General features: G+C 35.0%; 1 protein-coding gene across 1 annotated transcript; it reads left to right on the top strand.

Annotated features, from left to right (window-relative positions):
- The first annotated feature begins 24,471 nt into the window (after window positions 1-24,471).
- LOC149820419 (uncharacterized) lies at window positions 24,472-51,851 on the top strand. The gene is made up of 8 exons (XM_089982143.1): window positions 24,472-24,610; window positions 36,189-36,350; window positions 38,086-38,221; window positions 48,835-48,916; window positions 49,715-49,890; window positions 50,802-50,939; window positions 51,024-51,163; window positions 51,295-51,851. The coding sequence occupies exons 2-8, from the start codon at window positions 36,233-36,235 to the stop codon at window positions 51,558-51,560; spliced, it is 1,056 nt and encodes a 351-aa protein (XP_089838269.1). The 5' UTR covers window positions 24,472-24,610; window positions 36,189-36,232; the 3' UTR covers window positions 51,561-51,851.
- The last annotated feature ends 20,238 nt before the right edge of the window (window positions 51,852-72,089 follow it).

Raw genomic sequence — 72,089 nt, 5'->3', positions numbered from 1 at the left:
ACAAATTTGTAGTGAAAATGCTATTAAATTTAGTGATTTTCGGAATTGTTGTGTTTTCAACAACTCGTAAAATTTGTTGAAAAATATCAAGATGAATGGTCATCTGCTGCAGAGCTGCATGCTAAGCATGCATATCCCCTGCATAAAAAGTGGCATCTTTCAAATAATGTCAGTATTTTAGATTTATATTTTGTGTCAGATCTACGTTCAAACATGGATCAATTCCAGTCCATTGAACAGCTTGTGTTTTTTATGGAACCAATACTAAGATACATATTTTGGATTCAGATTTGATCCTACTTAATCTGATGTTCTTTCAAGCCCATATTTTAATTTGGGTTTATTGCGCGCATTTCAGATTCAGGTATTGATCTATAGCGTATTTGAACCCATAATTGCGTGTGAAACCAATAGGATTGGGATTTTTTATTATTACTGACCCAAGATCTAATAGCCCACACCGGAAGAGAGGGTAGGAATAGGGCTGGGAAACAAGAAAAGCTGCTCATGGATGGCTCATAAAATCTATGGGGCCACCAAGTTTTACGTTGTCAGGACAGTGATCATAAGTATGACATGCAGGCAGAGTCAGCGTGGTTAGATCCTGCGGGAGGTTTCTGTAATGCCCCCAAATTCCCGAACTTGTAACTTTTTAGGAAAAATTTGAAAGTTGTATAATCATTCTTTTATCAGAGTTTTAAATAGTAATTTAGCAAGAAATACGGTTTTTGAAATAACAAGTCAATGGACCGTGAGCGCATTACTTGCGAAACATTTCCTTTACACAACGGATTTGTAATTTTCATACATACATTGAAACCAAATCGATTCAAAATGAGGTTTTGAAGTTTATACGAAAAGTAAAATTTCAAGACAATTTATTTTAGTCTTAATTAATCTTTGATTAAGTACTTATACACAATTTTATACTTGTTTTGGACATTGCAATCTAGGACAGAGCGATTCAAGCTATGAGGATTGAGAAAACTTGTTTTGTCTTTACCTTCCATCAAGGTGAAGGATGGTTTGGGCTTTTAATGGCATCCCTTACATTTTTAAAGATGGATCTCACGTGAATCCAAGTAAGTCTCATCCTCCCATGTACAAATTTATTCATCAACAGCTTTTGGTGTCACGATGGAATGTCGTAATTTTTCTTAAATCTTTCATAGCTAGAATTGCATTTTTTAAAAAAACTTGAAAATTTTGTTATTCGGTTTTATGTCTTTATAGGACGACAATCCATGTTTTGTTGTCCATTGGACTTTAGCAGTCTAACAGTGCCATCCAGTGACAATGTTGATTGTTGGTCATTGTTTGCAGACTCATGCATCGACAAAATACTTGTTTGGTTGCCTGCACGTTTGGTTGTCCGCTATGGATTAGCTGCCTAGTGACAACGTCGTCCGTTGGTCACTATTCACAGACTCACATGTCTGCAACAGTTTGGTCATCTGCATGTTTAGTCGTTCGCTACAGATTGGCCTAGTGATAGCATTGTCCGCCGGTCACTATTTGCAAACTCACGAATCTGCAAAATACTTGTTTGGTCGTCTGCCACGTTTGATCATCTGTTGGCCTTTACTCGTCCAACTTTTGCCCTTCGACAACGCTTTTTAGCAAGTTTTGCCATACTGTGACATTCTTTTACAGCATCGTCTGGTTACCTTTGGCCTTCCAGCATACCTTGTTTCTACACGTTTGGTCATTTTCTGCCAGACAATGTCATATGCTGACCAACAACACGCCTTGTTGATCCTCAAATATGCAAGTTTTGTCATCCATTTACAAGCAATGTCATTTATAAATCCCTAAATCTGCAGACTCTGTCATCCGCTAAAAGGTAGGGCAGTTTACAGACTCTCGTGTCTCCAGTCGTCTTTTGCTTCCTTTTGAACGTCCAATTTGCTTACAAATAGGTTAGTTTGCATTAGTTACATGCATCAACTTTAGGTTTTAGGCTTTTCTCGCAAATTTAGAGACACTTGCTAGAGAAAGTGCATGCTCACATAAAAATAAGAAAATACAACCTCGAGCAAGTTAGGGTTTGTGTGAGTCATTTGATTCTTATCGTGTGATTCTTATTTTCTTCCTCTCTCCTAGGAAAAGCGCCTTCTTTTTATTGCAGATTTTTTTAAATCTCTTGTCCTATTATTTGGATCTCCATATCCCCTACTAGTACCTTTTAGTTGTTAAATACCATTGTAGATGGATTCTCTATACTAGTACCCTTCAGTTGTTAGCTTAGGTATATCGGTATGGCCCAGAAGGATACCCAAAAATCTTAGAACTCAAAGAGACCTCACAGATAAAACCATTTTAGGATACCCAAGTGTTTTTTAAATCTCTCGTTAATTATTTGGGCATGTGTGAACAATTGTTTGGGTATAATGAATACCTGATTCAAAGCCCATCAACTTGAAATCCAATCCATCAAAGAGGAACCTCCTTTAGAGAATTCTACCTATGGGATGTCACCTCATATTATGTAAAACATCATATTCGATGAGGATTCAGACGAAAGGACCCACACAGACATTCTTGATGAGTCTATGGATGACCAAAAAAGAGGAAAGACCATGATGCTTTCTCAGTCCAGCTCATGTCAGTGCCCTCATCGGACTCATGAAATCTCTCATGCGGGTTACGAGATGGGTAATTTTGGCAAAAACAAGTCTACCAAAAGACGAGTTCACAAGACCTCAATTTCAAAATTGGGTCTGAAGAATGACACCCTCGTCGGTCTTGTAAAGTCTCTCATGCGGGTTACGAGACTGATAGCTCTAGCACAATTGAGTCTACCAGGAGATAAACCCCTAGGACCCCACATTTCAAAGTTCGGTCCAAGAAAGACGACGTGCTAGCATAAGCTAAAAGGAATATGGATAAGATGCAGGAGAAGATGAGAGAGATATAGAAACTGTTTGGATAGGAGCAGGCACAAGCCGAGATGAGAACCCGAAGAGCTGAAGAACTAGAATATGAGAGGGCTCAATCAGATAGAGAGGCCAGTAAAAGAAACATATAGACTTCAGTGCCACGAGAGGAGTATAGTCAGTAGAGAGAGTCCTAAGTGTCTGACCTGGAGAGGAGAATCTAAAGATATAGGCCAACCTGTTTAGATCACTGGAAGATATGGTTCAGAATTTAACGTCAATAATGAGATATATGGGCATAGACCGAAGAGAATACTTAATGTATGACTTTTTACCTGAAGTGTATGAGGACGATAATAATACGCCTCCCAATTTTTTAAAGTTTATTGAGAAAGATGACACAAGGACTTATTTGTCCTTGTCTATGAGCAGTATGACCAAATATTGAAACAATGATAGGAGGCTAGTAATTGGTTCCGCTGAAGCCTGAAAGGAGAAGCCTTATAATGGTTTACCATCCAGAACCTTGAGAACATCAGAGTTTAAGCAGATGATCAATATGTTCATGGAGAGGTTCAGATTCAACATGGAGGACCTTCTTACCATAAGCCAGTTATATGATCTCAAACGAAAGGAGGAAGGTGTCTATGAATTCATCCAATGGTGGTGGTCTATGACCAACAGTATGAAAGAACCTATCGTGGATTCTCATGCACTAGTCATTCTGATGGACAACTTCTCTCAACCTCTACGAAGACTCATCCTTATGACTCAAGTTGAAACATATATTGAACTCATCAATAAGGCTTCAACCTTCGAGGTAGGTATAAAGAGATGAGTGTATTACGAGTTTCTGAAGAACAATAAAGAGAATAACATATACAGGAAGGCAGACCCATCCAAGAGCCAGGTTAATGTTGTAAGGACCTTTCAACATAACTTTAGAAAAAAGGGGCAAAAGACAAATAATCGAAATGGCTCTCTAAAGAAGAGGAACAAAAATGGATATGGGGGCAATCCTAAGTGAACTAGGGACAAAACATTCGTCAAGTTCAAGTAATCTCAGTCACGGGTCATGGATTTGTTACTGCAGGATGGCCTACTCAGGCTACCCGAAGTGTCTAACCCTCCTCAGATAAAAGATAATTATTTGACAAAGTATTGTTGATATCACAGATCTATGGGACACGACGCTAGGAATTGAGTCATCTAGGACCATATCGACAGTGGGGAACTACTTTTGAATGAGGAAAAAATAGGGACCAGCAACAACGATTATACCACGATGATTCGGGCATGTGAAGCGAATGAGAACTGGTTCTCATGGAACAATATGGGACAAGGGTCATCTGACAACACAATGATCTACATTCCACGAGCCCTCATCTGTAGTAATTGTTCATGTTTGATACCTCTGGTACCCCAAGTTTGTTATCAATGAGGGCAAAGGTTCTAAGGATAAAGAGTTTCATGGGAGAATCAGGAAGTCAGTCAAGTAAATATGATTCCTCCAGACGCACCTGACAACAATCACACCAAAGTTCCTCTCTCAAAGTCCCTTATAGAAAAGGACTACCTCTCCATATAGTCTCCACTCTCCAGAAGGTCCAAGGTTATGAGAGAACCTCTTCCAGCTACACAAAGAAAGAGAATCAAGAGTGTCGTCCACAAACAACCGAAACAAAAAAAAATAGAAAGGGAAAACTCTCATGGGTCCTAAAGGACCAATTTAAGAATAGGGGCACGTCAGACAACATGGTACCAATTCTCCCCCTATCAGGACTCATACACAAATAGAAAAAGCTCCAAGGTAGTCTGGACTCCTTTCCTTCATAAAAGGAGCATTATGCTCAGAATAAGGCTCCAATCACACATAAGCACAGAACCATCATGGTGTGGAGAAGAAAATATCATCAATAGGAGTCATCATCCCACAAACCCAGGCAAGTTCTCAAAACCTAGATTTTGTAACATAGTTTTCTTTTGAAAAAACAAAAATCTAAACAAAAAAAAAAAAAAAATTCTCAAGGTCTAAGCTACCATCTTCATTGAAGGAGCATGTTATTCTTGTTGACAAGACTAAGGAAGCTTCTATTTTTAAATCATTCTCTATGACGTCTTTTAGACAAAATCATGTGGGGCATATTAATGGAGTCTTAACTAATATAAAACTCAAGGATAGGACATTTATTCAAAGTTTTAATTTCTTAGATAAGAAGGAACCTTCAACAACAAAGCATACACATTCCAAACTCGGTTCAATCTCGTTCGACTAGACTCAAATAGTCTCGAAAGTCAGGTTTACCTCAGAACACTGACCCGACCTTGTTTAGTGAGACCACAGACGATCTTGATGCTTCAGTTGTCCTTGAACTAATCTAACCATGTTCGATAAGACCCACAATGGTCTTGGCAGCACAGTTCACCTTGACTACAAGAGTCATAGAAAGATGATGGAACTTCATCTTGATGTTAGACATATTATTGTATTAATTATTAAAGATCAGAGATTTCCCCAAAAGACTGACTCAACTTTCTTTAAAATGGTCATTTCCCAAAGTAAATCCTTGCACCTGAGAATCTATCACATTAGACATCTAATTCTTAGGAGACGATAAGGTGATGGCACGATGTGGTCAATGAACTTTAATCCAATAATTCCAGCTTATGAGTCTATAAGAATGAATTAAAGGAGTACGAGATTGCCACCAATACCTAAATGTAGAGTCTTTGAAAGCTCACCTAGGTGACCAACTCTCCAAGAAAATAGTAGGGTGGGGAATACCTTCAATGTTGATCTGCCTCGTAGGTCGGTCCCCATAGAGGCCTTTCCTTTTATCTCAATAGGAAAATATTGAAAAAACATGCATAAAAAAATAGCAGTACATTTAAACTAATACTTACCCCTGGGACCATGACATGGTGGCATGCTTCAATCATAAAATGACTTTCAGGATAGAAAATGAAAACAAAAGTATGTGCTATAAGAAAAAATATATTTACCTTTGAAACTTATAACAAAGAGGCGGGCTCTGTTTAAGTGTTCTTGGAAGTAGAGGTTGGATAGATAGGAGCATCCCTCTTGTATTGAGTAATCATTCAGTCCATGATTGATGGGTCTCAGTTCAAGGGATAACAAGAGTAAGGAATAAACCCCTCATAGGATAATAATGGACTTACCTAGGGGAAAATCCGTATTTGAGCTTATTCTCACCTAAACTATAGTCCTTTAGAGTTCAAGCCTTAGTGGGAAACTTTGGACCTACCAAAAAATGCTTGAGACTTAACTCTATATTTCTATAACTCGCCACTTGAAACCAAGGCATAATTAAAGGAGAAGAATTTTAATAAAGCCAAGTGTAACTGCCTTAGACCAACATAAGAGGATAAAAGTCTAAAGTGTAGGAATCTCAAGTGTAGCAATAAAACTTGTTCGAAGGTTTTGATTTTGAAAAAAGAACAAAAACCCTTGATCCTAAATGATCAATCATTCATGATTGTCTTAGGCTAGCTACAAATGCATGAATCTCACTACATGTCATAAAAAGTTCATTGCATGCATCATAGCCATAGGAGGTCCTCAGTTTGAGAAATACATAAAAATTCCTTTACTAGGGGTAAGCTAAATTAATTATCTTATTGGGGCAACTCCACTCTATTCATGAACTCACAAGAGATATAGGACTCTTGCCGCTTGCACCCACGAAATTTTGAAGCATCATCATCAAAGGCATCAAAAATCAAAACGGGCCTAAGAGGTATGAAAGGGAGTCACATTCCTGCCTAACACCCAATAATTTCTTTCTCCAAACAAAATGTTTCTCAAACCAGCTCATCCTCGCTCGGCATGACTATAGATGATCTCAAAAACTTAGCTTAATTTTTGACACTAGCATCAACCTCGCTCGGCAAGACCACCAAATAATCTTGGCAACCCAGTTGTGTTTGGAGTAATCCTACCTCGCTCTGTGAGACCCATAACGGTCTCAATAGTTCAACCCCTCCTTTTCTTCAAAATGTTGGCAACGACCTTGTTCAGTGAGACCTATCACGGTCTCTGTAATCTAGTTTTCCTTTGAACACTAACCCGACCTCATTTGGCAGTACTGCATCCAATCCTGACAACCTAGTGTTTCGAGCTTTGAGTATCTACATCTTTGTCATAAACTAATTCACATCGATTAATAACAAAGAGGGGTATCTATAGACACCAAAACTTTATGATGCCCAATCTCTAATATTTTCCCTGAGTATGAAGGTACAAAAACCAGACACCCCGCCACTGGATGGCAAAACCAATACAATCCTCAAGTGATGGACGATAGAACAATTTGGTTGTCTATTGTGGATGATAGAACATGAGTCTTGTTCGATAGGAGGATGGCACCGCTAGATCATCGTCTGATGTATTGAATAGATGGAGATAAGTCTAAGATTATCCTTATCTTCATCCAACCATTCTGATATATTTTCCAGGATGGGAGGACTCCTTTTGGACAAATCTTTGCACGTGAAAAATTCTTCTAGATGAGTGCATTCAAATCTATAAATAGGGACTTACCTCTATACCCTGGGGCATCTTGAATTTGCATGCTTACATGTTGGTGTTGCAAAAACACATCCATATCAGTCCTACCAACATGCTATCCAAGAAGTCTCTAAAGAACAATCACATCTACTATGGACAGAAGAACGAGCCTAAATGATCAAACGAACCCACACAATCAAAAATGACATTTTCTGCAGATCCCTAATCCAGTTATTTCAATCTTATTTAATATTTGATTAGTTACTTGTGATAATGCATGAAAATGCATTCATTATTATCATTAAATTCATTCATTTATGAATCTTCTACCGTGATAATACCCATGTTTATGATGTTTTGGGTTTCGGGTGTCACTAAGCTATGATTCGAATTTCGTTCAATTCGAAGTCAAAATAATAAAATTAGTTGTTTTATGGTTTTGGAGCGAATTTTGAGGAGAAGCGGTTCTCGTTCTGGTCCAAATCATGTCCATTGGATCTTGGATCCAACCTAAACATGACTAGCACCCAATTAAACTAGATCCAATTGTAAAAATCTTCAAAAAAAACCTCCTATCAGGCGCCACCCCATTTTTTGTAAAATATAATAGGCTTAGGTGGTATTTTGAAATAGATTTTATTTTTCAGACTAGTTTTATAATTTTTGTAAAACCTAGAAAATTATTATAAAAAACTATTTTGACTAGGTGTGAGGCAGTCCAACCCTCTTTTCTACAGCAACCACTCTCTCCCTTTGATCCTCTCTCTCTCTCTCTCTCTCTTTCTCTTCCGTGCAACCCTCTCTTTTCTTTTTTTCAATCTTTCTTATTCTTCTTTCCCATTTCTTCTTCTTCTTTTTCTTTTCTATTTTTTATTCTCTAGGATCAGCATGGGATCCACTCCGAGAGCATCACAAGGCAATAATTCATTATCTTCTCAACCCTCGCCATCGAAAAAACATCGAATTCGCGATTTGGTACTTTTTTCTTCTTCTTTTTCAATCATAGATTTCATTTTGTTGTTTCAGTTTTAATTAGTGTTATTTTCTTAGATTAGATTAGATTAAATTTCAATCATTTATATGCATTAGATTTGCATGTCCATTGTTTATTTTTCTAAAATTCAAAAAAAAGAGAACTCGATTGACGGTTTGGATCGATCGACATTTAATCCAAACCACCGATTGGCTCTAAAAGTCAACATTTTCTTTTCTATAAATTTTTATTTATTTGTTTGTTTTATTTTGTTCTTTTGAATAATTAGGATTAGTGTACTGTTTCAAATCTGTATTTTTGTTATTTTTTATTTAAAAATAAAGTAGATAAAAGATCGATTGACAGGTTGGATCGACTGATGTTCAATCCAAATCACCGATCAATTTTCAAGTAGCGTGTTCTCTTCTATAATGTTTTATTTAATTAATTTATTTTGCTGATTAGTTATATTAGAATTGTATTGTTGTTATTTATTTGTTTTTATTTTATCAAAAATAAAAAAAATAAAAAAAGACAAATCGATGGCTTGGTTCGGATTGGCCATTGTCCAAACCGAGCATAGATCTATATCTAGATTGGCGTTTTTCATAATTTTAGTTTTCTAATTTTTTTTATTATTTATTTTGTTGGGGTAATTAGGATCTGAATTAATTTTGTTTTTTTTTCATTTGATTAGTTAGAATTATTTTTATTGTTAGAAAAACATTAATTAGAATAGGTATTTAGTTTAGAAATAGTCTTAGTTAATTTTTTTGTTTTGTTTTACAAATTTTTTTGTTTTTGTTTTACGTATATCTAAAGAATCCAGATTCGTATTTTGAATTTGTAAATTAGTTTTTCACCCTAGACAAGTCTATTTGTGTTCTACAATTTTTTGTCAGGTTTCGATTTTGATTAATGCACTTTCACAGCATTTTACGCGAATCTATCTAGATACTCAATTTTTCTACAATTTTCTACTTAGAATAATTGTTTCAGGAGTTTTGCAAAAAAAAAAATCAATTTCATAAATTGTCAGATTTCTAATTGTGCCAGGAAAGATCTTGCAAATGTTTAGCAGGAATCGACACAGTTTACTAGGTTGTTCAGTAGATTTACGAAAACATGTCCTTATAGGTTATCGCAAAATCGCATAGGACATAACCGAGGATTTGTGCTTTGTTCGATCTCTGTTTTGTGAAACATGTGTGTTAGTGTCATGTCTTGGAATAGAGGACACTTTGTCCCAATAAAAATCACTTGGGATCCGTGTTTAGAAGTGTTAATTCTTTTCACTTAGTTTTAATTATTTTCTATAATTTTTTTGAACTAACCTAGTTGTGTGGAGCTTGCGTTTTGTTTTGTGTTTTTGCTTGTTTTTGCAGGTGGCTACCATGGGCTAGAGGTGTAGTGCGTAAGTGGTGATACGAGAAAACCACCCACGAATTTGGATCTTAGTGCATGAGCAAAGGAGGTTGTTTTGTTTTCTTTATTTTTATTTTTAATTTTATTTCTTAGTTAAATAAGGCCTTAGGCCACATTCTGGGCTGTAATTAATTTTTTTTCTGCTCATGATTGTGTAATAAGGTTTTATGCATTTTTTTGCTGCACATTTATTTACGTTTTATTTTATTTTTAAGGCAATAAAGGTGTGCTTTGTGTAGAATATGAACTTTGTCATCTCATTCCCTGAGTTCGACCCGGATCTCATCCTAGTGTGAACCGTTTTTATCATTTGGTGTCTGGTTTATACAAATCATTTTTATCAAAAATAATTTTCAAAAAAATATCTTTCATAAAAATTCACACCTACTTATACACAATTTTATGTTTATTTTGTATATTGCAAACCACTACAAAGCAATTTAAGCTACGAATTTCAGAAAACATGTTTCATCTTTATCTTCACACAAGGCGAAGGATGATTATAGCTTGTAATGGCATTCCCTACGCTTTTAAAGAAGGATCTCACACGAATCCAAGTAAATCACATCCTTTCACATACAAATTTAATTGTCAACAACATAAAAATTTTATAGACACAGAAGATTGGGTCCCTCCTAAATCAAAGAGGAGCCTAACATCAAACCAATGATAGAGAGGGTACCTTCTATAACGTTGGTGTTCTGCTCAAGCTTAGAAGTCGCAGTAACGTAGATGCAACCAGTGGTCTTCTTCTGACCATGTTGTTGGCGTGACTACTCTTGCTATTGTCGACAAGGCTACTGATGCTGACCCCCAACTGGTTGTTTCCCTCCATTCAACTCCATATGTAGATACTCCTTGATGAAGTGTTCCATTTATCGGTAATTCAGGCATGCACCTGTCTCCACCGAGCAATGCTTTCCTTGATGATACTTGTGGCACTGTGGATGATGCCCCTAGTTTTGCCATTGCGGCTTAGCTCCCTTCTTGGCGGTTGGTGTAGACTGTTGTCCGCCAAACTTCCTCTTTAGGCCAAATTTCTTTTGGCCACTAAATTGTTGTTGTGACTTCTTCCCTTGGGACTTCTGGGTCTTGATGCAATCGTTGTTAATCAAGGTGACCACCTCAATGGCCTCGCTCAACCACCCAAGCCTACTCATACATGCCTTGGTCTTTAAGGCCATCTTCAAACCCTGTGCAAAATTCATTGCTCGGTCGGCCTCTTTCGTGTTGAGGTTAGGGTAGTAGAACTCCAACTTGTGATATTTGGAGATTTAATCCTCTAAACTCTCGGTATGTTGTAGTTCCCGAGTGTGCTTCGGGATGTAGGTCTCACAAAATACCTAAAGAAATTGCTCTTAGGTCATTGGTCTACTGTGGAAATAGACTGCATGGGTGGTCCCCCACCACTTATCTGCCTGCTTCTTTAGGCGGTATGTCCTGAATGTGGCATGTCTTTCCATCAAGATTTCCAGAACATAAAAGATCCTATTGATCTCCTTGGTTATGCTCTTTGTGACCTTTAGGTCATCATTGCCCTTAAAGTTGGGCTAAGGGCTGATCCAAATCCATGAACTTTTTGTACGTCATGTCACCTGCCCTGGCAACCTGACAATCCTGAGCCACCTGTTGAAGGTTAGCTCTCATGGCCTGCATCGTTGTGGCCTGTTGCCCAACTACCTCTGTGAGGTTGTTAAGTATATTCATAATATCATTGTAGCAGCCTTGCCAAGCCATCTATTCACAAAATAGAAAATAAAAACAAGAATGAGTTCCTAACCACGTTCACATGTTGGTCCCTAACATGTGTCTAAGTTCTCACATAAAGCTCCAGTTTTCAAGTAGCAACATACTCAAAGTAGACAAGGAAAAAAATAAAACATACTTACAGTGATGCCGGAGTGCTCAAAGTGCCAATAATCACAACTTCTTTTCCTAGTCTTTGATATCAAGTCTGAAACACCTCAATTTTTTAAACTGAAAATATAGAAATTTTTTATTTCCTTAATACGATTTTCAAGAATACAACGAAAGATTTTTTTGAACGTGGTTCAAGCCTTGGGTGGGTTATAGTTCTCAACTCACACGTGTAAGACTAAAATTATCTAAATTTATATTTTGATTTAGCTAAAGTCAATATAAGCCACTAGTATTTCTTAATCAAAGTTTATAAAACAATAAAATTGTCTCAAATCATAACTACTAAAATAATTAAAGTCTTCCTAAAATAGCCTGAAAAAAAGTTGACTTCCTGGCATCACCCTAAGCCTCCCGCCATCACTAGCCAACTTACTCGCTACCTGAAAATGTTAAAAGTATGGGCTTTAACAATGACCTCATTTGGATGTACCCTACAACATAAACATGAAAGAATACAAACCCTCAAAGCATGCATCTTTCCAAGGATAGTTAATTCTTATCATGGTATTAACATAGCAATCAAATATCGTAAAGTTTCTGATTATTACAATATTAATCATAAGCATACAAACATTCACAACTTATCATCCTTGCCCTTAAGTAAGACACCTGCATCAATACCATTAATAATCAAGATCACATCATAACTACATAACCAACATATGCATATAATCCAAACCTATATGCAATGCATCAACATCTATCACTTAAATACTTGTAAACCTCATTTAATGCATTATTACATTGTTACTCTTTCAATATCCTATAAGGGTACACTATGAGGAACTTAACTCAAATTCAACAATCACATGGGGTGTTTATTATGCCATGTATTTTAATTTTCCCATGGATTTGAAGAGCCTACAAAAACCCACTGGAGTGGTCTGTGATTGAGATAACTTAGAGTGGTCCATGTGAAATCGATTTCTACTATACAGAGATTATGAACTTTCCTACTTAAGCCTCTTTATAGTTTGAGACCCTTATGACTGACAATTGGGGACTAAGGAGATGCCTTTGTCCTCCAAGAAAACAAAATGGTCAGTCAATCATGTGTACCTCCTACTTTCTCCAAGGTAGACCTGGGTTCGAATGCACTACTAGTTGTCATGACACTGGGCTCACTACAAAATTGAGTGCACTCAACACTGGGGTCCTTAGCCCTAACCTTCACTCTAGGTAGCTTAACACGTTGCCTAACAAGGCATGAGTCCCATACCTCTGAACTTCCCTAAGGTGCAAGTAGATATAGCACATTCAAACCGCTAAGTGTACGTACTCCCCCTTTGGGAGCACCCAAGATCAATGTCTCTTTGAGGCAAAAGAGTGTGTATGAGTGTGTTTAACATTATTCGTAACCAATGGTTCAACCACACCCAAATGGTCTCATCAAACTCGAGCTCGCCTGTGAGCCAGTGTATGCATGCCTTACATGACTTACAACACCAAATAATACTACACAACACCCTTAACATGATGCATGAAACATAACATGAACCATAGAAATAGACAACAATGCATGTATGTTTTTATACATTAACATTACCTATCTATCATGCCAATTATATATGCTAATCATGCCAATTATATATGCTAATCATGCAATTCATCATGCCATCATGTATCAACCATAACCATGTTTGAATACAACACACCATACATCATACATGTTGATAGCACATGCGAATTATTGCAAAAATACATGCAAGTAATAGTAAATGCAAGTTCACAAGTAAACTTGTCCCAACCAGGGACTGTATACAACAAAAAAATTATCTATTATAGGTTTGTGCACAAAATAGAACCATACCCATAAAAATTCACGATCGCACCCTTAGGTGTTACCTTTCAAGTCCAATTGGCAGACCATTAAAAACTATTTTCATTTGATCACAATAAATCCTATTTTTCTGCTCTGACATAATAGGGCAAAAATCAATTCCTCAAAGAAACTATCACCCGCCTCAATTCAAGTGGAGTTTCAGCCTCCCAAAATTTTTGAGTGATAGTTAGTGTTAGTTTTCAAATGAATCTATGGAGTATCCAATCACAGAAGAACCACAAATGCTATCTTTTTTGAAATATCATGAACAATTTTTGTTTTCATTAAAAAACTCCTCACCATGAATTTTCTAAATTTTCTGGATCGGACCCTGTCTCAGACAGTCAAGATCGAGATTTTCTGTAAAACACATAAACTCACCCATCTTGAGTGAACTTTCGAGATTCATAGGTGAGGAATCTAATTTTTCATATATCCATTTATATGTCAGTCACAACATATCCAAAAACCACCCAGAGACACTAAATATTTGATTCATTAGATTTTTTGCACTATAGGGTACCAAAAACAACTCTACATCCCTCATAAGTTTTGTCTAGAATTGCAGTAGCTATAACGCTCAATATGTGGGCTTTCTGACCCAACCATAATTAGTGGGATACCTAGTACATGTCTACAAGGTCATGGTAAAAGGGTTTCATCATAAACCAACCCGTTTGAGTGGTATAATATTTCTATTGAAACCCGCAAAACGCAAAAAACAACCATATTTAATTATAAATTATATCAATATCACATGGTTCACATTAAAACACATGCAATAACATATATGTCTGGTTTTTAGTCATGTAAGAACATTAAAAACATTCTTAACTCATCAAAGAATCATACAAACATGCTCTTTTAACAAAAATCTAGCATCAAATGCAAATATGACAGTAGATTCCAACACGCTTTTCTAAAACTATATTTAAACCAAAATTTTATCACAAAACACCATTAAAACATATTTCAGATCTCATAAATCACATAACATGGCTTGTACAACAGTCATAACATATTAAACATGCTAAAAAAACATAGAGATATACCAAAAAAATAATCATACATTGCATAGGATTTAAAACTATGTGATTTTAACTACTCAATTACCTAAAATAGGGCATGTTTTCTCAAAATTAAAATTTTAAAAGTCTTTAAAAATATAAACAAAGTTTAAAACATTTATTAAAACTCCTTTCTAAGGGTTCAAGGTTTGATCCACCCATGGATCTCGATGAAAAACCAACAAGATGAATGATCTATGCTCTTGTACTCGATCTATATCTAATTACAAAGTGAATCCTACCTTCTTGTTTTTTTTTTTAAACTGGTTGAGACCTTTGTCTCCTATCGTGACTGTAATATTGTATATTTTATACTTAAATAACTTAGAGATTTCTAAAAAAATGGCTAAGTATGAAAGAAAAATCAGTAAATGATCGATATTAAGACTATGTTATTTGAATCTAGGCTTGGCCCAAGTCTCATCGATAAGGTTTAAATGAACCAATTAAAATGTAATAAAAAGTTTGTTTTTGACCTTTAAATTCAAGCAAAAAAATATGTTAAATTTAGGCAAAATTTGAAGTATATACTGTTGGATGCGCCTCAGAATTCTGAGTCCAACAATATTTTACTTTTTTCGAATTCGAGCTACGGTTCTCCCAAAAATCGCTATCTAAAAAAAAAAAAGACCTGCCTCAATTGGCCAAGTCCGAATTTTGGATCAGACTAGATCCAATATATATGATCCAAATTAATATGGATCTAGACCCTGTCCAAGACCTATATTAATTAAGATTTGATCCAGCTTAGAATCCAAATGGATTTTGGATATGGATCTGGACCTTAGATCCATATCTAAAATCCATTTTGAATGAAAATACAATTTTTAATTCAACATACAGGTTTGAATTGAAGTTATTTAAAGTTAAAAAATAATCTCAGAGGGATAAGGTACCCCATGGAAGCTTCTAGTTATTTAATTAGTGATAAATAATTGATAATTAATTAATTTACTATTAAATAATATTTAATTATGAATTTCAGTAGTAGCTAACTAATTAGACTCCCAAAAATAATCCATAATAGTTATAAGAAAGGCTTAAGGTAAGGACATAATATAGAACGAATACAACTTTTATGGAATTAGTGAAGAAAGGTGGAAAAGTCAAAGTTGGAATTTTAATGGGTTTAGGAAAGGGGAGTTGGAGATAGATTCCCATAAGGGGAGGTCTATCTCCAGCCCCAATTAGGAGTTGCAAAAACGGGGGGGGGGGCAACACCACCACCTATTTAAACCACAAAAAAAAAGAAAGAAAGAGAGAGAAAGAGGAAAAGATAGAAAGGAAGGAGAAGAAGAAAAAGAGAAGGAGAAGAATAAGAAGGAAGAAGAAGCCTTCTGCCTCTTTGAATATTAAAAAATTTTGGTCTTTTTCTAAACTTTGAAAAAGGTATGGGTCTCTTTCTCAGTTTAAATGAGAAGAAGTAGCATAAAAAAGTTTTATGCAATGTTTTTCGATGAAAAGAGAAGAGGATGAATGTATGAGATTTCTGGTTTGGAATAAGTATTCATGTCCATATATATGTACATATGATGTTGTCCTCTTCCTTTTCTACTAGTGTATATATATATATATATATATATATATATAATTTCAAAGTGGAAGGTATGTGTTGTTGATTATTGGGTACTCAGTGAAAGTTGTCCCACTGTCGAAAAGGATAGATCAGTCCTACTATGTGTGGGGATAGATCTGGAAAAATCTGTCAATTTTTCCTGGAGTGCATAGATCTGGTCCAGAATTAGTGCATGAATGTTTGAATATATATATATATATATATATATATATATATATATATATATATATAGTTGTATCAGTAGATTCATATTTTTGAGCAAAAGAGTGTTCAGGGCAGATTTGGGACTGATCAGTCCTAGTCGACTGGGCTTGACTGAGTCCCTGTCAAGAAAAAAATACATGTACAAAAAAAAGAGAAAAAGAGGTTTTATGGGACTGGACAATTGTTGTCCCGTTCTAGTTGACTCAATCGGCTAGGACATAATAGCATGTTGTCCAGTCCTAGACTACTGGTTCGGTCCCTATCAAAATAGAAAAAAATGAATATATATATATATACCTAGATTTAGGGGGGCTGATTTTGGGGCAACTCAGACCAACTAATCAGTCGGTTGGGCAGAGCTGCATAATGCTCATACCCAACCAACTGGATTGGATGGGTTGAGCCCCCATCTGAAATACAATATATATATATATATATATATATATATATATATATATATATATATATATATATATAAGAGGGATGCTTTGTGGGTCTGATAAGAGCAGCTAGTGCACGTCACCTTGTGCAATGATGTTGCAGGCTCAAAACCCACAGATATCTTGGTATGACTGGTAGGTGTCAGCCAACCCCAGCTTGCCTTTCCAAAAACATTTTTTGGGACTTATGGTCAAAAACCTTATACATTTATGCCCATCCGACTGTCTCGGTCTGGGCTAGTTTAATAACAGCGAAAGAGGGCCCACTTGACAATCGACTGGGCAAATTTTTTAACTGGTAATGCCCAACCGACTGTCAGCTTAGCATCATTAAGCACCATTTAATATATATATATATATATATATATATATATATATATATATATATTCAGGTTGAAATACAGTGCCATAAAACAAAACAAAAAATGGGCAGATTCAAAAGGTTTGGGCAGATTCCATATTTTTGAAGATATTTTGAATCAAAGATAGATTTTTGAAAAGAAAATCTTGGGCTGAATCATATATATATATAAAGATGAACAATACCTATTTCAAAATATCATAATCATTTATGTTAAATGCTCGAAAATATTCTCTCTTAAATGTACATGCTCATGACCAGTTTTGCATGTTATGTATGCCCATATTTAACAGTTTCAAGTATGCTCAGATTTACTTGTGCATGGGTATAATTGTAAATGCTTTGGATTATGTTTAGAATTATATATGTCAAATGCAATGGTTATGTCTAGGTTATTGTAAGTAAAATACTCATGATATTTTCAGACTTACATATGCTAAAAGTTTAGTTTTCATGCATGTAAATATACAAACTTATGCATGATTTATAAGTAGTTTTGCATGACTGTACATGTGCAGATTTTTGCATGATCGTTATCGGACTGTTATGCATGTTTTCATGAGAATAATTGAATGTGTTCATGTACCTACCATTGTTATCCCATGGGCGAGCAACATGGTTTGGACTCGGTGGGTATGTGTGTTGTACCTCGAGTTTGCCAAAATAGCAAAAGAATTTCAGTTTTGCATGATTTTGATATACGAAGTGATGTTTACCTACATATGCATGAAATGAGTATATGAATCTTGAAACTTGGATTTTTGTTATTTCATTTGCATAATTGCATGAATGTTTGCATATCGATTATGAGATGAATCATGAAAAGACAATTGATCATATGTGTGTAAATTTTGTTATTCATGTGCATTTGAGAGTATGTTAAATGATTTTATAAGTGACATGCTCATTATGGTTTTTGCAGTAGATGCATTAGTGGTCAAAAGTGAACACTCTAGGTCATTTGGGCCGTGAGTAGGTGTTGCTCCATGTTTAGTTTTTTATGCATCGCAAAAATCAATTTAATGATTATTGAGTATTAAACTAATTACATTATTTCATATTATAATTTGCTAAGGTCCCGTGATGAGTTTCACATATTGATTTGTGAAACAAATGTTGTATTTTGCATGTTGATTTACAAAACTGGTATTATGAAATAAACCATTCTGTTAATAAAAATATAAAAAGAGAAAATAGTGTAATTAATGTTTCTCCTATATATCCCTTCTTTAGTGTATAGATCTTGGACTACGATTTTGGAGAACCGTTAGGATACTAAAACTCTGTGTGTGTTTGTGCCCCTAAACCCAATTAGGTGGTTTACCTCTCAGCCACGATTTTAAAAATATTTTGCCACTTTGCCTAGGGGTGGTGTGTAGACACTTATTGTTATTAGTATACCAAGGAAGTGACATTAGAGGATGTTGATTTCCCTAATGTTTCGACACTAGATGTTGATTTTTAATGTTTTGATGTATGATATTAATTATTGATATTGGTCGAAGGCCAAGTGTGGAACCCAATATAAAAATACAACATTTGTGATAAGCTATAACTGAGAACCTAACTTGAACTGAGGAATTTGTTGTGCCTGTTTTTTAGTATCCGCAAGTTTTTCATAAAAAGTAAAACTAAAAGTGCATGCATTTAATAGGGACATGCATACAAAAGAAAACTCTAATAAAAGATAATAAATTACTCATGCATATGTATTGATAACATGCATATTTCTGTTATGTATTAGATCATGCATATTTACTTATTTTCTTACTTGTGATTGCGTAATAATTATTTCTTATTGCATAATAATTGTTCTATATTGCCTGATGATTGTTCTCTATTGCATAAATGGTTAAGTGAATAATGAATTTGTTGCAGTTACATCCCTCTAAAATATTGCTTGAATCTAATTTATATTATTTTTACTTGTTTGAATTATTAGAAGAACTTGCATGCAATATCTATGATTTTGACACCCTACTTTTTGTGTTTTTCACAGTCTTTGAGACCCAGTGATAGGATTTGCTGCTTCGAAGAGCTACGAGGGCTACATGACTGTGTGACAGTTTTTACTTTGAACAGAGTAACTCTACTTTTTGGTTTATTTATATTTATTTACATATTGTTTCTAGACTCTATGATTTTAGTGAATAAAGTTGATTTAGTTTAGTTGATGGTAGTGTAAGATCCCTTATGGTTATGGATGTGTTATGATTGTAAGGCCCCGGGTCTCTATGATTGTTTTCGTAATTATTTTTAAAAAATAAAAAAAATCTACTTTTTAACAAGTATAAGTTAGGGTCGTTACAGTGACACCTCGGTGCAACTTCAATGGTTGTTGGAACATCTACCTAGGTGTGAGAAAGGATGGAGAAGAAAGTGAATTCAAAAATGAGGGAGAGAGATATATGGGTGGGTGTTGGGATAAGAGAGAGAAGAAAGAGATTAGAGGGAGATCCCTCTTAACAATGAGAGATTGTGTCCCCTAAATCACCTCCCTCTCTCTCTAATATGGGCCCTACCAGGGAGGGGCGTCCAACCCAATCCCCATAAAATAGGGAAGAGGTGGTTTCCCAAACCACCTTTCATTTCTATCTTTATGGATCCTACTAAGGGTCGACCCCCTTTTCCCCTCTTCTTCTTTTTTTCTAACCCTTATTGACCTAATTAACCATGTAACTAACCTAATTACCATATGGGGTCCACTAGAGGGCATCCCACCCTCTTTTGGAATCCTCTATTAAAATTAATTAATTTATTTATTTGAATTTCATTTACCTACTTAGTAAAAGAGAGAGTTATCAACCTATGATAACTTCTCTATTTTACTAAATCTCCTAATTCTCTTTATTTAGATAATCATTCTAAATTTAAATGTTATAGGACCCAATTGAAAGATTTCTATGCATTATGGACTCGCCACTTGGCGCATTCAGGGTATAAAAGACTATTATGCCTCTGGCCAACTTCACGCCTCTTGTGGGCCTCCATATTGACATGTGGCATCCCACTGAGGTGGGCGTGACCCATTGGGCCCCATATGTCACAAGTGGCATCCCACAATGACTCTAGGTTTTGCATCCAAAATACAGTCTGATCATTTTTTTCTAAAATTATTTTTTGATCCAATACTAATTTAAAAGAACCAGAATGGATGCTGATCCATTTTGAAAATTGCATTTTTTAATCCAACCCAAATCCAACATTGCTATATTTGGATCTCATACTATATCCATGGCCCATTTTGAATATAACTAGAGTCCAAATTCAATTTAACCTCCTGAATTTTGCTTGAATTTAACTTGATTTTAATTATAGATTTCACTTTCACTTTTCATTCAATTTAAGCACTAATTAGACTTCAATTTGCACCTTAAATGGACCAAAATTGCTGAATTAAATCCCATATTAGATCAAGGTAAATCAAAAACCAAATTCAAGTCACAATTGCAACAAAATTCAATTTTAATTCATTTATAAATCATCAAAAATTTATGGGTATTACATCTTAAAACTACAATGTGTTGGTTGTCGGATTTCGTAATTGCATAATGGATTCTAAGAGATTTTGACCGATGTTTCGTGGTGTGATCTCCAAGGATTTTTGAAAATACATTTGATCCATCATGTCCTTCACTTTCTCTGTTAGTTTTATTAATCACTTGTGCGCTTGAAACCAATAGAATCAATGCATGCGGCTTATTGGATCTTCTTATTGCGGATTTTGCTGTCACAAATGATTTTGATGGAATCAGTCAAGTCAAATTAATCATTAAAATATACACAAATATAATTACTTAATTACAATGATTCAATATAGTTATCCTAAAAATATGCTTTTATACACGCACATATATATGACAAATCAATAAATGTTTATATTCAAAGTAGTTATTCTAAAACCATGTTTTACACACATACATATATGACAAATTAATGAATATATATATATTTAAACTAGTTATCCTATAAGTAGGTTGCAAACATATATATTTCAAATTAATCAATGAATTGCAATACCCAACACAATTATCTTATAAACATGCTTCAAATGTATATATATATATACAACAAATTAATGAAAATATGTATTCAAACCAGTTATTCTATAAACATGTTGCAAACATATACTTCGAATTAATAAATGAATTCTAATACTCAATGTAATTATCTTATAAAATGCTTCACACACACACACATATATATATATATATATATATATATATATATATATATATATATATATATATATATATATAACATTTTATGCATTAAACTGTGAGAATCAAACTAGTTATTTTAAAAACATGCTTCAAGTACACATATATATATATTCAAATTGATAATTATTGCAAACATCTTACAATCATGTATATATGAAATAATACTCATGTGCAAAGTACATGTCCACAAGCACCAGAACTTGTTCTCCACTGCAACTACTTCCTCATACTCCTCGTATTCATTGGCTCATCTACCCAAACATCAACCTTTGACTACTAAGGATATTTCTTGAATCCCTCCATATCCCCTTGAGCATCCGCCTATGCACACTTTGCCATAACCTCAACATTTGGCTAAGCATCCGATCTAGCCAAAGGACCCTCACTCACATCCACTTCCTCAAGACCGCCCATATTAACCTCAACCTTAGAGCTTGTATCCTCCCCTTGCCAAGATACCTCCTCCAACCTTGAACATGGTCCTTCTCATTTATTCTTCATACTCTTCATCTTAATCTCGCCATTGTCACTGCAATTAGCCGCGTCTCCAACTTCATCTATCCGAGCATTGATATTAACAACAACCTCAAAGTTATCCAATGGGTCAAACTTCTTTATCATTGAGTTCCTCTCTCCTTCCTTCGATGCTTTCGAGATGGGAGACATGATTGTGGCAGCAAACTCTTCCACCTTTTGGGCATGTATTAGTTGTTATTTGACCAATGTTGTTGTTAGATGTTGCTTCAAGTTTCAACATAAATTTTTGGGTTTTCAATTAGTGGTAATGTATTTTTCATGGCAAATGTCAAACACCCAGTTTTTTTGCCACGTAGAAGGCTCTCTTTACCCATGTGTCAACCATACTTTGTACTTTATAGTAAGATGCATCACCCAAGCTGTAATTTTTCTTATTTGTATTTCTATTATGTTCCAACAATAGCAGATGATGTGGGTGTGGAACCCTTTAAGACACTTTTCTCAATCACCATATTGTAACAAATACTTTAACAAAATGATGAATATAGGTAAATAAGTGGGCAACAAATATATGATATAGGCTATTGGAAAAGCATTGCAAGAAACAAACATAATAACCTATTAACAATGTAGAAACTCGAATCATTAAGAAAACAAAAAAAAAGTCTCTAACCATGTTTATAATACAAGATACACAACATATAAACAACCAAATCGGAGAATAGAGATATGAATCGTTAAGAAACTAGTTAGACAAACATATACTCGTACACACATAATTTACATCAATGAACAAATATAATAGGCTTGAACATGAAAATATAACTTGAAAACTATACAATTATTTCACAAACTAACTCATGCCAATGTTTAAAAAAAAACAACTGAATTAAGATGTTTTAAACAAATAACAACTTTAGCCGTTAAACATGTGCTTACCAAAAAAACTTATTGTTAATGATTCTAAAAAGTTCGACGATGAACTGTTGTCGATGGCTCGCCAAAAAAGTCACCGAAACTAGTTACCGTTAATAGTGGCTAAGAATTATTGTTAGTGGAAGCACGTTGGGGACCACTGGTTGGAGACTACAAAAAAACCTTGGTTTATGCGAAAATAGCTCTGAGTTGTGAACAATCAATTTTTAAACAATCGAAGGGTTGTATTTAATAATTATACAAAACTTTGCAAAAGAAAAAAATCCATATTCTATTCATTTCCTATATTTGTGATATTTTTGAAATTCTACATACAAAAAACATATTCACAATGAGCTTATTTTTGGAGTTAGTACCATATTTGCGATAGTCATTTTAGAGCGTGAACTTCACGAAACTTTATAACGTGTTATATGTGTAGATCACCCCATATTTGAGGATCTCCTTTAGGATCAATTACTTAAAGGAGATTCATATGGTTCTATGCAAACTTTACGCTACTATATACATGAATAAAGTGAAATATTTGCAAAGTTTTGATAGATTTGAATAACAAAAAGTTTATAGATTTGTTTATGTGTACTTCGTACTACATATGCAAAATTAGTGAAATATTTATAAAGTTATGATAGATTTTAATTACATAAAGTTCACGAATTTGGTTATACGAACTTCATATTATATATGTGAATTTATTAGAATATTTGTTCAGTTACAATAAGATTCAGTTATAGGAAGTTCACCGATTTAGTTATGTGAATTTCGTAGTCTAAATATGAATTTATTAGAATATTTGCAAAGTTATGATATATTTCAGTTATAAAATGTTTACAGATTTAGTTATACTAAATTCATACTATATATGAAAATTTAATAAAATTTTTACAAAATTTTGAGAGGATTTAGTTTCAAAAAGTTCGCAGATTTAGTTATGCGAACTACGTACTATATATGTGAAATTAGTAGAATGTTTGCGAAGTTTCAACAATTTTTAGTTATAGAAAGTTCGTATATATGGTTATGCAAATTTTGTGAGGTAAAAAAAATGTAAATCTACCTTTAGTAAGAGTTTGCAATACCCGAAGTGCGCATTGATATATCACGCAAACTTTAGGTGGTTCACTCGTGCAAATGATAAAATAATCTTAAAGAAGTCAAATTTGTGAATTTGGAATTGGGCAATTTTTTAAAAATATAAGGTATTTTGAGAAACTTATCATTTTTGCCCTACAGTACAATCATTATTTATTTTTTTAAGAGGGCATTTGTTACTCAAGGAAAGCCTATTTCCTTGTAAAGAGCCACTTTGAAGGGAAAGTGCTTCCCCATGAAGGGAGGTATGAACATATTTTGATAAGGAAGCCGTTTTATTTATTTATTATGAAGGTCCCACTACATAATTCTCATAGACATAAAAGGTCCTATTCCCTACGTAAAGAAGCCTCGTTCTTAGGAAAGGGCATGATAACTTTGGCTGGGAAAATCCCAATAAAGATTTGTGACGGAGGCCCGGTTGATTTTCGATTACCACCAGTCTGATGCTCGGACCCAAACGGGTCTGTGTTTTCGAACTCGCATCTCTCTCCTCTCTCTCTTTTGTGGGTACTCCATCATTTCGTGTCTTGAACCCTTCCCGGACGATTCTCGGTGGTTCTGTCGAGGGTCTTTTGGGTTTCTTCATTCATTCCGAAGCGGCACGACCCTCTGATTCTCTTCGCTCGTCCGCCCCCTGAAAATTGCTCTGCAGACGCTCGTGACCCGACGGATACTTCCTCCTCGGTGGTAAAAAGTTTGGATTTTCGTCTCCCATTTCTTCTTATATCCCCGTTCAATTCTGTCTTCTTTTTGGGGTTTGTTTTTTTGTATAGTTTCGAGCTTTTGGGTAGTGCTGGAATCTAAACGCTTGGTGTTGATCGCGATTTTCCCGCGTTATTGCTTGACTTCGAGAAGATGGTGACGAAGAAGCAGGCATATTACTGTTGTTCCGGACGTTCCGATTAGTTTTTACAGTTTTATCAAAATACCCAATCGTTCACATTCAACGCTAGTCTCCTTCTTGCTTAATGCTGCCCACGTTGAACTCTTCTATCCATGTATTTGCATCCCGAAGACAAACATAATCCACTAATGGTAATTGTTTGGATGAGACAAAGGGACTACGTGTTGATGTTTGGTCGATGAAATCGTCCCCTGCTGCATCCGTGTTGGGTATGATGGAAAGATTTGGTAAATATAAGGATCCACCTTTCTTACTAGAGATTTTCGGCCACTACCATCTCTCTCTCTCTCCCCCCGCTTCCCCCTTAAACAAATTTAAGCTATCGAATATTAATGTGTTAAGATGCATTCTTCTTGGAGGAGGGTAAAATATAGCGGTTCTGTTTGCGCCTGGATTTCAGATTGGTGTAGAACCCTATTCTCCCCTTTAGCAAGAGGGTTTGGCTTGAGGGCATGCCACAAATCAAGTCTCTCTTTGTTTTGATCCTGTCTGAGTTGTCGGTCATGCTGGTAGTGTTAAGGGATGTCATGCCCACTCATTAGAAAAACTCATTAGACAATTGCTTGGTGCAATGATAAAGTGCTCGGCTGCCAGTGAGAGATCACAGGTTCGAATCCTAGTGTGGCCACTTATTGCAAAAGGCAGAAAGTTAGGACTGTCTCCGGTCCGCCCCTCCCCAGCACCTTGGAATACCGCCATATGGCCCTTTTCCATTTGAAAAACTTTTGGATGAAGGCAGATGGTTCCCTTCTGCAGATAGGGACTTTACTTGGAGCATATGTCACATGGTTACATGTATGAGTGCGAGTACAACATGGTAATTTCAAAACATGTGGGTACGGGGACACAATTTTATATATGCCTTTAATATATATATATATATATATATATAATAAATTCAAATAAATTGGTTCCAGTATTCTAACAAGGCAATAACATAGCATAAATTAATTTAACATTTAACAACCAACTAAACTAGTAACAGGCTAACGACTTTTATTCAAAGAATCAAAATTCAATAACAATTAACAAGTAAAAACTAAGAAGTAACAAGCGACATCTAACTTATTAACAATTTAAGAAATAAGTTATAACAGGTTAATAATAATTTCATATAATATACCTAACAATTAACACTTAGCACAAAAAAATATACAAAAGCATTCATAAACATAATATCAACTATCAAGTTAACAAATAACAAGCTTACCAAAAAGCTAAAAAATTCTAAAATTTCAAAAAGGCCATAACAAAAAAGTTATGGCTCATTTGTTCTTTCATCATCACCCATATCAATGATTGATGAAAGAACGAGATCATCTAATTTCATGTTCAGAGTTTCAAAGTCATGATTCCCTTCTAAATCAAAATCTTCAGCATTAACATCCCCAAACTTGGTGTTGCCTTGCCTGCAAAAAAATTAACTCATTATGTATTAGATATGTAATAAAACTTGATATACAAACTACAAAAAAGTAAACACAAAAATCAAAATTATAAAATAAAAGTACTCAAAATTTATAATTTTGATACCTATATTCTTCTTTGCCTCGTGAAAGCAATCAGAGGTTAGAATGCACGAACACCAAATCTTCTGTACGCTTGCTAATAAACTTGCTTTTCTTAATGTTGTAAATTTGTGCATATATACTCCAATTTTTTTCACAACAAGATGTAGCAGGCTGAGCTAGTAGCTTGAAAGCAAGATGTTGAAGTACAAGGTAGTCATATCCATATGTGGCCCATCCATATGTGGCCCACCATGTAAGAGGATAATCATTTTATCTATCAACCCTCCAAACCATTAAATTGTCCTAAAGAAAACTTTAAATACTCACTATGCACATTCATATTTTATTTTGCATCCCGAAAAATTCTATTCAAACAAATAATCCTATTTCTTGCTAGCTTTGAATCCTTATGTGGTGGCATTCAACCAACACCTTCACCTAGCCACTTTTTCCCATAATACTTTGGATTCAATGAATGAGCCATGCACTACAGAGGGGTGTAGCTCTTGTTCCATCGTGCTATCAATATTTTGTGCACATGATCATAAAAAGCATAGTTTTCAAAGGCAAGACTTTTCTTTTCATGCTAAAAAATTTCATTTTACACTTTCTCAATCATGATATCCCATATCTCGTAGACCCTATGAAGCATAGGAACACGTCAATCTACAACCCTCAACATCTCCCATATGGGCTTTGTGAACTCAAGAAAATAAATGACATTGTCCCACCACATGTCATAAACAATGCAACTTTTGATAGCTTGGGCTTTTGCAACATCATCAGAATGATAGAAAACCCAATCACTATCAGTGACCATTTGAAATAGTTCATTCTTCATTTCTTTAATTCTTTTAAACATAACAATGACGGATGCAAAACGAATCTCGACAACTTTCAACAATTTCAGATCATAATGTATATTCTAAACAATAAGTGCCCTCTGGTTGTTTACAACAAAATTTATAATGTTCTTAATGTCATTCTCTAGGCCCTGAATCCATGAACACAACTCGTGAGCAATAGGATTTTGTTCCATGCTTGGTGAATTGCATATACTTTTAAGAGCCAAATTTAAACTATGTGCCATACAAGGAGTCCAAAATATGTGAGGGTAATCAGTCTCCATATATATACCAGCTGCTCTACATACCGGTGAATTGTCAATAATGATTTGAACAACTTTGTCATTTCCAACTTTGTTGATGCATTCTACAAAAAATCCTTTCATATATTTCATACCATTGTACTTCCCAAATGTGCTTATTGTTTTAAAAAACATTGAACCCTTTATTGAAGCTGCAATGAAATTTATCAAAGGGCACCTCTGCATATCAATCCACCCATCAGACACTATGGAAACACCACTTTCATACCAAGAAAACTTTTTGTACTCCACAATTTATCAACACTTGCTCTCTCCTCTCCCAAAATGACTGTCCGTAACTTTTCAAAACTCAGAGGCACATAACCTGCTGAAGTTAGAATTTGCTAAGGAGGTAACTTGATCCTTCCATTTCTAGCTACGTTGAATGGTATGAAACTTGAAAAAAAGAATCTACTAACTTTCCTATCCATTTCTTCCCTTCCATGTGCATTAAACGAGCCTTCAATTATTTTTTGGCTAACATCCAATCTCCTCTTCATAATGATATGAGTGGCCTCACCACTCTTATGGCTAGATATTGTTATGCTAATACAACTCGATGCCACCATGGCCTTTCTTTTATCCACATTTTCGTGTTCTTTCTTCAACTACTTAAGTATGACATCATCAATACGAGTGCACAACCTAATACCTTGTTTTTTCATCTTCAAGAGATGGGCTTTTACTCTTGTGTATGATCCACTCAACTCTGTATCACAAAAATTACATCTAAATAGCACATCCCCAGCCCCTCCAGAACATTTTCCCAACTTTGTTATGCGGGCCCACAATGACTGATCATTAGGTGGTGCCACGCTAGAAGCACAAGTTGCGCTTGTTGTTGCACTATTACTACCACTTGCAACTTGCTTTCCTTTATCAGCCATCCTACACAATCAAACAATTCAAAGCAAAAATACCACATAAGAATAAATCAACAAACCATTCATGACAAAATAAAAAACTAACAATCTGAATATAAACTGAAAATATACACTGAATACAAGCTGAAAATTAGAAACTAATTATAAATTGAATAAACTAAATTATAAACTGGACAGTATGAGGACATTATGTATCACCTCACTATAGAGAGAGAAGTGGGTGTCTACTTCACCTCACAAGAGGTTTCCCACACACCTTCCCTTCCCCACAACCCTTTTTTTCCTTCTCTCTCTCTCTTTTTAATTCTTTTGACGAGCAATATCTGTGTTGGGAGGAAGCCAGTCATTCCCTAGCAACAAGAACTTGGATTTCAGATACCCCATATTATGAGCGTGAAAGCTACTCCTCACACCTTGTGACCTTTGTCTCTCTTTCTCTCTCTAAAATCTCAAATATTCAAACACCAACTAGAAACAAAACACAATGTATGCACATAATACTACCGATGCATAATGTCTCGTCTTGTTCTCTCCCAATTTCGAAACCCCTTATTCAATAATTACCTCTCAATAAATAAAAGCCCACCATTCTTTGATAATGGTTTGTATTGCCATGCTACAATAAATATCCTTAATATTTAAACCCTTCTTACTTAACTTCTTTCATAGAGAAGACAACGAAAACCAATACATTGTTGTTCGCTCACATATTTAGTTAATAATTATAAAAAATAGAAGGGATACCGTAAGTAAAAAAAAAGGAAAATATGAAATATATGAGTTTCACAAAGGGTGTTCTGGTGCATTAGGAAAAGAGAAAAGGTGTCCTTTTTCATTTTTTTAAAATAATGAAGCAGAAGGGCATATCTGGTGACCAGTGTTGTCATCTCATTCCAGGGTTCTGTTGCTGCCTCTCTCAAAGGAAAACCCTCTCTCTCTCTCTCTAATCTCGCTTATTTTATTTAACCCAGATCTCCAGAGTTGTGCATGCGGTCAGATGAGAGAGACGAGTTGAGATAGAGATAGAGAGAGGGACATAGAGGAGAGGAGTATAGGGCGACACTACGAGGGTTGGAGTGGCGCTGAGTGATGTTGCGAGGGTGGAGGCGGTGTTGTGATTGGTGATGCTACTAGGAGAGAAATACTTGTGAGAGGCGGTGCTGCGAGGGATAGAGAGAGCGAGTCGGGGGGTTAGGGCATAGAGAGAGGGAGTTGTTGGGTTAGGGCTGAAAAAGCCGAAAAAGAGGGGAAGTCGGGATCGGGGGTGTTTAAAAGAAACTGAAACGCGTCAGATTTTTCTGGACCCGAACCGACCCAACGTAGTGCAGGACTTGATCCATGATGTACCCGCACTGTTCCCGGTGGCGGTACCCGTGTCGACATGGGTATGACACCCTAAGTGGAGTGTCGGTGTTACATAGGTTGGAGCTCACCACTCTCATGATCACTCACATTGTACAATTGCATGTTTGGGATGAAAATTTCTACCAATGGTTTGTCAATTGACTTAATCCTGTAAGTTGGTGCATACATATAGTCGACACTTGTTAGTGTTAAAATCCTGTTTTTTCCTTGGAAATAAGCAAGCTTGGGTGTAAATCCCAGTGGAGTTTGTAGAGAGATCCCTTGGTTATGATACTGTGGCTCTACCATTCCCTACCATCCTTTTTTTTTCCTTGGAAATAAGCAAGCTAGAATGTAAATCCCAGCGGAGTTTGTAGAGAGATCCCTTGGTTATGATACTGTGGCTCTACCATCCCCACCATCCTATTTGAACCTCATTCTTAATTTAAGGTTTTTAGAAAAATATATGTTCCATATAGAGTTTGAATGAAATATGTTCTAATAAAGAAAATGTATATAACTCACAGATCTAACATGATCTGCTAGTAGACTTCTTGGTTAGCTAAAAGGGGCTGTGTTCATATTATTGCTCCTGTATTTTGTTTCGAGCTTTAATTTTGATTTTGGCTGCTACAGGTAAATTGAGAACATGTTTTCTACAAAACAGGTTTCCTTTTCCTTTGCGTAATTTTATGTGTATGACATCATTCAATCAAGAGAAATATTTCCTAACCATAAAGTCTTGAAAATCAATTCTTGTCTCTTGCAATGTAATACAATTTTATCCAAAAAACAGATCCATCATTTCTGTTAGTTTCAAGAGTATTATAAAGTTTGTACAATGGCATGATGAAACTATAAAGACTTGGTACTTTGTTTAGACCAAGGCAATCTGTCCCCTTTTATTATTCTAACTTCATGCCACTGTGGTGATCAGAAGGTCAAACTGTGCAAAATATAGGAAAAAGGATTTTTCGATCATAATGCTAACCATTAATAAAAAGAGGGCCATAGAACTATATGCTGCTTGTCGCCTATAAAGCGTCATTTACTTCCCTAGAATGCCTTTTCTTAATGCTAAAAGCAACTTGCTTCTATGCATGTGGTCAAGGTTGTATGTATCGTATCGTTACCCGTATCAGTCAGGCCCACAATCACACCGTATCGTAAACGTATCATAATTTTTTAGTAAAAAAATTCCAAAAAATCAAGAAAAATCAGAAGAAATTTGCAAAAAGTTCTAAAAAAAATCATATCGCATGAAACAATGATGAATTGCTCAAAATACAACCATAAAATCACATATGAAGCATTTGTGTCTCTACGAGCCGCATAAGACATCATCAAACATCAACTATTATAGAATCATAGATAATATTGCATGCATATGTCACAAGAACAATGCAAAATATTAAATATCTTGCAATTAAGAACATGCCACAAGACTCATACTTTCATATTACAAAAACAAAAACAAAATAACCAAGTTTATGAACAATTAAGTGTTATATAACCAAGTTTTTTTTTTAAATATATTATATGATAAAACCTCAATCATCATAATCATCTTCTTCATCATCATTATCTTTTTCTTCTTCTCCTCTTTTGACATCCACATCATCTCCAAGATACGTGAGTCTTCATCATTTACCTCTTGTGCTCCTTCTATGTTAATACACTAAATGTCCTCTTCATTCAAAATAGTCTGATTCTTCTTCAACCCATGCATCCAATTCATCAAAATGTTTCAAACTAATGGTATCAAATTGCTCTTTATGCCTTCTTGTTGATAACTTTTCGATTTGCCTAAAAGGATAACATGAACAAATTAAAATTAGTTGGGTTTTTAATGAAAATAACAAATAAACTTTATAATTTTATATACCTTTGCCTCAATCATAAATTTTTGCGAACGTAGACGCGTTCATTGAACTTTTTGTGCTCAAATCTATTTCTTCTTTTGGTATAAATTTGCTCAAAGATACTTCAGTTTCTCTCGCAGCCACTTGCACTACGTGTTTGGCTAAAAATGCGAACGATAAAAGCTTTTAAATTTGGAACATCATTTCTAAACCTGGCCCACCACATGTCTAAAAAATAAAATAAAATGAGAAATTAAGGCTACAATAACAAATATACAATCATAAAAAACATCATAACTCAATAACAATTTGAAACTAAAATTGAAATAAACAATAAATTACTTGGATGCATCGTAGCACGGTTTCGTATTGCCGTAGGTCTCCCCATATCATATAGTGTATTATCATAAGTTTCTATTTTCTTATGAATTTGATCTTGAATGTTATAATCAGGGTTCAACCTTTAGATGCAATCCAAAATTTCCTTGTTGACTTTCCTGCCCATTTTAAAATGTAGGAAGTATCTAAATGCATAATTTAAATAATATGCTGAAGCATGAAGAAGTTAATGAAGTTTCCAATCGACCTATGATCAATGTATATGTATGTATAATTTTTTCTTCCCCTTTAAATTATCTCTAATGACCTCTTTTGCCTTATCCATGGCCTCATAGAGAAAACCCATAGCTGGTCTGTCTTCACTATCATCCAATCGAAGCACCTTCACAAAAAGTATAATTATTCTCAACAACTTCACGCATGAATCCCATAATTCACTTTTAAATACAATATCTACTATTTCTCTGGGCTTTCTTTTTTGTGCATGGGGATATGTATTTCACTCATCTGATGAAAGCATTTTTTTAGTGCAACTCTATTCTTTACTAGCCCTATTTTTTACTAGACTTTGCACTATTAAAAAATTCGTAGCAAATCTAGTATCGGTATTACGAATCAACTCAGCACCACCAGTGTACTTTCTCATTAGGTTCAAAACCCATGTATGATTGAAAATAAATTTTGTAATTTCTTGACAACATTCAAATGTTTGATGTACCTCATCCATGTTGCTGATATCCTCAAGCATAAGGTCTATGCAATGAGCAGCACACGTGGTCCAAAAGAATGACTTAAAATTTTCTGTCAGTTCTTTACCTACTGCCTATGTCATAGGGACTTGACCAACTAGGTGCCGCACTCGCATTGATGCGATGCGGGTGCGACACCTAGTGCAGTCAACCTGACCCTGGGTGCGGTCAACACACCCAAGGTCATTTATGTTCAACTTTTGGACTATATATATATATATATATATATATATAATTTTTTATATTTTTGCTGCACCCCCGCTTCCCCGCACCCAAGGTTTTTGAAAGTGCCTCACCCGCACCCGCACCTATGTGACATAGCCTGCTGCCTTATAATTTGCTGCGTTATTAGTAACGATCTGTACAATGTTTTATGGCTAAACTTCTTCCACAACCTGGTAAAAAACCCTCAACAATGTATATGCTATCTTGGGCGTATCAGACAAATCAATTGATTTAAAAAACATGGTTTCTTTGGGGCAATAGACAAGAAAATTTATCAAGGTTCTCGACTTTCTGTCTGTTCACCCATCTACCATGATGCTCCTGACTGCTTCATCTCATTACAATATGCCTTCACTTCTTTCACATTATCATATAAAACTTTTTCTCTCAAAGCAGGATATGAAGCCATTATTTTATATCTAAGCCCGATACTGGTTATTGCATCTGTCATGACCTGAAAATGAAAGAAATTTGTCGCATTGGAAGAAATATAGGCATCATAGAAGCATCTCCCAACCGTGACATCCACCTGCTCGATTAAATGTTGAGGAGTCATCGTAGTATGCATGTCGGGCTGCGCCCCAAGTGCAGTCCTAGGAGGAAAAAAACTCTTAATAAAACCTCTAGTTCTGCCTCCTGGTCCTCCTCTCGAAGAACTCTCTCGTCCTTCTCTTCTTTTTCCTCTTTTTTTTTTTGTGCTCGCGGTGGCAGCCCCGACACTACTACTGGCACCAACCACACCTTTTCTCTTGTTGTAGAACTTCCTACTTCTGATCTTTTGCTATGGGCTGTAGGATCAAAAGTAGAGAGCTCATCTTTGTAATAAACATCCTCCCAGAGTTCTACATACCCTATTTCTGTCTCATTCATGTCTTTTTCCTCTCAGTTCATCAAGTAATTGTTGGCATTGCCATTTTACGACATCTGGCAATTTACTTGACATGTGTGCTTGTACATTATGATGTGTCTTGGCTAAATGATGATTCAACCGATATACCACCCGAAAAAGAAATTTGACAATACTTGCACTTGATTTTTAATTAGTTTTCACTCATTACTTGATTGCCCCATTGTCATGCCATATCCTTTGATGCCATCTTCCTCAAAAAACACTTAATAAGAGGCAAAAAATAAGGATTTTTTGTCTTTAACCACTTCTTTGAGTGAAAAAATGGTAGAAATACACTCTTGAGAAAATTGCAAAAGCCCTCTCCTTTGCGCACAGATTGGCTCCCAAATCGATCTCACGTAACCAGGGTGCGTGGGTTCCCTTCTAACAACCTCTAGACATATAGAGAACTTGGCCCTCAAGAGGCCTTTTAAACCCAAAATAAAAACTTGGTTACTTGATTGCCCCATTGTCATGCCATATCCTTTGATGCCATCTTCCTCAAAAAACACTTAATAAGAGGCAAAAAATAAGGATTTTTTGTCTTTAACCACTTCTTTGAGTGAAAAAATGGTAGAAATACACTCTTGAGAAAATTGCAAAAGCCCTCTCCTTTGCGCACAGATTGGCTCCCAAATCGATCTCACGTAACCAGGGTGCGTGGGTTCCCTTCTAACAACCTCTAGACATATAGAGAACTTGGCCCTCAAGAGGCCTTTTAAACCCAAAATAAAAACTTGAGTTTCGGGTCCTTTTTAAGTGCGCCACACCCGTATTGTATGATTATGCACGTTACATGAGTGTATCGTATGATACCTGATATTGGTACAATACAAACTCTTGTAGCGATACAAGTGTGTATTATATCGTAAACCCCAAAAGTAACGATACATATCGTGCCATATCGTACGATACAACATGATATAATCATATAAACAAACTTGCATGTGGTAACATGGTAATATGGATTTTTACTGCGTCAATCTGCAATCCTGTACATGAACAAAGAATGTTTTGACATGATCTTGATGGCATGACCACCTTGCCATGCAATTAAATTAATCACACACTAGTAATAAATGATGATTAACATGACTGAATGCTCTAAATGAATAAATTGTGTCCCTCCCCTATTGGCATGGATGTGCCTTAATCCCTTCTCTGGTTTCAATGACCTTTCCTAAAAAGGGGTGAAGATTGGTGTTATTGTACGATATGATATGGTGTATCATAGATGATATACCTCCTTGAATCAGAAAATGCAGTGTAGATTGCACTGTATTATATGATATATGGTGTATCGAATAAGATACAATTATTATTTTTTTCACATTTATTTGTTGAAAATTTTCAGGTAATTTATTTTAGATCCTTTTTCATTTTTAGTGACAACTTTTTATATAAATGAGACCAGTAGAATCCTATTCACTTAAGCTTTGGGAACAAAAAATTAGAAATTTCTTCTTACTTTATTGTGATTAGTGAAGACAAGAAAGAAACAGAGTATTATTATGGAAGAATGCACATTATTCAACTTGTGTTTATTGTAATTAGTCAAACTAATTAATGAAAGAAATTATGAAACTTGTTTGTTTTAATGCTTGTTATTTGTGAAATGACCTATTACTTTCTTCTTCTTTTTACTTTTTAATGTTTAATTTCAGACACTTTTGATATATGTAATGGTTACATTGTTATAACATCATAATTATAGCTTTTATATTTGATAATTGTTACATATTTATTCATGCTTAATTTATTTCATAATTAAGTTTACTTAATATTGTTGCTTGACTACTTAAATGTGTTTTATTTTCTTTATGTTGATATTTTTATTTTTTATAGTTAATTTAAGTTTTATTTTATTTTTGAATTATGTGATTGCTATTGTTTGTTTACTCAACTTTTTTCTTTTGTTTGTTATCTAATTGGATTCTCTAATAATAAACCTTTTGTTTTCTTAGTTGCTAGTTTGTTACAATATCGTTTCACATGTTATAGTAGTACTTGTGTATGTTTAATTGTTTATAATTCTTAAATTTGTTTTTTTTATTTCATTATATGTTTTTTCTTAATTTTTTCTGTTTTTTGCAAACTTTTTATTTTTTGCTATTTTAAGATTTTTTTCCTGTATCTTATGATACAATATGATACACCCATATCGCCAGCCCTTCTGATACAGATTCCAATGCATGATAATTACAACATTGGTGAAGGTTCCCTTCTCATTCTTTGATGCATCTTCTTCAGAGTGTGTCCCACTAACTGAGTGCATTTTCTGTTCTCATTTGTCTTCTCTCTCCTTTGTGAACAAATACTCCATTATTCATTTTCGCTGCTTAGGTTTTTTCATTATTTCTTGTGGGTACTCTTTTCCTTATTTTCTGTTTCCACTTCATTCTATTGTGCAGAGTTAGCTAGGGCTTCTGAGTTTCTCAATTTGGAAGAGGCGTAAATGGAGAAGAAGAGGGTTGCCGTTCCACTCGTCTGCCATGGGCACTCTAGGCCAGTTGTTGATTTGTTCTATAGCCCAGTCACACCTGATGGCTACTTCCTTATAAGTGCAAGCAAGGGTACATTTTAGTTTCCTTTCTTTTTCCCTTATTTCTTGTTCAATTTTCTATTATGAATAGCATTGGATTCAAGTTTTTGATCTTGAACTTGATTTCCTGTATTATTGTTTGTTTATGATGACTGGGATGTTGATAATCATTAGTGATAGTTTCTCTTTTATAATTATTGTTAAAGAAGTCGGTGTTCTATGTTCTGGTGAAATTGGTTTTCTCTTCATTTTAGTTTGTTTTCATCTACATATCATCCTCCAAAAAAGAGAAAAAAGAAAGAGAAGTGTAGAATTTGATGAAGTTGAAAATTTGGAATGCTTAGAAACAACATAGTCCTCGAGTCTACATCTAATATTTTGATCCAGAAATAGCTCACAAATGAAAAGGATTTATGTTGGTGTGAATCATTTTTTGCTAGACGAGCTAATCATTGAATTGCAACTTCAGTCGGTCAAATTTGCCAAGTTTATCTGCTATAGTGTCCCAAGGCAACAAGTAGGCATAGAAACATGTACACATTCATTTGGACCCATGCACACTTAGAGTTGATGCTTGATCCATGTTCATCAATATATTTTGATGTTTTAGTTGATTAGAAAAAAGCAATTCATGTTTGTAACGTGTCTTCTTACTGGCCAGTGGCCATCCATAATGGAATTTTATGTGTAATTAGCAAGTCTGTATAGGATCAAATCACCATACTTCATTGTGCATTTCCTTGGTTTGGCAGATTGAATCAAGGGTTAGATACATACTTTTGGAATATGTTAACCGTTTAGGACCTATTTGTAGCCAGTGGACTTGTGGATCCATTTTCTAAATGATACAAAAAACATTGGTCCACATTGAACCAATAGTAATATCAAGCAGGTTTTTATCTGTGTGCTTGCATGCACATTGCGTGTGTATAATGGCATTTTTGTGTCATGTAGATGAGTATAACAATGCAGACAATTTTTTGAAAAGTTGGCATAGTTCTCTCAGGCTCTTAGTCTTTCACTTTTCATTCATTGATCAGAAGGATCTTGGGCAGTTTTGATGTTTGTTCCAAAACCTTCCTTGAACTTAGACATGCATGTTATATCTTTTCTGGCTTGCTTACAATGTGGCATGATTCCATTCTTTGTTATCTTCATCTGGAAAAATTAATTTGATTGTTTGAGATCATTTATACACATAGCACTCGGCCTATCATATGATGGATTTCACCCAAAAGATGGTGATAAATTCGATGTGGTGGCTATTCACATCTTGGTGGTTGTAAAAAAATAGGAATTATCAATGACATGATTTCTTTCCTGCTAGTCTATGGCAATTTCATTACAATAGTTTTCGTTTACATGTTCAAATATCTTGTCCAGACATCTTGCTTGAGGCCATGCTCACTGGGTCTATTGATTAGTCCAGCTTATGCTCTAACCTTTAATCTCATGCTGGCTTGTGTAACCTTGGATGATCCATTGCCATTCTCCTTATTCATTTATTTGTCTTAATATTCCATGGACCTTTTATAACTGTTTGCTTTTTATGCCAAAACCAAGTTTATATTAGGACAAAAATTATGATGCTGAGGGTTGATGTCTGTTCTTGTCATTGCATTTAGCTACTTAATAATATGTTTATTTTACAAAGGTTATTTTTAAAGCTCCTGTGTATAACGAATTAATGTATCTTTTATATTTGAAAACTAAAATTGTTTCTTTGGATGTTATTCGATGTTACTCATGTACAAGTTGTAATGCAGATTCTAGTCCCATGCTGAGAAATGGAGAAACAGGAGACTGGATTGGAACATTTGAAGGGCACAAAGGTGCTGTGTGGAGCTGCTGTCTTGATACTAATGCGTTACGTGCTGCATCAGGTTCAGCTGATTTTACCGCGTACGTTGTATTTCTTAAGTTGAACTCAAGTATATGTCCTCTTCAGTTTGTTAGCTACCTGATATCTTTGATTTTCTCTTTAACATCTGTTAATATATATATATATATATATATATATATATATATATATATATATATATATATATATATATATATATATATATATATATATATTCTGTCATAGACAGTTTTGTAATATGTAAAGCCCCATAGGGGCATTTTAGTCTTTTTACATATAATAGGGACTGTTCATTAGGAACAGCCTTTTTTCTTTTTAAGTCTTTTATTTAATAAAGCATGGTTGACCATAGAGCCGTTGGGATGGGAGCACCCCATCAACAACTCTATTTGGGAGCTCCCAAGTGGCCTCCCGTTCTCTGTATTTTGTATAAATAAGGGTGTCATCCTCCTTTATTCTCTAATGCTTGGAACTCAAGCATATATCCAATAAAGATATATTTTTTTATCCTTTTGTGTTACCATTATTGGCTCTTGTATTGTCTAATCTTGGACTTGTGCTTGTGCATTTTGTAATTGTGTTCTTGTAAGCCCTTAGAAGCCTTTGTTTGTATTTTTCGTATATTTCATTACATGGTATCAGAGCTATAGTGCCCTTGGTCTTAGGGAAAGCATTATCAAGTGTTCGTGGTGCTTGTGGTGACTCAAGTGTACATGCTCTTCCACATTCTTCTCTTTCTCCTTTTCTCTGTTTCTCTCTACTACTCAAAATGGAGCATGGACAAAAAAATGATCTATGCTTCAAGCTAAATGGTTCCAACTACATGGTGTGGGCATCTGCGATAAAAAATAACCTCAAAAGAAAGAAGCTTTGGGGATATGTGATGGGCACTATATCTAAACCTCAACTCAAGCTCACCAAACTAGGAGATCAAGAGAAAGCTTTAGAAGGATATGCTCAAATGATAGCTATTCAAGATCATCAATCTAAGGTCGAAGATTGAGAAAATAACCATGCGAAAATTCTTACATGATTTATGAATGATGTTGAGCTCAAAATATGTGTCAACATAGCAAAATTTCGCAAAGTCAATGAGGCATGGTTCTTTATAAAGGGTATGTACACCTAAAAAGACATTGCAAGACAATTTTTCTTGCAAGAAAAAATATGAACCACCAAACAAAGGGACATGAGTGTCATCGATTATTTTAGTACATTTGACCCTCTATAGGATGAGTTGACACTTCTTGAATCTAAGTGGGTTACTAGCGAAGATGTGGAGCTAAGAAGAGAACAAAAAAAAAAAAATACTTTTTCTAATTTTTACATGGGCTTCGGCCCAAATTTGAACACATTAGATCTTCTCTTTTTAATGAAATTAAGAAGTCTTCACACACCTCAAACAAGAGGCATAAACACACCCACAAGTAGTTCAAAGCATAAAAACCACTAAGGGCTTATGAAAAGCACAAACACAAAGTGCACATGCATAAGTTCACTATGGGACAATCCAAAAAGTACTAAGGCTTATACAAGCAAAAGAGTGCATACAATATCAAAAGAGAGACAATACTTAAAAATAATGAATTTATTCATCAAGGTGCTTCATAGAAGCTTAACAATACAAGGGGCTTTAAGCCCTTATTTATAGATACTAAGAGGCCAAAAGGGAGCCTCCAAAATAGACGTTGGAAGGCTCTCAACGATTATATGGAGGCATTTTACAATAATTCCTTTACACAAAGAGATAAAATACAAAAAAAAAGAAAAACCTATTTTCTAAATGACAAAATTATCCTTGTACAAATGACCAAAATGCCCTAGGTGAGCAACCCTAAATTACATTATTAATTATATATACATCCCCCCCTCAAACTTATGGTGATGTGACCAAAAGTTTGCAAATACAAAAGAATCCATGTCTTTAAAAATCTTCATAGTCTTCATGAAGTTTTTCATTAGTTCCTCCTAGAGAACCCGTAAATAGAGCAAGCCAAATATCCCAACTATACAAAAGAACATATATATCACAAAAGACAAAGGATTTTAAAAATATTATTTGTTCAAAATATACTGATGTATATTATGGAGAGAGGCATGCACAAAATATCTCAAAGATAAGCTCATAAATCATTAATCACTTTGAAGTTTGAACATTTATGAAAACATGCATTATTCAAAGTCAATACACATATCTAATCCGAAAAGCACATTAATGAATAGGAGGCATAAAAAATTAGATTTTCAAACAACATCAATAATATGAATAAATATCTCACAAAGGAGTTTAAATCATAAAATCCCACAAAGGAAAGTAAATTACTCATAAATAGATTTTCTTGTAAAAATGAATCATTTTTGCATAGTGAAAATGCAATAAATGATTCAAATTATTCAATAAAGATTAAGATAAATATGGCAATCATGGATCAATCAACTATTACATTTTAAAGGCAATATTAACCATACAATTAATGCATATATGAATGGAACATGCAATAGTTTAGAATCAAATGAAAAATCACTTATAGACCAAATACAAGAAAACCTTTCAAGAGAAAACAACTTACAAAGAGTATGAAGAGAGTTAAAATCTCACAAATATCAAGAAATGCTTAGACCAAGAAGTCTGACAATGGAGAGTCACAAGTAACATATAAGAGATCTTTCATTAACAAATGCTTAGAAAAGCATTAACTTTATGCAAAACACGCATATCCTCAACATGCAATTAAAACATATCCAATGCACATAACAATGCATGAAAAATCTTTCAATGAATAAACATTTCCCATAAAGGGCAAACAATTAGAAAAATGTTAGAAATGTTATGGAGAGATTTTAAAAATCTCACATAACACAATGAATGATATTTGCAAATCTCGACAATAGTTCAACCACTACAAGCAATCACCTCACTAGACTTCCAAACCTCAAAATTTAAGTGTATCAACGACTAAAACAAGAGATCAATCACAATGCCACTTATGGGCTTAACAAACACACAAAAAGTGTGAATAACAAATGGATACACATAACTCAAAAAAAAAAAAATCTCTTGTCTACGTAAAATGACAAATAGGAGACAAACCTCAATATTCAAGTGTATCAGCTACTAGAATAAGAGCATAATACAAACACACAAAAAGTGTGAATAATCAATGGGTGTAGATAATTCACAAAAAAAATCTTTTGTCTACATAAAATGACACTTAAATGAGAGGTATAATAGGAGGAAACACATGAGGTAAGAGAGTTTGTAATGAAAACAAACAAATGTTACCAAGGAGAATAAAGATATCAATTTTATCAATCTTTCAAAACACCATGGTTTAAAAAATAGATAGTCATTATAGATAAACACAATTTTAAGCATCTATCATAATAACACTTGACCAAAAATACAAATGAGTGATACAACACACTCATAGAACTAGAGACTAAACAATTGTCAGTTAGATCCTAACTATAAGCCAAAAATAAAAAACTGTCAAAAAACTAAGGTGCACACAACTCACCCCAACAAATATCTCTGGTTCAACAAAAGCATATATGGATTTAGAGGCCAATCAACCATCAATCAGACCCAAGGCAAGTGACAACAACACTCATAACCTTTGGGAATCTCTACTGATAAGATGATATGAGACACACACATAAATCATCTCAACGGCTAACTCCGACGCAACAACAACAAGGCCAAAATTAAATGATGCATCATATAAAATTCTGTGATGAACAAAACAGATGCCATAAGAAGGCGATATAATCATAAAAAAATCATTTTTCAAATAAGTGAGTTCATATATAAGAACCGATTTAAAAAACAAAGTTTCAAATCAAGACCAATAAAAGTGGATGAAATATAGTGCAATCATATACAAACACGATATCAATTGATATAGATTTTTTATAAACCTTGTGTAACCAAAGGCAATCAAGGGTACATCAATAATAATGAAAAATTAGCATGGCCAATATAAACAAGCTATTATAGAGAGATAGCTGCCTATTATGAGACAACAATGACATACAATATTAAAGGAGCCAAAACATATAGAGATTCTCAAAGAACCATACCCAAGATCAAGAGCATTCCCACTTTTATGTAATCATGGATACTCGCAAAGAGATTAAAATTCATGTATATGTAGTAATCATGGATACTCACAAAGAGATTAAAATTCATGTATATGCATTAATCTAATAACTTTAATGCCATATATCCTATACGATAGCTATGAAGTATCATATAAGATATGCCTGAAACCACTTTTAAGCATATATGCAAGTGATAGATTAATCTAATGCAAGATATATATGAGAGATACATTGCATAACTATCCACCAAGGGATGATCACAAAGGTTTCTAAGAGTACATAAAATCCACTATAATACAAAAATTCATATTTTATAAATGACAAGATCCTTCAATCAAGAAAAAATAGTGTCCACCAAAGATCCAAGTGGACAAACACAACAAGTGTCTACTAGGGGCACACCAACAAAGCCGACAAAAAAGGCATATACACGAAGGCTCAAAATAAATATTTCATTTATTCAACAAAATGGAATAAGCATGAAAAACATATAATCATAGTAATTAGAATCCTTAAGAAACCACAAACTTAGAACATAATTTTTAATATATAATAGAAATGTGCACAAATACTCATAAAGGTATTAACATACCCAAATTATACTTTGAATTAACATGCTTATGCAAGAAACAATAACTCATTTAAAAAAAACACCACATAGATTTCAAAGAACATGCTTTGACATATGCATGAAGTTATCAATAATCATAAAAGTGTTAAATTTTTCCAAAATAAATATATATACTTTGAATGAACACATACACAAATTTTAATTCCAATTGATTTAAAAAAAACACATTTTACACAACCAAGAAATAACCATAATATTTTAAACAAAATTTGAAAAATATATAATAAATATCTTTTTAAAGATAGATAACTAAAAAATAGTCATATCTATAAGGATTTTAGGATACATACCAAGGCTCACATCATGCAACTCTATTTAATTTGAAAGATTATAAGAGAGAAAGATGTAGAAAATACATCCTCTTGGGCACCACAATCACCACGATCACACGAGTACTTGATGATCACACTTCAAAGGTCCAAGAGCACTATGGCTCTGATACCATGTAATAAAATTAAGAAGTCTTCACACACCTCAAACAAGAGGCACAAACACACCCGCAAGTGGTTCAAAGCACAAAAACCACTAAGGGTTTATGAAGAGCACAAACACAGAGTGTACATGGACAAGTCCACTATGGGACAATCCAAAAAACACTAAGGCTTGCACAAGCACAAGAGTGCATACAATATCTAAAGAGAGACAATACTTAAAAATAAGGAATTTAATCATCAAGGAGCTTCATAGAAGCTTAACAATACAAAGGGCTTTAAGCCCTTATTTATAGACAATAAGAGGCGAAAACGGAGCCTCCAAAATAGGCGTTGGAAGGCTCCCAACTATCATATTTATGACCATTGGGAGTACTCCCAACTATTGCATGGGGGCATTTTACAATAATTCCTTTACACAAAGAGATAAAATACAAAAAATAGAAAAAAAAATAAAGTACCTATTTTCTAAATGATAGAATTACCCTTCTACAAATGACCAAAATGCCCCTGGTAGGCAACCTTAAATTACATTATTAATTATAGTTATATACACATATATATTCAATATATATATATATGGAATCATACATATAACTTCACACTCTTCTCCATAGGTCTAAACTTCTTTTAAGATGCGGTTGTCGAAATATGTCAAGAAGAAACTCGTCTTGGTATGATTAAGGGAGAAGATAAAATGTTGGCGGTTTCTAAACCCGACAACCATATGAAATTTTACAATCCTTCATACTTTGGGAGGCAAAATAGCTATAGTGGTAATAATAACTATAGTGGTGGATATAAAAAAACTATTTGCCACTGTTGTAATGAGCCCGGACACACAAGGTCTAATTGTCCCAAGCTCAATGGTACCTCCAAAAACAAGGTGTCTTCTATTGAAGAATCTACATAAAAAAAGGAAGAATCAATAAAAAAAGGAGACACATTTTTGCTCTCTCAACTATCGGAGGCACTTCAATAATTACTTAAATCCCCATTTACATCGGGTGCCATAATAACTTCATCCTCTCCTCCAGGTATGTGTTCTTGGATTCTTGATTCAGGAGCTTCCTTTCATGTGACACCACATGAGAATGTCCTATCGGGTTTATGCACTAATTTAAAATTATCTTGTGTTTCTACCGTGGATGACACATCTTTGAAAATAAAAAGTATTGTAACCTTAAACTCTAAAAATTCTCAAAAATTTTGTGTTCCAAAAATTAGAATGGTTTCAAAATTAAATTTAAATCTTTTTTCAGTTTCTCAAATTTTCAACCATGGAAGTGAAATCTCCTTTTCATCTAAGGGTTGCTCCATGTAGGATCTCCGGTTTGGGAAACAGATTGGTTAAGGCCATAGCAGGGGAGATCTCTACTTCATGTATTCTTTAAATATCTCGTCAAAATCTTTTTGTAATTATGTCAAAGATAAGGACATTGAAACTTGACATAAAAGACTTGGACATCCTAGTTATTCAAAGATGTATCTCTTCCCTTTTGAGGAAAAAATTTATAAATGAAAAAGATCTTATTTGCAACTCATATTATGTTACTTTTATTTACGATTTCACTAGATATGTGTGGATATACTTTTTCAATCTCGATTTTACAGCTACAAATCCGTAGACGCTTAAAATCAGGTTTTCTTTCAAATAATTTTTTATATGAAGAAATATTTTGTAAAGATGATGAGGGCATTCTATTTATCAAATAAGTTAATGTTAGAACGACCTTGGCTCAAAAACTCTTTGAAATATCTTTAGAAATAAGTAGGGTTCTAGCGGTTTTCAAAATATGCCTATGTTTTCTTTCGGCTAGCCCATTTTGTTGAGGAGTTCTAAGGCAATATTTTTTTTATGTCAAATGCCATTTTGTCTTAAATAATGTTGAAATTCATTAGACAAGTAGATGTCTCCAAAAGCCATTCAATGTGTCTTTATTGGATATTGGGAAACCTAGAAAGACTATAGATGTTTTGATTTAAGGAATAATAAACTTTATGTTTCTAAAGATGTAACCTTCTTGGAAAATAAAAATGTGCTTGATAAAATTGAGAAGAAAGACGAAGTAAATTATATGTTTTTATTTGATCTCTTACCAAGTGAAGGTAATTCTTGTGATACTTCTTTTAATGATAATAAAGAAAACTTAGTTAGTAATGATAATGGGCATTCTAATGAAAATGCTGAATCACCATTAAATAATGATGATATTGTTGAAAAACCTATACAAATATATACTCGTGAAATTGACTATGAAGAAACCTTTGCACCAGTAGCTAGTATGACTAGTGTTAGGACCCTCATAGTCGTTGCATCTATTAAAAAATGACTCATATATCAATTCGATGTTAAAAATGCTTTTCTTAATGAAGAATTAAATAAGGAGGTTTATATGGATCCTCCACCGAAATTTAGTATTGAAAAAGCTTAAACTTTAGACTTAAGAAGACCTTATATGGTCTTAAATAAGCTTCTAAAGTTTGGTATGATATATTTAGTAGTGTTATGACTCTTCTTGGTTGACACTTTTGTCAAAAGTATAGGTTCTAAGGTGGCTATACTTCTACTTTATGTAGACGATATGATAATAACTGGAAGTGACAAACAAATGGTTAGCACCAGAGTTACCGGAAGTGCCTAGCATGTGGGGAAGCGCGCTTCCCCCACGTTTTCCCCTTTTTTCATTATTTTTATTTTTATTTTTATTTTTTCCCCCTTTTTTCGCTTCCCCCTCGCTTCCGGTTTGCTTCCTAGGTCGCTTCCGAGACGGTTCGTGATTCGCTTCTAAGTTGTCCCACGCTTCCCGCTTCCTAAAATTTTGAAAGTGCCTCACTTCCCGTGTCGCTTCCCGCTTCCGCTTCCTCGAATGACAACCATGGTTAGCACTATTAAAAATGTTTTAAAAGAATGTTTGATGTCCGATTTGGGCCTTTTAAGAATTTTTTTAGGTTTTAAAGTTGCTTACTCTCTCAGAGGGTATATCCTTTCTCAAATGAAGCTTGTTGCTGATATTTGCGCCAAGTATGACATTTCAGATGATAAGAAAGTAGAAACTCCTGAAGTGATTAATGCTAAATTAAGGCTTGAAGATGAGACTCTTCTCGAAGACCCCACACCTTATCACCGACTAATTGGGTCCCTCACTTGTCTATCACTAGACCTGATCTAACCCATCTAGTTCACTCAGCCAGTCAATTTCAACATGCTCATAAAAATTATTAGATATGTCAAGAATACCATAACACATGAACTTTTCTTATCCTCATCATCTTCTTTAGATTTACTTGCTTATACTGATGCTGATTGGAGAAGAAATCTCAATGATAGAGTCTCAACTACGGGTTTTTGTGTGTTTTTAGGAGACTCTAATTTCATTAAGATGCAAGAAGCAACAAAAAGTATCCTTATCCTCAACTGAAGTTGAATATTGTGCGATAACTGACAACACTGGAGCTTGTATGACTAAGAATTTTTCTCAGAGACATGAGAGTAATCATCTCTATACCTTCAAAAATGTGTTGCGATAATAAAAGTGCAATCTACATTGCGCGCAACCATACCTTCTATGAGCGAACCAAACACATTGAGATAGATTGTCATTATGTACGTGATGAGTATCTGAGAAGAACTATTGAGTTGCCGTAGGTTACATCAGAGCACCAACTGGTTGATTTTTTCACTAAAGCTCTTCTTGCCCCTCGGTTTATCTCTCCTTAACAAACTTTCGGTTACTTCATCGGAAGTTTAACAAGGGGTGTTAATATATATATATATATATATTGTCATAGACAATTTTGTAATATGTAAAGCCCTATAAGGGCATTTTAGTTTTTTTTTACATGTAATAGGGATTGTTCATTAGGAACAACCTTTTTCCTTTTTATTTATTTTTCTTTTTAAGTCTTTTGTTTAATAAAGCATGGGCTCTATGCTCTTTCGACCATAGAGTCAATGCAGCATCCCAATAGCTCTATTTGGGAGCTCCCAAGTGGCCTCCCTCTCTTTTGTATTTTGTATAAATAGGGGTGTCATCCCCCTTGATTATCTAATGCTTGGAGCTCAAGCATATATCCAATAAAGATATATATTTTTATCCTTTTGTGTTGCCATTATTGGCTCTTGTATTGTCTCATCGTGGACTTGTGCTTGTGCACTTTGTAATTGTGTTCTTGTAAGCCCTTAGAGGCCTTTGTTTGTATTTTCTGCATATTTCATTATATCATGATGCCTAAATACAAAGACGACAAATGTATGTCCTGAACCTCTGACAGCACTGTTACTTATAGACTTTAGTTATTGGCAGTTTCATCCTTTTGAGATGCAATATCATGTTTAGGAAGATGGTTCCATGATTGAGTAGTAGACTTGAAATAATGAGTCTTTGCAGTTGACTGTTTCCATGTTTAATATCATGAAAATCTTCTTCCAAAAAATGTCTTTCACATTATTAATTCCCCCCATTTTTATAAAACTAGCAAGCATTAAATAATGGTGACCTGCATGTTTTTTCTTTGTCGCCATACCACTCTCTGATATTTACATTAGCATCTTTTTGGGGCAACAGAGGATTTCAAACATGCACACACATATACATGGATATGGTTCTTGCAAGCCAAATTTTAGGTATAACCTTGTAGATGTATATACCATAGTTTATTCACTACACGAGTTGGTTTAATAATCACTATTTGTTGTAAGACTCAATCTTCAAGATGTTAAAAAATCAATGGCTTCCAGTTCATGAAGATAAACATGGTTTGGAGATGGCCTAAAAGTCGGGAAGTTCATTTTTGTGTTGGGAGAACAACCTTTCCTTTCCTAAAGGCGAGTTTCTCATAAAGTTTTGGAAGCATGTAGTTTCACAGTTCTGAAGCAAACTTCCTGGGAAGTGAATTTCCAAGGTTTCTAGAAGATTCGGATGACTATGGAACTAGCAAATAACGAGAGGAAGCAAGGATCCACCAAATATAAACTTGCAATAACACTGACCGAACTAATGCAGAACTTATAATAAGCAAAGGAATATAAAACTACTCTTTTGATTCATCAATTCAAGGAGCAGATCATGAGGTGACTAATCTTGCAAAACTGTTTTTCAAACCAAATCCAGAGCAATGGATGATTAAGAACTGCAGTATTCTCTCTGTTGAAAAATGGATGTGGAAGCAATGCCCTTTTCTCCTAGTGCTCATGGTTACTTAAGCGATCTTGAGGTGGTGAGTTTTTTTTTTCCTTTTCTTTTCCTTGTTAGAATTGCTTTATAATATATATATGTATGTATGTATGTATGTATATATATCTTTTTATTGAATAAGGTGATTTTAAATGATATTGATGTATACAAAAATATGAATTCATGAATAATTGGTATGGTTTTAAACTTTTGATCACAATAGTCATTATTGCTTGCTTTAGTGGAAATTATTGAATTCATATGCTTGTTATTATTGTATTGTTAAGTTAACACGATGCTATTCTATTGTGCAGTAAGATCTGGGATGCTTTAACTGGGGATGAATTACACTCCTTTGAGCACAAACACATTGTTCGAGCTTGTGCCTTTTCAGAGGTGCATTTATTAATTGTGTGTGTGTGTGATATAATTCTGACCAAGAAGATGACTTGCTTTTGCTCTCTATGTCATTTTTAGAACATTCAGGATGAAAACACCACTTTTCATGTCTCTAATGCCTTTTAGTTCTGGTGTATATGAATGTTAAGGATAAACAGTTTGATTTGATTTGATTTGCTTAATGCTTATTCTTTTATCACTTTATTGTGTGGATCTGTCTATCAATCCACACCTCATTATACATAGTCGAGTCAACTGTACATACTATCGAGTTGGAAAATCATAGGCGCAAGCTGTGTTGATTTAATCTGACCCCATAGACACGTTCATCATGAACTGTTTGCTAAGGATCACTGTTTCACATCTTGGGTCATGTTTTCTTGGCAAAAAAAGATCTTTTTAAATCATGAAATTTTGGTAGATTGGGCTTTATTGATTTTTGAAGCTCTTAAAAAACCTGCACACGCATCATGATCTCATTCCATAAGCCAGTTTCTACTAAAAACCATATAGATTACGTCTGTCGGGTCAGATACACAAAAAACTCAAAAAAAGTGGAAAATATAGTGTTTCCAACTAGATGGTATCAACAGTCAACTATACTCTCTCTCTGTATATATATATATATACAACTTAGGTCTGGATAAATTTGTCAGTCTTTATAGTTATTAGCTTTCTATTTAAAATTTTTGAGGCATTTTCCATGATATTTGTTGTGATTCATAGAATGTTTGTTATTCTCTAACTTTTTCTCTGTAGTTTATCAACCTTTCTAGTCAATGAAACATGGTGCAGGACACTAAACATTTGCTTACTGGGGGCCTTGAGAAAATACTTCGAATTTTTGATTTGAATCGGCCTGATGCAGCACCTAGAGAAGTGGACTATTCACCTGGTTCTATCAGAACTATAGCATGGCTTCATAGCAACCAGACCATTTTGAGTTCTTGCACTGACATTAGTGGTGTGAGGTATGCATGTCTGTACATAGAGGTTAATCCATCTTTAGGGCTACTGTGCTTTTTATGGTGCAGCTCATTTTATTGTCTCATTATCATCCTTTTGAGCTCATTCCTCCACACGCAGTGTTTGTGGTCATATACAATAAAATTTGCACATTACAGCCATTGTTTGGGATCATTTAGATTTTGATTTAAGGACAGTTGACTTTGTGTCACCATTTCTTATCTTTGTTTGAGGTTGCTTTGGAGTTAAGTAGGATATGTTACTTTTCTTTTCGGTTGGTTATTATTTGGTTCTGTTTATTAGACAACATGGTTTTGGATTTTGGTTTCATAACAATTATGTTCTTAAAAGACAGTTAAATTATATATAGTTTATAATTTCTCAATGGAAATTAAATTACATATAGATGGATAGAAATCTGTTGTTTTGTGTAGTCATGCAAGTGCAGCGTGAAAATGATGTTAAAGTTAAACACTCTTTTCACACTTGTGGACAAAGAAGACCAAGCTTAGTAGAAGGTGTTCCAAATAAGACTTTGATTATTATATTAATGAAAATTAAAAAAAAAGTCTACATATCTTTTACTGTTCAAAAGTAAATTGCTTTTTCTAATCTATAAATTTCGCTTATCACATGGTATTATCATGATACATTCAACTTATGATGAAATTATACTAGTCTTGGCAGGGAACTAAGATATTTGTATTTTAGCAAGGTCTTGCATGTGAATATACTGAGTTATTCAGAGGAATATATTTGCATGTGTGACACACAATTTTCTTACTGTTAGTAGGAATAGGACACCATGCATGTAGTTTAATGAAGCCATTCCTTTGTAAACACACATGGACACACATGGGAAGATATGCACAGAAGACCAACTCTTAATGTGGACATTAAATTTTTTATTTCACAGGTTGTGGGATATCAGGAGTGCGAAGATAATCCGTACATTGGAAACCCAGTCCCCAGTAACAAGTGCTGAAGTCAGTCATGATGAGCGTTACATAATTACTGCTGATGGTCGGAGCGTCAAATTCTGGGATGCAAATCAGTGAGTAATGTTGTGAAAGTGCCGAGTTTTTCATTTCTGTTAGTAAGGAAGATTTTCAGGTTGGGTCTTTTCCTTGTTATGCAGTTTTGGTCTAGTTAAGAGTTATACGATGCCATGCTTGGTCGAGTCAGCATCACTTGAACCAAAGTTTGGCAACAAGTTTGTTGCTGGGGGAGAAGACATGTGGCTTCACCTTTTTGATTTCCACACTGGCGAGGAAATAGGTATTTTTGTATTGGAATGAATGAATGTATTTGCAGTTCCTGTTTTGGTATGCGGTTTTGGTTGAATTTGGTATCTTTTGGATCTCTTCAAGTATAGTTTTTGGTTTGTGATACAAGTTTATGATATGCAGCATGTAACAAGGGTCATCATGGACCAGTGCACTGTGTGCGCTTTGCGCCTGGTGGCGAGTCATATGCTTCGGGATCCGAGGACGGAACCATCAGAATATGGCAGACGGCACCCACAGGCATTGATGACAATGATCTGTACCTAGCCAATGGGGCAAATGACAAGCTCAAGGTTGGTGTTACTGAGGCATCACAGAAGATCGAAGGGTTCCATGTTTCTGGGGATGGGCAGGTGGAGAGGAAGGAAGACGAGCTAACCGGCCCGTGAACCAAATGCATTTGTTTGGTTTTCTTAGCTGTTTGATCTTTTTGGCCATAAGAATATCGATCTTTTTTTTTCTGCTTTTTTCGTATTCATCACTCTTGAGATGAGCCAACTAGAAGTTTTGGTTTGCTCTTGTATGGGTGTTTGAAGATCTTTTTTTGCCCCATATCTTTCCCTTTTTCCTTTTTTCTTCTGATAATATATTTTCCTTGTAGTGGTTGAACATGCATTCATATATTAGAGTTTGTTACTGGAATTCCTTTTATACAATCTATGTAATATTTGTTCAGTGTATTTTTGTTATCCCTTTCTCATTTTTTATTCTTTGTTTCTGGCATCCCTTCTTCTCCCTTTTAAGTTCGCAACTTCGCTCAACCCATGGTTTATTGATCAACCTTTTCGTATGTGTAGCTTTGCTTCCTTAGGATGCGCATGACATGATGACATCCAAACAACTATGTAAGAGAAAAAACCAGACAGTTTCAGTCTGTAATCTTCATTTTAGTCTTGGTTCAGATGTTTTTTTAGTGAATTGAGTGGTTTCCGAAGGTTTTTGCTTTGTTCAAATGCTTCAGTAGTGTCTTGGGAAATATCCTAAGCTTTGTGTACAATTGTGGGATGCTGTTATCTGGAAATCCACTCAGCTATCGAAATGCATTAGGAAAAAAAAAACAGCCAGTTAAATGTAATAGTTCAAAATTCTTTTGAGAGAGAATAATGGCTCAAAAGTTTTGCTGTTTATGTCAACCACAAGCAGTGCAACCTGCTATGGCTGCTCCATGATTAACCATTCTGCTTAACGAGGAAAAAACCACTCTGCTCACCGAGTTGATTGGCATTGAGCCTATGGTTTCCCTTGCCCATCAAAGATTACACAGCTTTGGCCTCGTGTCCAAAGATACACCCGTGTTTTGAGCTGGTGACGTTGAGTTGCCTTCATAGGCAAGTGAATAATTTTTTGGTTTTGGATGTAGAGTAATTGTTCAAGGCTTTAAGTTGTTATAATACTTTCGATAATGAAAGTATATCCTACATAACTTGTAACGCCTCAAAAACTTAACTCAGAAACACTGAGATTTTTTTTTTATACATATAGCGGAATCATTTTATAACTCATGGTTAAGTGAATGAAGCGATACAAGTAAAAAGATCTTCAAACAATCCCCACATCCTTTATTTCACTTTAGTTCATGAAACTTTACAAAAGTACATTTACAAAGAACGAATCCATGATGGCATATCAGTTACAAATTGGTTAGGGAACTAGTAGATCAAACAGATATCGAAAACTCTCCTGTAACCGTTTGTGGTGACTACTCATGACCTGAGAATGTAAAAAAAAATGGATTTAGACTACCACGTCTAAGCAGAAATTCTGTACTGATAGTGCAAGTATATCGTGAATCGAGTGTGTGGTATGAGTGTCATGGTTGAGCTTTAGTGTATATCAAGATAGGTAAACACTATATAACAGAGATCTAAATTCATGTACATGAGCAAGTGAGCAGTTATATAACAAATACAACTATGCCACATTAATATGCAGGTGAGGTATGCCACAGTCAATGTAATAACATGTACACTTTCAGATAACAATTTAATTACCTCGTATCCACCAAGTTAAGAATTTTACTAATTTATAAGTTGATAATATAAAGCATATGAAATATAACTTACATATCTCTCTCTAGTGTCTCCACTGGTTGTGACACCTAACTCTTATAAATGATGTTTAATTATCTTATCCCGTGGGTACACACGGACACAAGTGACCATCTCAGAAGATAACGTTCGGGGGTATATTATTCCAGGTAATGTATTAACCCAAACATTCTAACAGAGACTGAATCCCCAAGGGAACGACCAATAGCCGAAAGAATCTCCCAAAAGCTCAACTCAAAACAGGATGCATCCCTAACTTCTGCAGAAGACGTGAGACTACCACCTAAGACACATAGGTAGTCCTGGTCCCTAACTCCAAGGATGGGGACCCACGAGCCGCTTCACGCTCGACACCAAATATAAGTCCTCGAAGTCTTGTACCACCCACCCTCTCCAAGGTAGGTCTCAACTGAGTAATTGAGTTTCATTAATTTAGTTATTTTCCCGAAGTTTAGAACATTTTCACAACTTCTAATCACTGCCATAACATTAAACCCCATTCTTAGTAATACACTCACACTCAAACATTGCGTCCCAATTTCCTTGTCATGTGATATGTTCATTGTTCACCATATACTAAACATGAGTACCCATCATATGTATCTATCTGATAAGTATGACCCGATTGCCCTGTTAACAGAAGTATCATGTACCTTGAGAGTTTGTTCTAACCAATTTGTTTCCAGCTAGATATCTTTTCAAAAAAAAACAATTAAGCTACTCTGAAATTTTGTGGTAAACTACTTTGTGCTGACACTTGTTCAATATAGAATGCAGTTGAACACTGAATTAGTTCAGAAATATAACATTTCATACATAGGGGTGCAGTAGCTTATCGAACAAATTAAAAAAAAAAACAGATAGCACATTTGGTAAGGGTCACTTCTTCAACCAGATTTAATAATCAGTCATAAACAAATTAAGATGAGATGTGATAATGGCTCCAAATGTACCAATATTCAGGTCACTCATGGACTGACATAATTCACTACATACGGCTAAGATAAACTGACAGAATTAGCCACTAATGGATAGGAAAAGAAACTCATTATGAAGCTACCCTTGCATGTTAAGAGGAAATCAACATCTTCAGCAAATCAAAAATAAAAGATTCGATACAATCGTGCATAGTACAAAAATGCCGGACAGTATTAAACAGTCTGTGTTGACATGATGCCCATACAACTAGTCAATCAAGAAAGGGTGTTGGAGAAGTTTATATTATATATATATATATATATATTTTATACAACCCTTCCGAAGTTTGAAGTTATAGTTACTTTTGGATTATCAAGAACAATAGATGAACCGAAAGGAAAAACATATACAATGGCTTATCATTACCGGTTGGTTATCATTTGAAGTTAGATGAACAATAAAACTTAGACAATTACAGATTAAAATCGGATGCACGATCAAGAAATGCTATTCATCACAAAATCAACTATGAGCAAGAAAAATCAATCTGACCGAGAAAAGAAAGCAAATTCTATCAAGAAAGTGAATAGGATCAAACCAAACCCCCAAAACGTTATGATTTGAAGATTTAGGGCTTGGCCAGCCAGACCCCAAGTGGGATTGTTTTGGGAATCATCCACTCGGAAATCCCAACCCTTGTTTTTTTTATTGATCGCACCTAAAAAATTAAATAAGAACCGGCACCCCTCATCAAGTTTTACCTGATACTACAACAAAAACCCCAAATCGATGGGATTAGGTATTGCCGTGTTAGGGTTTATCAAAAAAACCCCCAAATCGATTTGATTTGGGGATTTCTGGTTTAGGGTTAGGCAAGAAAACATCTTCCCCTCCCAAGGCTATCGGTAAGGGTAACGATAACTCCAAGCCACAGTGTTGGATTTTCCGACAACCAAGAACAAATTGAAAAGCTCGTACTTGCGATAATAATCGGGGTTTCCCTTGACCGACCCAACCCCAACCCGATTCAGTCCACACCCAACAAAATCAGAGACAACATCCTACCTTTTTCCGGCGACAAATGGAGAAGAAAGAGGCTGACGACCGATCTCAGGTGCCTCCAAGACCGTGCTTCTTGCTGCAAACTCTGATGCTGTAAAGAAAGGAGGGATGAGAGGCGAGAGGCGGAAAAAGGGATATGAAAGGAAAGATGCGCGAAAGCACAACCTTCTCCACCTACCTCTTTTATAGCGGCGACCCCCTGTCTCCGATGAATCGGAAGAGTCAGTTACCTCCTGTAACCCCTCCCCTCCCCCGATCTTGCTATCTGCACCCTTGGGCAAGAATCGTGCCCTAGGCATGATTCTGATGTTCGAGTTTTAAATAAAAAGAAAAACGGGTCTGGGTTCGAACCCGATAATCCACAGTACCAGATCTACTCTAAAGTGGATCCAGGTCTGTAACAGGTTATGAACCCATTCAAACCGGCAGACCCTCCATGACGTGGGTTCAAAATGACACCACTTGGGCAAATCCTTAAGTGGATCCATTTGGGTCCATGGTGAATTCGACCCAACTCATATAGTTCGTACCTTATTGCCTACATTTGGATCCAATGAAGGGATCCAAGACCCAAATCTCCATATTTTTCGTAGTTATTACATAACTAGCGTATGTATGGAAGAGATTCAGCCATTTTCCGGCAACTACCAAATGGCTTCATGGCCGATCATAGAGTTCCCTGCCCAAGTGAAATTTTATTGAAACGGGCTGGGTTGGGCAGGACTCCATTGAAAATTTATTACGGAAAATCATCGTAGTGTCCTTGAAAAAATGACATGTTTCTTGAAATGTCTTACAATTTGTGAATTTCACCCAGTGTCTACAATCACAAATGCCCAACTTTTTTAGGGTATTTTTACGCTTTGCACGAGCGAATCTCCCGAGGTTCACGCGATATATCGGTATGCTGTTCGAACCTCAAATCCTCTCACTAATAAGTACATTCACATGATGTTTTTATGGACCTTGTGCATTCACATAACCAAATTTGTTAATCTCCTATAATTAAAACCCGCGTAACTTTGCAAATATCATACGAGATTTGTATATATAGTATTCATGACATACCATGCAAATCTTCTTTAAGTAATTGATGCATAAGGAGGTCTGCAAATATGTGAGCACATTCACATGTTAGTGTTGTGAATGTTTTGACCTTCACACTCTAGACAATCTCTGCATATAAGGTGCCACCATTACATATATAGTATGACATTTGTGTGCTGCCGTGTGAATCTCCTTTAAGTAAATGATCTTCAAGGATGTTCACAAATGTGTGGTGCATTCACATATTAGTGTTTGAAAATGTCCTCACCTTCATACTTTGGCTGATGTTCGTAAATAAGGTACTACCTTCACATATATAGTACGATATTCGTGAGTTACCATGTGAATCTCCTTACGAAGGTCCGCAAATGTGCGTTGACATTCATATATTATTGTTGTGAATGTCCTCAACTTTTGCATTGTTTTCTCTGCAAATAAGGTACTACCTTCGCAAATTTGAGGAATGACTTGCCTGCTATATTCCGTTATTTGCAAAGGTCCATACTAGCATTAAATGCGAACATCGTTAATATAAACAAAAAATGATTGTATTGTGCAACAAAAATAAGATGTTTTTGGAAATGTCTTATAATTTTTGAAATCTGCATCATGTCAAATTCGTAAATGTTTGACTTCTTTTGGACCTTTTTACCCTTCACATTAGTGAACCTTCAAAAGTTTGCGCGATGTATCAGTATGCTCTTCAAGTATCACAAACTCTCACTAAAAAGTAGATTCACACTTTTTTTGCAGACTTCGCAATACTCGCACAATCAAATTTGTGAACTTTTTATAATTGAAACCTTTCGTAATATAAAAAACATTTTACTAAAATTGCATACCAATAGTACTAAGTTTGCATGACCAAATTGTGAACTTTCTATAACTGAAATATGTCGTAACATTGCAAATATTTTACTAAATTCATATATATAGTATGGAGTTCGCATAACTAAATTCGTTAACTTCATGTAATTGAAATATGTTATAATATTACAAATATTCCACTACATTTTCATATATGGACTAAGTTCACATAACCAAATTCATGATTTTTTTTAAACTAAAATTTGTCATAACTTCATAAATATTTCACTAAATCTGCATATATAATATTAAGTTCACATAACACTGTGTGGATCTCCTTTGATAACTGATTTTGAAGAAAATATGCAAATATGGGGTTCTCTACGCAAATGTTTGACATAAAAATTTTAAGTTACTCGCATGTTTGTTGAATCATATATAAAGTTTTTTTTTTGTTTATCTTTTTTATTTATTTTTTGAAAGAACCCTAACCCCTTTTCCTCCAGAACCCTTAATATTTTCTCTCATTGTTACGATTCTCATAAATTTTTTTATTGCATTACGATAAGGTTGCAGTATCCTTCTTATCAACTTTCTTGGTTATGTCAAAAGATGAGTTTCATAAAAATGAAACTATCTGTGCATAATATTTTAGTTCATTTTAAACTTTTTGTTTAGATATGAGCATTTAATAGCCCCATGCATATTTGTGTTTGGTTGTTGTTGTGGATGCTTTTTTGTATGTTTTCATGTGTTTTATTTAATATTTGCTACCAAATTTACCGTTCAAGTTTTTTTTTCATTATTTGTATTATAGATTTATATTTGCAGTTAATATTTGGTATTTTGTGTTGGTGTAATGTGGTTAGGGTTTACTATGTACAAGCATTAAATAAAAGTTAGGGGTTATCATGGGTAGATGGTTTTCATAGTGGTTGTTTTAAGTAGTTATTTTAATTGAATGCAAGAAGTGTATATGGTTGATATTTTCTTATATTTTATTAGATGAATGATATATTATGTGGTTGGTGTAGGCAATTAATGATGGCCTTTAAAATGGTTAAAATATGCCACTATAACACTAATCACCCTACTTGGAGATCTATTGTGGTTGACAAAAACAATAACTACAAGAAATTTATAGCTTTGATGACCCATAAAACTGGGTATGCAGAAGAGTTAATGATCCTCCAATATAGTTGTTCTTTAAACATAGATAGTCAACATATATGGACAAAAGTGTTAGACAATGATTATGTAAAATCAATGTTATTTAGTGACGTCGTTTACTTAGTTGCTCACAAAGCTAAAAAAGTAATTAATTATGACGTGAAAAAATAAACAATTGGAAGTAATTTACAAGAAGCAATTGATGGATGAAATGATGAGAATCCTATGAAAAATTTGCATCTATCTTATACACCATGTATTGAACTCAATCCTTTGGCGAACATCCAACTGTCTCAAACAGTAAACAATATTGATGTAATAAACATTGAGCTCAGGCATGCAAAGAGCATACAATTGCCCAAATCAATTAGGGATATGGATGTTTGATGTACAAGCAATAAAGAACTTTCATGAATAACTGATGTTGTACATGATTAGAGAATCATTGCAGATGATGTAGAACCATATGGGCAAATCAATACGAGTGATCTTCATCATAGTAAGGCTTATGACATCCAGCCTTCTATGGTAGATGATAAAGCTAGGTACAAGTTATTGAAATTTATAATTTATGCTTGAGATATAATTGTGATGATGAATGCGATATTTTTATAATTAATCTTCAAAGTTGAAAATACAAGAATGTTGCATACAATAATTAATCTTCACATTCTCAACTCTTATCGACATGGTATACTCATCATCATTGATATCATCCAATTCTTCACTGTCAACATAATCACTACTACCACTGATTGATTATTTGGTTGTACCAACTAAATCAAAACACATCGTATCTATCGTTTCATTTGCTTTCATGCATGCATCATTGTTGAATTTTCAACATTCAAGATTAACCATCAAAATATTGCATTCATCATCACACCTACATCTCAACCATAAATTATATCAAAATTATAACTTGTACCTAGTATTGTCATATGCTCAGAAAGGCTGCATGTCATTCAAATTATTGTAATTAAGATCACTGAAACTGGTTTGCCTACATGGCTCCACATCCTTTGCAGTGATCCATTGATTATATATGTACAACATCAATATTGTTCACTGTTTGAGATAGTTGAATAATCGACAAAGGACTCAGCTCAATAGATAGTGCCTAAGATACATGCACATTCTCCATGGGATTTACAACATTCCGTTCATCAACTACTCCTTGTTTAATTGCTCCATAATTAACTTCACATACATTCAAGTAAACATCGCCACTAAATAACATCGATTCTATATTATTATCGTTCATAACATCTATCTATATTTCTTGGTTGTTTAAGTTTAGAGAATAACTATACCTGAGGCTCAATAAGTCTTCCACATAACCGATTTTATGAAATATCAAAGCCATAAATTCTTTAAAGATATTATTTTTGGAGACCACTATAGATCTCCAAATAGTGTAATCTGATCTACGGTAGTGTACTTTAGCCCTTTCAAATGTCATCATTGACGGCCTACGACAACCACTATAGATCTTCAATGTTTTTGCGCAGTGAACTTTAGACCCATTACACAACCATAAGAACAATAAATATTAACTAAATGATAAGTAAACAATCATAAATCATCTACAACAAAAACAAATATATATATATATATATATATATATATATATATATATATATATATATTTCTATGAAAAAATCATAAACATAGTAAACCCTCAATAAAAAAACTGATGGCTGAAAAAGTTGATGACAACATAATGAAACATACAAAAAACATACATAGCAACAACCAAACAAAAATATACATGGGGATATTAAATGATCACTAGTTGAATCAGTTTGCACCCTTGATTGTAGGTTGCCATATTAAATAGAAATACACACGGGGATACACATGTATATATTATGTGAAACTTACCTTTCGAACATGTAGATGAGAAAGTCGATGACAAGGATGATACCATAACCTCCTCGGAATGCAGAGTCAAATTACACAGGAATCACTGTAAGGGTTTTACAGGAAAGTTTTTTGCAGACATAAACGAAAAGAAGAAACCCTAGGTACAAAAACAAGTATATATATTATTAGAGAACTCTGTAAATATTAAAAGAAAATACATATATTAATAAATTTATAAATATTTAAGTAGAATATTTACAATTTTGTTATTTTCTTTTAAGTGGAGCTTTGCACATATATTTATGCGATTCGTGAAGTATATGCTAAAAAATAGGATATTTGCAAGTGGAGGTTCATAAATATATTTATGCAAAATCATGAAGTATATGCGAATTAGAATGATATTTGCAATTTTGGTTGTTTCAATTTTACCGAAACTTCATAAATAAATTTATGCGAGTTCGTGAGCTGCATAAAAAAATGTGTGATTATGGAATTAAGTGGGAGTTTGCACTAGCCGACGAACGATACAATTTTATCGCAATAAGTCATCAATTCGCAGTTGCGAAAGGTAAAAAGGCCATAATGATGTTGAATATTTGCGAGTTTGGATATCAGGAGAATATTAAGAATTATAGTGTTTTTAGATAATCATGTCAAATTATCCCTACAATACGATCATTTTCTATTTTTATTATATAATATCCATAAAATATAAACAACAAAACTGAAGGATGAAATAGAAGCATAAGAATCCTTGAAAAAAAAATTGGTTCAACTGTTTAATATGTACTTACCAAAATAAATCATCGTCGATAATTACATAATACTTGAGGATGAAGTCTCACAGAAATAGTTACCGAAAGTACTATAAAAAAGTTCATCGTTGGAAAGCAGGTTGGGGACCACTGGTTAGGTATCGCAAAGAACCCTAAAAATTTATGCGAAAAGAACCTTGGATTGCAGTGATGTTTCAATTTTTATATTAACAAAGTTTGCACATAATTTTATGCAAACTTTATGATATATGTGCAAAGTTTCAAAGTTTGAGAGTAAAACGAGGTTCACATAAAATTATGTGCAAACTTTGTGACATGTGCGATCTTTTAAAGTTCGAGATTAACACAAACTTTACACAAATTTTATACGACCTTCATGATGTTCGCAAGAAAAAAAATGTGCAAAACTCCTTTTAAGAGTTTGCATTACCCCAGGAACAAAGCTATATATCGCTTGAACTTTGCTAATTTTGCACATGCGAGGGTTAAAAAGTTCATAATGAAGTTGGGTATTTGAGATTTTGGACATGGAAAGAATATCAAAATTTTTAGGCTGTTTCGAAAAAACGAGTCATATTTTGTCGTACAGTATGATCATTTTTTGGTTGTATAACTGGTAGGGGGTATGCCTAACCCCAGCTTGCCTTTAAAAAATAAAAACTCAAATTAAAAACTCCATGAACTTAATCCCTAGAGAATCTGTTGCTTTGCTTTGCGGAAAGTGGTGACTACATGGAAATTTGAACTTGGGGTAAGGGGAAACCTCCCTGTCAACGAGCCCAAGACCATCTGTTTTATCATCTTTTTGGCAGGCTTGTCAACATCCTTGCTTCTAATTTTTGTGGACCAAGGCCCTTTGCAAAGCAAGACTCGTCTTTGGGTCAAGGTGAGCGCACAAGGGGGTTCTACTTTGCCGGCACAGCTGGCAGGCTAAGACCAGCACGGCTAGCTCTGATCTCAAGTACAGATTTTCCATGTAATTAAAAAAAGAGAGCCTTCTGCAAGTACCATGAATCTTGTCATAACTAATCTAGACCACGCTTCACATGGTACTGCTATCATAATGATGGCTGTCAACGGGCCTGGTTTACCCAGACCCCCGACCCGAACCAAACTCTATAGGGTCCGGGTATGGTGATAAATAAGAAGATTTGATTAAGACCTGGATCCGGACCTGAAGGTCTGATTAATACATGGACCCGGGTATGTTTGTGAAATTTTATACCAGACCCGGACCCGACCAGAGTTTGGATTAAGATCCACAATTTTTTAATGTAAAAACAATAAAAAATATGGTTTATCAGGTATGGTCCGGGTTTGGTTCATGTAGTTCTTATTGGGTCCGAGTATGTTTTTTCTTATAGTGGACCCGATTAGACTCGGGTCCAGACTTGATACCATACCCAAAAATCTGGTTTAAGTCTGGTTCCACCTGAATCCGAACCAAACCCGACCCATTGACACCCCTAATAATAATTCATCCAGGTCTTACATTGTTAATTGCTAATCTTAGATAAACCTAACAAAGAGGCAGGGAATTGGGTGACAATCCCGTTTGGATAAGAAACACTCGAACATGACATCCAACATATCAACCACAAGCAACCTTAGGCTCAGTTTGTGAACCAGTGTTGGAAGGATTTGCAAGGAATCACAAAAACTGAACTTCAAGGAAAATAGTTGTGCATTCCTTCTATTGTTTGGAAGCTTTATGAGATTGCTATGTTTGGTTGTAGGTATAAATTGTGTTTTTTGTTTTGGATAAATCTAACTTTGTAGATGTGACTTTCATGATGTTTATTTAGAATAAACATTTTTAATTAGATTGAACCTTATAGATGTGTGAAAAGGTCTTCTTAGAGGTCCAAGAATCGATTAATAAAAACAAATTAAGGTTTCTTGATTTAAGAAAAAAATAATTTTGTGCAATCCAAGGGTCGATCTGTAACAGATCTACTATGTTGATACCTACAATCAACTATAGCAAATATATATATATATATATATATATATATATATATATATATATATATATATATATATATATATATATATATATATATATATATATATAAAACAAAGGGGGCTCCGCTTGTCTGGCAGGAGCAGTTAGTGCAGGTCACGTTGGGAAGTTGCATGCATGTTCCAACCCCAAATGGTTGTCTTATTCATCTATATCATAGATATCCGTGATATTTGTAAAATATTGAGATATTATTCAAAGTCCAATACATTCTTAGAAAATTGCAGCATGCACCGGTTATTATTTATTTTCGGAACACAAACCAAAATAAGAAATTGGGTCACATCCATGAGAGGGAGGAAAAAGAAAGAAGATATGCCAAAGGAGAAATCCTCACTTGGGGGGAGGGGCCTCCAAAAAAGGTTCTTTCTCATAGACAATTGATCTCATTACGAGAGATTTTTTATTTGTACCTCCCTCAATGAGGTTATTCACTTATTTGGACCCAACCCTAATGCTAGACCATCCGAATCCCAATCCCAATTTTCAATCCTCCCAACTCTGATGTACACAGTTTCAAGTCTCATATTTACAATTACTGAGATGCAATTACTTTTACAAATAAATGGGATGAGATGGTTGGCAAATCACATTATCTGGATAATGGGAGCATCAAACAGCCTTATTGCTGAACATCAAAATTCCTCGAAAAAGAAAACTAAGGTTAAAAGTTGGTAAATGATGGGATTAGATAAGATGGGTACAATGTCTCCTTTTAAGTTTGTAGTTAGTTCATAAGGTTAAAAGTTGGTGAAGTCTATATGCCAAGCTCAATAAACGTTTCCCAACTGTCCACAATATTAATATGTGTTCACAAGGGTACGTTTCTCAAATATTTAATATAAAAATATATTAAATAATTATTTATGTAAAAATATTAATGGCATCTTCACCTCAATGCCCTCATGCACACTTAGGGATGGCAGTAGACTGGGGCGCGTGTGTGGGGTGGGAGGAAACCTTTGCCCTGTCTCAAATTTTTTTTCTTTCATCCCGCTTCAAAATAACTTTATTTCTATTTTAAAAGAAATAAAAAAAAGAAAAGAAGATGAAGGGTTTAGGGTTAGGAATATATCTATCTATCTATCTATCTATCTATCTATATATATATAAAGATTTTATAATATATAAGGGTATATTATTAATAATTTCATTGACAGGCATCCGAGACGGGAATGGGAAAGGGTGGGGTGGAGGCAAGAGTAAGTCCATCCCTGCCTTCATCCCTATACGTGTTATGATTTTTACCTTCATCCCCGATCCATTCCTCATTTTATGTCCTCCATCCCCGGTCCAAATGGGTCGGGTTCGAACAGATCCTTGTTTTTCTCCGGTCCATTGCCATCCCTATGCATGCCATGCAGGCGTTCCCTTTGGTACTTATATGAACATATTATTATTCATCGTATTATAATTTTTAAGTACAATATAGCTGAGAATAAACATAAAACTACTAAAAACATAGAAATTAATAAAATCAAAATATTATTATTCATCATATTATTCTGAAGTACAATATACCTGAGAATAAACTTAAAACTACTACAAAACATAGAAATTAATAAAATGTCCAACACGTGTCAAAGTGTTCATAACTCGTATCACTGTGTCATCTCATATCCCTAGACCCCGAACCCATTTTAAGTTGTCCTTGTGACATAAGTCCATACTTAACATTCCAACTAGGGGTGTCAACTGGCCGTTTGGTTGGGACCTAGGTAAAACCAAAATTTAACCAGATTTTCGAGTATGGTATCAGGTCTGAACCCGGGTCTAATTGGGTCTACTATAAATCATACCCGGTAAAACCATATTTTTTATCATCCTTACATTGAAAAATTGCAGGTCTTAATCGGAATTCGGGTCGGGTCGGCTCTAGGTCTAGTATAAAATTTTACAAACTATACTTGGGTCCATGTATTAATGGAACATTCAGGCCTGAGTCTTCTTATGACCCTATAGGTTTGGTTCAGGTCAGGTCAGGTCAGGTCCTGGTAAACCAGCACACCCGTAATTCCAACCACTTGTTGCCCATGCAACTGCACCTCATGTAAAGGAAATAATTTACACTAGAATGGGCACACATTTTTAAACAAATTCTGCCAACTCAACCTTCTCTTATTACTACTCACATAAAAAAAGATATGAAAAGATTTACACATAAAAAATAGTAAAGTAGTAGGTGGTGAGAAAAATTAAAGTCCGCTTGTGTTGTTCCATCGTAGCATTTTTCCAAATGAATTGATGTTTATTTCATTCATGATGAAAAAAGATTACATTAGGGTTGCCAGCTCAACACTTTCCCGTGTAAGTGTAAGTTGAATGAAACAAATTAACAAGGCTATAGTGTATATTTGAATGCATTTGTATCCGCACACACCAATCAAAGTTGGTTATGAAGTAGGGCCATGCCATATTTGACCTTTTTCCAAAGGGAGATATCAAATGCTCAAACATGCGATCCTCAAAAATTAGATTCTCTGTTTGGGAGATGGTAACATAGATTTGATGAAAATGAGTTGAAAGTAAAATGAATGAAAAGTAGAGGAATTTATCTTTGTTGGGTTGGGTACCGGGTCCGCCCATGATGGGTGAGATCCGAACCCGGCCCACCATTTGAGGAGGGGACGGTTTTGGAAACCACCCACTCCCCATTTTCTTTAATCTCTCTCTCATTTGGGCATAACAGTGGAACACAGAAAAAGGGGATAGTAGCAGAAAAGCTACAGAGTTACATAGTGAGAGAGAGAGAGAGGGGCTGTGTAGATTGGTTGTGAATGTGCACAGTGAGTGAATGTACACAGTAAACTAAGAGAGAAGAAGAAGATGGTGACGTTAGAGAATCGGTGGGCATTTAGACTGTGGATCATCGTTCTCTCCGAGTGAGAGCACACATCCGTTAAGCAAAAAGCGAGCATCAACGATCGGGGTTTTCCGTTTCTATTTCATCAAAAGGTATGTAACATAGATCCCTTCATTGGTATCAGAGCATAGCATTTTATTTGATGCTCGTTTTTGCTTGCGGAAATATATTTTGTTGTTTCATGGCCGGATGTTTGAAAATAGGGCGTCATTTGAGACCGTCCGGTGTTAATGTCTGGACCAGAACAATTTTTGTTGTTGTTTTGTTTGCTGGCCCCGCTGTAAACAGACCGCGATGCTTGGTCAGCGCTGGCCCCGCGGCACGGACGGCGGTCTGGCCTCCGGCCATGCGGTTTTTTTTGCTACAGCTGCAGATTCCACAACTAGGTTGCAGACCTGAGCTGCAGCCACCCCTATTGCGGAGCAGGTCCGACTATGGGCCAGACCATGCGGCATAAGCTGCAGGTCTGACCAGGTCATGCAGCAGTGTTGGCCATTTTTTTTATGCTCCCTGCCTGCGGCATAGGTCGCAGGCTCTGTCTGGCCTAACGCAACCCTGCGACATTGGCCGTAGGCTCTCCAGTTTCCATCCTGCGGCATAGGCCGCAGACTTTGTTATTCAACCTGACCCGATTCTGCGGCTCGAGCCACAAGCTTGATTGCTCCCAGCTCTGCGACATAGGTTGCAGGTTCAAGTCGGTCTGTCCCTGCCTTGCGGCATAGGCCGCAGGCCGAGTTCCTGGCACTGCGGCACAAGCTGCAAAAATTTATTTTTTGGCTGAATCTTGGCAGGGCCAGGGTTCATGTGGGTTGAGACATTTTTAGCAAATGGTTGGAGCCAGAGATGAGCCAGGCATTCATGAATTCATTTTATTATATAGTTTATTCATGAATGTGTATGAATATGATATAATCGTATTGATTATGAGATGGATTTTTTAAGTACTTTGGAAGTACTTACTCTATGTGTTAATTTTTTTTTAAACAGTCATAATACAGTTTAGGTAAATATAATTATCTTAGGAAAAGTGGAAGATGATTGTGAACGTAGTGAGCTTTCAATTCCACGCCCTGTGAAAATTATATGTTATCTAATCGTGTGATTATGACTGCATATGGATGTGCTAATGATTAGATCATAACATGCTTGAATAACATTTTTGCGTATTGTTTTACTCTTTATTTTAAAAGGACATGGCTGCACCAAGTAAATCAATAATGGACTTGGCACGAATTGAAAAACTGAATGGTGATAATTATGATATATGGCATATAAAGATTCAATTTACACTAAAGGAGGCTGAGGCCTTAGAGGCTCTCAACCATACTGTGGAACAACCTGAAATTGGTACTGGGGCACAATCTCGTAAGGATATGGAAACCTATGAGAAATGGAAGCGCATGAATACTGTTACGCATGTCACCATGCTATGTTCTATGCAGGATGACATCATGTGCCAATTTGAGCATTATAAGACTGCTCAACAGATGTGGATGACCCTTAAAGATAAGTTTGGGGGAACATCAACCACAGAACTAAGGAGGCTGACCATCAGGTTCGATTCATACAGAAAGTCCCCTCAGCACACCATGAGCCAGCATCTCAGGGAGATGACAAACATGATTAGAGAGCTCAATAGTGCAGGGCATAACCTTATAGATGAACAACAGGTCCAGGCTGTGATTCATTCTCTGCCACACAGTTGTGAACATATGAAAATTAATATGACTCATAACGAAAGTATTAAGACTTTCGATGATATCGCCCGTCATGTAGAGCTGGAAAATGATCGCCTTGAAGCGACTCAACAATCTGGCATGAAGGCATATGTGGTAGAAAGTTTGAAAAAGCAAAAATATTTTAAGAAGAAATTTTATGGACCAAGAAGGTTCAAGAAGGGTAATAAGAAGGGACAAGACAAAGAGCAAGAAAAGAAGCCTTATCAGCGCTCTAGAAAGCGTGGAAGCAAGAAAAATAAGGCAAATGCAAAATGCTTTAAGTGTGGCAATTTGGGTCACTATGCTCGTGAATGTCATGAGCAGAAGAAGATACATTTTCTTATGACTCCTGTTTTTTGTGCAAATGTTTGTAGTTGTGCACTAATTATTGAATCTAATCCTATGTGAATTGTAGACTCAGGAGCCACTGACCATGTGACCAAAGACCGTACAAACCTCGTCGAATATAGGAAGATGCCATCTGGTTCGAAGTGGTTGTTCTTGGGGAATAACACTAGAGCAGAAGTCAAAGGAATCAGGACTTGCAAATTTGATGTACGAGGAAGACGATCTCTATTATTATATGATGTTCTACATGTTCTAGAGATTCGACGAAATTTGATTTCAGTTTCTGCTTTGTCTATGTTAAACTATAAACTTGTGTTTGGGGATGTCAATGTTGACATCATTTGTGGACAAACTTTAGTTGATTCTGGTTTCTTGATGAATGGTTTCTATGTGTTGGACACAGAACTTATGAATTTGAATGTTAATGATGAATGTTTTTTACTTGTTTCAACTGCTAATAATATGGATGCAGATGTATCTGTATGGCATGCTCGGCTTGGACATATAGGGCAAAAGAGAATGGATAGGCTCGCACTAGAGGGTCTTTTGGGATCCCATGCGAAGATTGAAATGCCTATATGTGAGCATTGTCTTGCTAAAAAAGTAATTCGATTACCTTTTGGAAAGGCAATTAGAGCAACCTATCCTCTTCAATTAATTCATTCAGATATATGTGGGCCAATGAATGTGGCAATGAGGCATGAAGCTTCATATTTCATCACTTTTATTGATGATTATACACGATTTAGCCATGTGTATTTAATTACACATAAATCTGAAGCATTGGATTGCTTTAGATCTTTTATGAACATGGTGGAGAATCAACTTGATCGTAGGATCAAGGCTTTGAGAACAGATCGTGGACGTGAATATCTATCCAAACAATTCAAGGAATTATGTGATGATAAAGGGATAGATAGACAATTAACTACTCCTCAAACTCCGCAACAAAATGGTGTTGCAGAAAGGAGGAATATGACCCTCTTAGAGATGGTCAGGTCCATGATGGCGCAGACAAATTTACCTATTTCCTTTTGGGGTGATTGCTTATTAACTGCTGCTCATGTATTAAATCGTGTACCATCTAAATCTATTTCTTCAACTCCCTATGAATTGTGGAAAGGCAGAAAGCCAGATTTGGCTTATCTCAGACCCTGGGGGTCTGCTGCATATGTCCATAATCTTTCCCATCAATATGAAAAATTGGGTTCTAGGGAAAAGAAGTGTATCTTTATAAGATACTGTGAACATTCAAAAGGATATGTATTCTTAGGAGAGAATACTGATGGGAGTGTTTCTGAAATAGATTCTAGAAAGTGAATTTCCTAAAAGGGGAGAGATAGAGCGCCACTTCCAGTTCTATGAATTGGATGATGAAGATCAAACTAAAGAGATTGATCATTATGTTTTAGAGACACAAGAGGATGTGTCTATATCACTATTGGATAGTGGGAGTAACACTCAAGTGAATATTGATTTTGATGAAGATCTGACAACTTGAAAGAGTCCAAGGAAGAGAATTCCTCGTCGGAGATTCCAAATCGAAGGAGAAGCCTTTGTGGTTTTGCCCCAAGATGATAAGATACCTAAGAGTGTTAGAGATGCTCTATCTTGTCCTAAAAAGAATGAATGACACAAGGCAATGGAAGAGGAAATGAAATCCATGTCATCCAACGAGGTCTGGGATCTTGTTAATCTTCCAAAAGGAAGAAAACCTATTGTGAGCAAATGTGTTCTCAATATTAAAAGGAATGCTGATGGATCTATCGAGCGATATAAAGATCGTTTGGTTGCTAAAGGATACACACAGATGGCATGAATAGACTATGATGAAACATTCTCACATGTGGTAAAATTAACCTCTATTCGCTTTTTGTTAGCCATAGTGTCACATATGGATTTAGAATTACATCAGATGGACGTTAAAACTGCATTCCTTAATAGAAAACTGGATGAAGAAATATATATGGAACAACCCAAGGGGTTTGTTACTGGTGGTTTTGAGTGCAAAGTGTGCAAGCTCAAATGATCCATTTATGGATTAAAGCAGTCATCCAGACAGTGGTATTTAAGGTTTCATGAGACCATCATGAGCAATAACTTTGCTATGATTGATGAGGACCACTGTGTTTATCTTAAGCGTCAAGGTCCAAAATTTGTGATTCTAACTCTATATGTGGATGATATTTTATTGGCTAGTAATCATTTGGAGTTTCTAAAAACCATTAAAGAATGATTGTATATTCATTTTGAAATGAAAGACATGGGTGAAGCATGCTTTATGCTGGGCATAGAGATAAAAAGAGATTATTCAAAAAGACTTCTTTCTCTTTCACAAGAATCATATATAAAGAAGGTCTTAGAACAATTTCATATGCAAGATTGTAAACCCATAGATACTCCTGTTGCAAAAGCAAAATGATTTAAGTCTTAAGATGTGTCCAAAGGAATCTAAAGAAATAGAAGCTATGTCAAAAGTCTCTTACTCCAGTGCAGTAGGCAGCCTTATGTACCTTATGATGTGCACCCAACCTGACATATGTTATGCAGTAGGGTTGGTGAGTAGATATCAAGTTAATCCAGAACAAGCCCATTGGAAGGCTGTCAAGAAAATTATGAGATATCTTAAAGGCACATCAGATTCAGTTCTTTGTTACCATGGTGGTAAAATGCGTGTAGTAGGCTATACTGACGCAGATTGGGGTGGGGACCCTGATAAGCGTAAGTCTACGTCTGGCTATGTGTTCTTGATGAACAATGGTGCTATATCTTGGTGTAGCAAGAAGCAGACATGTGTAGCCTTGTCCACAATGAAAGCTGAATTTGTTGCAGGATCGTTCGCAGTGCAGGAATGTGTTTGGTTAAAAAGATTCATCAAACATTTGTGACTCTCTTCTGAAGCAAAACTGCCAGTGACTTTATTCAGTGATAATCAAGCGGCAATTGCGTTTGCTAAGGATCCTAAGTTTCACAATAGAACCAAACATATTGATACGAGATGCAAGTATATGCGCGATATTATATCTAAAGGCAAGGTTGCCTTGGCATATGTTAATACCCAAGATATGGTGGCAGATCCCTTTACTAAGCCAATCAATAGGGATTCTTATGTTAAACATGTAAAATCTATGGGTATTTGTAAGATTTGATATGCTAATGTTATTCATATTTTCTTTCTATGATCATTGTATAGCATGTTGCACATCTATATGAGTATGCTACCAGGTTTGAGATAAATCTTCTCACACAGATTTATCGCCTCAGACGCTGCTTGTGGGCGGGCTGAGATGAGATGTAACAAAATCCAGGATTGCTGAATTCAGAAGCATATCGGATTTTGGGGATATTATGTGATAATAACTCAAAAGAGTGAGAGTACAATGAGTTATGATATCCGCCATATATACGTATATGGGATACATCGCCCTAACTGGGTTAGGATGAGGTCTTGTGTATATTTAACTATATGGAGAGACCGACCTTGATATCTAAATATCAAGGGTAACCTGGTTGACTAGATATGAGGACTTGGATAGACATTGCATGGAAATGTGCATCCTGAAGGACTCAAGTTAGTTTCTTGGGGAGGAACTGAACTAGTAAAGATCTGTACGACAAATAATTTATGGTGTATGCATACACTCACTGGAGTGAGAAAGTCTTGCCGTAATACGTGAGTCATACCACGTATGTCACACCATGACTATAAGTCGACCACAAAAGGAAATGAAGAATGATCCCTGCTTCTTCATTGTGTGAGTCCTTAATATATATATATATATATATATATATATATATATATATATATATATATATATATATTGATGTCCTTATTGACTTTTAACCTTATTTGAAGGAGAAAAATGAGTGTTGCTACTTTAGCATGTTGCTTAAGACCATGTATGATTCGGTCTAAAAGAACATGTCTGAGAAAACAACTTATCTTGATTCAAAGAATAAGAGTTGGAAAGGAAGATCATTTGACATTTTGAGATTATGCACATGTTAAAAGCTAGCTTATTTTACCGCATCCTGGGGATGTTTGGGTTTATGATGAAACATGTGGCATAATGAAAGGCCTTGTCTAGCATAGCTTAGCACTATAATATGTGCAGAGGGATTCAGTATGCTAGAATATGAAAAATGTATTTGATTTAGGACACAGTGAGATTTTTACTTGACTTGTGCAGGTATACCTTGTGTTATTTTATTGTTTGCAGGTTTAGGCTATTATGTTACACTGACCGGTACATAATATGTCTCCACTCC

Source organism: Nuphar pumila, chromosome 12 (genome assembly GCF_984573655.1).
Source record: "Nuphar pumila chromosome 12, dmNupPumi1.hap1.1, whole genome shotgun sequence".
In the NCBI taxonomy this organism is placed as follows: Eukaryota; Viridiplantae; Streptophyta; class Magnoliopsida; order Nymphaeales; family Nymphaeaceae; genus Nuphar; species Nuphar pumila.
This window is presented reverse-complemented; position numbering and strand designations above follow the sequence as displayed.

Coding starts and splice junctions, on each gene's coding strand:
- LOC149820419 (XM_089982143.1), top strand. CDS start 36,233: ATGGAGAAGAAGAGGGTTGCCGTTCCACTCGTCTGCCATGGGCACTCT. Junction 50,940..51,023: donor AAATTCTGGGATGCAAATCA/GTGAGTAATGTT, acceptor CTTGTTATGCAG/TTTTGGTCTAGTTAAGAGTT. Junction 51,164..51,294: donor CCACACTGGCGAGGAAATAG/GTATTTTTGTAT, acceptor TATGATATGCAG/CATGTAACAAGGGTCATCAT.